Genomic DNA, 72089 nt, shown 5'->3' with positions numbered 1-72089 from the left:
TTACTGAATTGGCTTCAATCTACAGGTTATAACTGCCTCCTGCTCCAGCTCTTAATCTCTGACCCTGACCATTAATATTGTTAAAATAACAACTATATCAAAAACAATGTTTTGATAACAGTATTTAGCTGTTAAAATCTTCACAAAGTTATCCCATGATTTTCATAAAGTTTGTATTGTCTCTCATGGATTTTAGTTTTGTCTTAAAATAGGAGAATCATTTCCCCTTTGTGTCTCAGACATAAAAGAAGTGTAAAGTACCAAAGGATCAAGCAAGAGGGGAAAAATACCCTTCTTGGTTCTCAGAACCATTACATTCTTATTAATATTTAAATTTAAGACAGTAGAATGGTAGAAATAAGAGTCCATTCTTCATTAAAGTACAGAAACACCAGCAGAGAACATAGGAAGAGAAGCTGGAAAGAGGCATGAGGCACCTAGTGAAAGAGGCCAACAAATAGAATTTAAAAGTAGCAAGGACAGCAGGAGTACCTTTCAGTTGAGTCAAGGGCTGAACCCTCCCACTGCACCACCAGAGAAGCATGGCTGGTAACTACAGATGTCCTGCAGATTCAAAGTAGAGACAGAAATTTCTTTGGAAGACAACCTAATGAGCAGAAGTAAATTCCTGTCCTTGCATAATCTAGACTTTTCAATTAACCTCAGTGCACTGAAGGAGTGCATGTGCATGAATTTTCTAACCAGCTTGGACACACATAACTTAGGGACATGTATCTGAAAGTTAGTATGCAGAGAGAAGAGAGTCTACTAGATAAATGGATACACCATATAATTGCCAACAATGAGTTGCAGACTTGTGATTTGGAACATAGAAATTATGTAAATAACCAACTTGAGAGCAAGAGACTCAGATTCTTTCACATAAGAGAAGTCATAAGTGAGAGATGGCATAGACTTTGACAAATAAATATCATTTTTTTCAGAGGAGTTGAGTTTGCTAAGAAAAATCTCCAAATTATCTTAGAAGAATGGCAGTAAGGAAAAACTCTGTCCCTAGGCATCACCAAGCAGTCGCATCAGCTTGATTCTAAGGGGTTCAAAACTTCTGAGGTCAGTGAGATTGACTCTTGTCCTTAAAAAATACTGTGTGCAAATGTATTTATATAAGAGCTTTGAATATTAATTTATTTTATTTAAAAAATAAACCTTCCGTTTTCCCCAAATACTGATAAGGAAGATTTCACTTTTCCTTGCTCTCCACTCTTTTCTTATGGATTGACTTGTGTTTTAGTATTTACTCATATAAAAGAAACAACAAAGTACCTTAATCTTGCCATCTCCCTCAGTATAATCAACCCTTCCTCCTTAAAGGCTGGTAAATGTAGAAGCATTTTTACAAGGTGTGGCTTAAGGAGTCACAGTGATTTCCCAAAGAAAAGTAGAGTTTTAGGGTCAGGAAACTGATTAAACTATCTACTCTTCTCCATACATTACTTATCTCTACTTAAGTTAGCAAAGTAGGTGGGCTCCTTCCACAGTCAGTAAGAAAGTGTTGGATTGACTATTGTGTTGAGTTATCTTAACATTAAACACAACTGCTGGCATTTTTCAGCCTGGTGATTCATTTTATACGGTCCCAATCTTTTTAAAAGTCTTATTATTTATTCTTCAGAGTGGCTAGGATCTTAATAGATGAACGTACACCCATATATAATTTTCAGTTTTTAAGGTTTAATTGGTCTTTCAAGGGCAATTATCCTTTCTTCTAACATAGTCTCATGCTCAATCACAATCAGAAGCCACAAAAATATGCTAATCTCATTTGAATTGTAATCTAAACTTGTGTGCAAGTGTACTGAAGAGACAAAAGTTAAGCTCTCAGGACTAAACAATAATTACTTGGAAGGAGCCCAAGATGCTAAAATACAGTTGCAAGAGGAATTTCAAAAATAAATAAATATGCAAAAGCAAGCAGTAGGGTAGTTACTTTGATAAACAATAGTTGGAATGAGTGCTCTTAACTGGAGACGGCAAGGACCCATACCCTATCATGATGGACAAGTCAGTGTACCTCCCCAGAGCAGGAGATAGAGAGTTTTCTCTCAACTTGGCTCTTAGGACTTTCTTGGCACTGCTATTTATCTTTTGTCACACAAATTCCTTTTTTTCTGAGTGGGTTCAATGCCCCTCAAGGACAAGATTTCCGTGTATTTTCAATTACTAGTCTGCATGATGCTTACATGCCATAGAAAATCAATAAAGCTTTGCTGTTAAAATTTATGTAAATTAAATAGACTATATAGCTTCTGCAACTTATGTTGACTCACCTAAATTTTTTTGATTATTAGAGAATTATTAAAAATAGGAAAAGATATTGAATCTCTAAAATATTGAAGCTTAAGTTTCATTTAAATGAAAAGTTAAACTTATTTGCACTACAAGCAACATAAGCAAACAAATCATGTTCAGAGGCAAGGTAATTTCATTCTTCTGATGGGCTGCTGAATACAGAAATCAGCCTATGATTCCCCCTCTTTCTGCCACAGATATTAACAATTCAATAAAAATGAAGTAGTTTAATAATATAACAAATCTGAGTTGAATGTTTTCTTCCATTATTTTGCTAGCTAGGCAGTACTGCTGTCTTACTTTAGAATCAAATTTAACCTTATTTTCTCCTGTGTACTTAGTGTTGTTCCAAAACAAGACAAATTTATTTTCTGCAAGCCACTGAGCAGTTTTCATTAAAATACGATTGATTCTGAATCTCTCTAAAGCAAACATTCCTTGTATTTTTTTGTCAGTTAATGAAACCAGTGTCTTAATAAAATTCAAATTAAGACATCTTTTTCCACATAAAGTATTTGAGATACTTAACAAATCTCAGTCCTTTCTCAAATGTAAAAGTTAGAAGAATCTTTTTAATACAATATTATTTAAAATTAATATTCTAAGAGAAACATATGGAAAGGGAAGAATTACTCTTTTCTCAAATAACTCCTCTCTGAAGAAATAGACAGCAATGAATCTTCTTATGGCTTTCTGTTTATTTTTACTCAAAACAATCAAAAGTGAAACAGACTCACAATAATTTCAGTTATTTGCTAAAAACTAGTATTTACTGATAGCTAAAATGTAAGATTCATTTGTTTTGCTTACAAACTAAAACAATCATTAGAAATCACATTTTGAAATAAGATCTCAGGAAATAGATATTTTGCCTGTGTACAATAAAATTTTAATCCTAGTAAATATTCTACTGGTTAAAGAACAGTAGCATAATTTATGCCATTGTCATTCATTCAAGCTTTTACCAGTAATTCACTAAACACCTACTAAATGCTAAGAGAAATTATAGGTTCTATTTAATTCTATATATACTTTTACAATTGTCTTTTCTGAAACAAAGAAAAATGTTCTTATTCCCAAGGCTTGTGGGTGGTACTTTAATCAATTTTTAAAGATTAAAGAGCTTACACTGTTTTAGATGATTACTTTGGGCACAATTGGAGAAGGCAATGGCTCCCCACTCCAGTACTCTTGCCCGGAAAATCCCATGGACAGAGGAGCCTGGTAGGCTGCAGTTCATGGGGTTGCTAAGAGTCGGACATGACTGAGTGACTTCACTCACTTCACTTTGGACACAATATATATGAGGCATTAGTTGTTGTTCAGTCACTAAGTCATGACTGACTCTTTGCAACCCCATGACTGTAGCATGTCAAGCTTCCCTGTCCTTCACTATCTCCCAGAGTATGGTCAAACTCATGTCTATTGAGTTGGTGATGCCATCCAACCATCTCATCCTCTGCTGCCTGCTTCTCCTCCTGCCCTCAATCTTTCCCAGCATTAGTAATAATTATTTTAAAATTTAAAATATGGCCCATGTTAATATAACACTATTGTTTACATTTATTAATTAAATAAGAATTATTTAACCAAATATGAATGGAAATAATCTTCTGGGTTTTCCATATTAGAGTTTCTAGTTTGCTGGTTTTGAATTTATTTCCCTCCAATTACTGGACAATTAGCTAACATCATAATTTGCTTTAAAATATAGAACTCATACAACCTGAGACAAAATTGTCCTTAGCAAGATTCAAAGAACACTTTCCAACATTTTATTGCATAAGAATTTTAAAACTTAGAGGTCTGCTTTCATTATTATACATGATTTCATTTCTTCTATAAGTTAGCCATCATTATCTTTACTCTGATAACTGCTGAAATCTCCATCTTATAGTTTCTTTACATATGTGATTATGTGCGTGTGTGTGTGTGTGTGTGTAGCATGCTGCTCAAGCAGCTCAATATCAATAAGCAAACAATCCAATCAAAAAATGAACATTAAACCTAATTAGACATTTCCCCCAAAGAATAAATAGAAGTGGTAAAAATCACCTGAAAAGTTGTTCAGCATTGCTAATTATTAGAGAAATGCAAATCAAAACTACAATGAGGTATCACTTCACACTAGTCAGAATGGCCATCAGCAAAAAGTCTACAATAATAAATGCTGGGTAGGATGTGGAGTAAAGAAAACACTTCTACACTGTGGGTAGGAGTGCAAATTGGTAGAGCCACTATGGAAAACAGTATGGAGATTCCTTTAAAAACTAAAGACAGAGCTACCATATGACCCTGCAATCCCACTCTTGGGCATATATCCAGAGAAAACCATGGTTTGAAAGATACATGTAACCTGATGTTCACTGCAGTGATGTTTACAATAGCTAAAACATGCAATCAACCTAACTGACCTTGACAGGTGAATAGATAAAGATGTGGCACATATATACAATGGAATATTACTCAGTCACTAACAAGATTTAAATAATGGCATTTGCAGCAACCTGGTTGGATGTTGAGTTTATTACACTAAATGAAGTAAGGCAGATGGAGAAAGAGAGATTCTGCTTATATGCAGAATCTAAATAAATGATACAAATGAACTTATTTATAAAACAATAAGACTCACAGACTAGACGGACCTTTGTTGGTAAAGTAATGTCTCTGCTTTTGAATATGCTATCTAAGTTGGTCATAACTTTCCTTCCAAGGAGTAAGCGTCTTTTAATTTCATGGCTGCAATGTGAGAGTTGGACTGTGAAGAAAGCTGAGCACTGAATAATTGATGCTTTTAACTGTGGTGTTGGAGAAGACTCTTGAGAGTCCCTTGGACTGCAAGGAGATCCAACCAGTCCATTCTAAAGGAGATCGGTCCTGGTTGTTCCTTGAAAGGAATGATGCTAAAGCTGAAACTCCAGTACTTTGGCCACCTCATGCTAAGAGTTGACTCATTGGAAAAGACTCTGATGCTGGGAGGGGTTGGGGGCAGGAGGAGAAGGGGACAACAGAGGATGAGATGGCTGGATGGCATCACTGACTTGATGGACATGAGTTTGAGTGAACTCCGGGAGTTGGTGATGGACAGGGAGGCCTGGCGTGCTGCGATTCATGGGGTCACAAAGAGTTGGACATGACTGAGCGACTGAACTGAACTGAGTAGTAGTTAGTAGTTTTGGTGAAGGAAATGGCAACCCATTCCAGTATTCTTACCTGGAGAATCCCAGGAACAGAGGGGTCTGGTCAGCTGCCATCTATGGGGTCGCAGAAAGTCAACATGACTAAAGCGATTTAGAGGCAGCAGCAGCATTAGTAGTTTAGTCCCTAAGTCATGTCCGAATCTTGCGACCCCATGGATTGTAGCCTGCCAGGCTCGTCTGTCTATGGGATTCTCCAGGCAAGAATACAGGAGTGGGTTAGCCATTTCCTTCTCCAGTGGATCTTCCTGACCCAGGAAATTAACCCAGGTCTCCTGCAATACAGGCAGATTCTTTACCTACTAAGCTATGAGGGAAGCCCTAAATTAACTATAATCTAATATAAAGTAAAAATTTTAAACAAACCAACTAAAAGAAATGCTAGAGTGTAAGACAAAGAAAATGACAAAATAAAGCTTGTTACCAGTCAAGAAACACCTGGAGTAACAGGCAAATTTGGCCTTGGAGTACTGAATGAGGCAGGGCAAAGGCTAATAGAGTTCTGCCAAGAGAACACACTAGTCATAGCAAACACCCTCTTCCAACAACACAAGAGAAGACTTTACAGATGGACATTATCAGATGGTCAACACTAAAATCAGATTGATTTTACCCTTTGCAGCCAAAGATGGAGAAGCTCTATACACCAGAAAAAACAAGACCAGGAGCTGCTTGTGGCTCAGATCATGAACTCCTTATTGCCAAATTCAGACTTAAATTGTAGAAAGTGGAGAAAACTACTAGACCATTCAGGTATGACCTAAATCAAATACCTTATGACTACACACTGAAAATGAGAAATAGATTTAAGGGATTAGATCTGATAAACAGAGTGCATGATGAACTATGGACAGAGGTTCGTGACATTGTATAAGAGACAGGGAGCAGGACCATCCCCAAGAAAAAGAAATGTATAAAAAGCAAAATGGCTGCCTGAGGAAGCCATACAAATAGCTGTAAAAACAAGAGAGGCGAAAAGCAAAGGATAAAAGGAAAGTTATACCCATCTGAATGCAGAGTTCCATAGAATAGCAAGGAGAGATAAGAAAGCCTTCCTCAGTGATCAATGCAAAGAAACAGAGGAAAACAATTGAATGGGAAAGACAAGAGATCTCTTCAAGAAAATTACAAATATCAAGGGAACATTTCATGCAAAGATGGGCTCAATAAAGGACAGAAATGGTATGGACCTAACAGAAGCAGAATATATTAAGAGGAGGTGGCAAGAATACACAGAAGATGTATACAAAAAAGATCTTCACGACCCAAGTAATCACAAAGGTGTGATCACTTACACTCACCTAGAGCTGGACATCCTGGAATGTGAAGTCAGGTGGGCCTTAGGAAGCATCACTACAACAAAGCTAGTGGAGGTGATGGAATTCCAGGTGAGCTATTTCAAATTCTAAAAGATGATGCTGTGAAACTGCTGCATTCAATATGTCAGCAAACTTGGAAAACTCAGCAGTGGCCACAAGACTGGAAAAGGTCAGTTTTCATTCCAATCCCAAAGAAAGACAATACCAAAAAATGCTCAAACTACCGCACACTTGCACTCATCTCACACGCTAGTAAAGTAATGCTCAAAATTCCCCAAGCCAGGCTTCAGCAATATGTGAACCGTGAACTTCCAGATGTTCAAGCTGGTTTTAGAAAAGGCAGAAGAACCAGAGATCAAATTGCCAACATCCACTGGATCATCGAAAAAGCAAGAGAGTTCCAGAAAAACATCTATTTCTGCTTTATTGACTATGTCAAAGCCTTTGACTGTGTGGATCACAATAAACTGTGGAAAATTCTGAAAGAGATGGGAATACCAGACCACCTGACCTGTCTCCTGAGAAATCTGTATGCAGGTCAGGAAGCAACAATTAGAACTGGACATGGAACAACAGACTGATTCCAAATAGGAAAAGGAGTACATCAAGGCTGTATATTGTCACTCTGCTTATTTAACATATATGCAGAGTACATCATGAGAAACACTGGGCTGGAAGAAGCACAAGCTAGAATCAAGATTGCTGAGAGAACTATCAATAACCTCAGATATGCAGATGACACCACCCTTAGAGCAGAAAGTAAAGAAGAACTAAAGAGCCTCTTGATGAAAGTGAAAGAGTAGAGTGAAAATGTTGGCTTAAAGCTCAACATTCAGAAAATGAAGATCATGGCATCTGGTCCCATCACTTCATGGCAAATAGATAGGGAAACAGTGGAAACAGTGGCTGACTTTATATTTCTGGGCTCCAAAATCACTGCAGATGGTGATTGCAGCCATGAAATTAAGATATGCTTACTCCTTGGAAGGAAAGTTATGACCAACCTAGACAGCGTATTCAAAAGCAGAGACATTATTTTGTTAACAAAGTTCCATCTAGTGAAGCTATGGTTTTTCCAGTGGTCATGTATGGTGTAAGAGTTGGATTATAATTAAAGCTGAGTGAAGAAGAATTGATGCTTTTGAACTGTGGTGTTGGAGAAGACTCTTGAGAGTGCTTGGACTGCAAGAGATCCAACTAGTCCACCCTAAAGGAAATCAGCCCTGGATGTTCATTGGAAGGATTGATGTTGAAGCTGAAACTCCAATACTTTGGCCAACTGATGCAAAGAGCTGAGTCATTGAAAAAGACCCTGATGCTGAGAAAGATTGAGGGCAGGAGGAGAAGGGGACAACGGAAGATGAGATGGTTGGATGGCATCACTGACACAATGGATATGGGTTTGGGTGGACTCTGGGAGTTGGTGATGGAATGGGAGGCCTGGCGTGCTGCCGTTCATGAGGTCACAAAGAGTTGGACACGATGAGCGAATGCTCTGAACTGAACCAGATGATTAATTTTAATAGATTAAAGAATAGGTTAAAGAGAAGGTGCAAAAGTATTCAAAGTTTAATGCCAAGAGCATTAAACACCCACCTCTTTCATGGGGATCCTAGAAAAATCTCCTAGTTTTATCTATTAAAAACTAAAGTCATTACTGTCCTTTTCATTTTTATTTCCCATTTAAGTGTTTACGTAATGTCCATTATAGCCTGTTCATCACTTTGTGCTGGGAATTGGAGAATCATGCAATGTGGTTTTCTCCCTGTTCTAATGGCTAAGATACTGAATTGTCAGAAGTGTTTCTGGCTGTTTAACTGTGTATGGCTAGTATCAGGCTTTGAAACAACGTGCTGTCAGCTGTGTCAATCTGCCTTCCCTATAACGTCAATAAGGACCATATCCAAGTCATTTTGAACTGGCAGTCATTTTCTTGCATATTTTCAATATTTCTTCACTGAAGTAAGCCACAGAATCTTTTCTGTCTAGACTTTATTAATGGTTGGCAGGAGACTGAGGAAACACGAACCTTCTTTGCCACCTGTTATAATTCTTAAGAATAATTCTAGACAAACATATAAAAAACATGCACAAAGATGTTCATTGTAGCACTTTAATGAAAAAAAGAGTACATTAGACATCTATCAAAATAAATTATGATACATATAAAATTGAATATAGTACCAGTATGTAATTTCATTTAGTATATAAAAAGACATTCACAGTAACTTTTTTGAGTGTAGATACTTTGGTAGACTTTATAAAATATGCAACATTTTTATGTTCATTTACAGCAACATAGATGGACATATAAATTATAACACTAAGTGAGGCAAATCAGAAAATACAAATATCATATAATACCACTTAGATGTGAAATCTAGCATATGATAGAATTGAATTCATTTACAAAGCAGAAACAGACTCACAGACATAGAAAACAAACTTGTGATTCCCAAAGGGTAAATGAGGGGTAGGGATAATTTACGGGTATAGGATTAGTAGATAAACACTCCTATACATAAAATAGGTAAACAACAAAGATGTACTGTATAGCATGGAAATATTTTCTAATTTTGTGAAAAAACTCACTGGGAATTTTGACAGGGATTGCACTGAATCTATTGATGGCTCTGGGGAGCATGATGGAAAGTGACCAAGTTATGATTAAGTGTTACATATTTAAATTATTATAATTTTGTTAAAATTTTCACATTTATGTTTGTAATATATATTCTCATACAGTTTTATTGTTATGTCTTCTCTTTTTTCTTTCTTTTTTATATCAAGTTAATATTGGCTTCAAAAAGTGATTTTGGAAATATTCTTTCAGAAAACATATTTTTCTGCATACCTGGTATGCTGCCGTCTATGGGGTCGCACAGAGTCGGACACGACTGAAGTGACTTAGCATAGCATAGCATGATCTATCCAGGTAAATGTGCCATGTACACTTAAAAAGAATGTGTATTCTGCTGCTGTTGGATGAAATATTGGATGCCAGTTTTGTCTTGTTAGCTGCTAGGCTTGTTCAAGTTTTCTGCAGCATAACTAATTTTCTCACTACATTTACCACTGTTTAGAAGTACCACACAGTTAGGTCTCATTGTATGTTTGTGTGAGAGTGTTTATCCCCTCCTCATTTGCCAACAGACCCCTGGGAAGTTTCTGACTTGGATCCTAGGGGAGAACCAAACTCTGCCACTTACAGCACTGCAAAAAAAGACAAATTCTTAACTTCTCTTGGCCTCAGTTTGGCCATCTGAAAAATTAGAATTATGTGTTTTACCTCAAATTGTCATTGTAAGACCTTTGTTTAATAAATGTACCTAGCAAAGGTCTTAGGCTTGAGGCATAATTTCTTACCTCTGGTTCCTATCTAACTCCTCAGTTCAGTTCAGTTCAGTCGCTCAGTCGTGTCTGACTCTTTGCTACCCCATGAACCACAGCACACCAGGCCTCCCTGTCCATCACCAACTCCCGGAGTCCACCCAAACCCACGTCCATTGAGTCGGTGATGCCATTCAACCATCTCACCCTCTGTCATCCCCTTTTCCTCCTGCCTTCAATCTTTCCCAGCATCAGGGTCTTTTCAAATGAGTCAGCTCTTCGCATCCGGTGGCCAAAGTATTGGAGTTTCAGCTTCAACATGAGTCCTTCAAATGAACACCCAGGGCTGATCTCCTTTAGGATGGACTGGTTGGATCTCCTTGCAGTCCAAGGGACTCTCAAGAGTCTTCTCCAACACCACAGTTCAAAAGCATCAATTCTTCAGCGCTCAGCCTTCTTCACAGTCCGACTCTCACATCCATACATGACCACTGGAAAAACCATAGCTTCACTAGATGGAACTTTGTTGACAAACTAATGTCTCTGCTTTTTAATATGCTGTCTAGGTTGGTCATAACTTTCCTTCCAAGGAGCAAGTGTCTTTTAACTTCATGGCTGCAATCACCATCTGCAGTAATTTTGGAACCCATAAAAATAAAGTCAGCCACTGTTTCCCCATTTATTTGTCATGAAGGGATGGGACCAGATGCCATGAGCTTAGTTTTCTGAATGTTGAGCTTTAAGCCATTTTCACTCTCCTCTTTCACTTTCATCAAGAGGCTTTTCAGTTCTTCTTCACTTTCTGCCATAAGGGTGGTGTCATCTGCATATCTGAGGTTACTGATAGTTCTCCCAGCAATCTTGATTCCAGCTTGTGCTTCCTCCAGCCCAGCATTTCTCATGATGTACTCTGCATATAAGTTAAATAAGCAGTTTAACAATATACAGCCTTGACATACTCCTTTTCCTATTTGGAATGAGTCTGTTGTTCCATGTTCGGTTCTAACTGTTGCCTCCTGACCTGCATACAGATTTCTCAGGAGACAGGTCAGGTGGTCTGGTAATCCCATCTCTTTCAGAATTTTCCACAGTTTATTGTGATCCACACAGTCAAAGGCTTTGACATAGTCAATAAAGCAGAAATAGATGTTTTTCTGGAACTCTCTTGCTTTTTGATTATCTAGCGGATGTTGGCAATTTGATCTCTGGTTCTTCTGCCTTTTCTAAAAGCTTGATGTTCCAGCTTGAACATCTGGAAGTTCACGGTTCACATATTGCTGAAGCCTGGCTTGGGGAATTTTGAGCATTACTTTACTAGCGTGTGAGATGAGTGCAATTGTGCGGTAGTTTAAATCCTCAGTCTCCTCTAATAAATTACTTCCCCACCAAGTCACTAAATTTAAGGCACAATAAGATTTTCATCATTCTTATAGCACATGGAAAATTTTTCGATTCTGGATTTTATCTCTGCTGTTCTTTCTGCAACAAATTTGAGCTATCTTTGTTCATCCGGCAAGTCCTACTAATCCTTCAATTCCCAGAGAACTATAACATCTTTGTTAAATTAAAGCCCTAGTTAATTTTCTTGAGTGGGTGGCTTGAGTGCTAACTTTAACTGTAATCCACACATCATTTTTATGCCCTTTAATTACCCTTATATTTTAATATTAAAGGTTATCTACATGATTCTATCAGTCTGCAAAGATTTTGATGGCAGAAGAAATAGTTTGTTCCAAAGATGGAACAGTTTGTTCCATCATTGTATCTACTGTAAGTAAAACTTATTAACTATGGAGCTTAACATACATATTTTTCATAATTCAATCACATGTATTTACTAGATACATGTATGAACCAATCTTTGTTCTTTATATAAATATGGCAATAAAATTATAAAACCCATTAAAGAAAAGTGTAAAGATTTAAACTCAGAATCTCTAAATTATCACTGGTTGAAGGCAATGGCACCCCACTCCAGTACTTTTGCCTGGAAAATCCCATGCCTGGTAGGCTGCAGTCCATGGGGTCGCTAAGAGTCGGACAGGACTGAGCGACTTCACTTTCACTTTTCACTTTCCTGCATTGGAGAAGGAAATGGCAACCAGCTCCAGTGTTCTTGCCTGGAGAATCCCAGGGACTGGGAAGCCTGGTGGGCTGCCATCTATGGGGTTGCACAGAGTTGGACACGACTGAAGCAACTTAGCAGCAGCAGTACAACTGTGGGCCCCAGTCTCTTCATCTTTCATCTGGAATCATTAAGACATTCTTCCACACGGGCGTTTTTAAAAAAACATACATGAAACTGTGGCTATGAAAGTCAGTTTGTATAGCTGTGTTTAAGCCATCTCTCTTTGACTTTATGGAATCCCTTAGACTTACACTGAACATAGTTAGGATTATTAATCCATAAACATACAGAAAAATGCAGTAAATTCCATAATATGATAGGAATATAACATACGAATACCATGTGAGTTATGTTAAAAATGGAGCCATTTGTCTTTCTTTAAAAAAAAAAAAGGTATGAATGACAACTGTGAGTTGGGCATTAGGAGAATATACATAGAGAAGCAATAATTAGAATAGGTAAGATTCAAACATCATGTCTGTGCTCAGTCGTGTCCGACTCTTTGCGACCCTGTGGACTGTAGCCCACCAGGCTCCTCTGTCCATGGGATTCTCCAGGCAAGAATACTGGAGTGGGTTGCCATTTCCTTCTCGAGGGCATCTTCCCAACCCAGGAATTGAACCCACGTCTTCCGCATTGAAGGCAGACGCTTTAACCTCTGAGCCACCAGGGAAGCTGAAGATTCAAACATAGGGCTGCTGCTGCTGCTGCTGCTAAGTCGCTTCAGTCGTGTCCGACTGTGCGACCCCATAGACGGCAGCCCACCAGGCTCCCCCGTCCCTGGGATTCTCCAGGCAAGAACACTGGAGCTGGTTGCCATTTCCTTCTCCAATGCATGAAAGTGAAAAGTGAAAGTGAAGTCGCTCAGTCGTGTCCGACTCCCAGCGACCCCATGGACTGCAGCCTACCAGGCTCCTCCGTCCATGGGATTTTCCAGGCAAGAGTACTGGAGTGGGGTGCCATTGCCTTCTCCATCAAACATAGGGAGGAATATCTAATTATATTTTCCTGGGGCTACAGGTCCTGCAGCACAATGTGAGTTTGCAATGCATCCAATATACAGTTTCAAAAAAGTGCATGCTGATTCAGTATATATGAATGATGGGAAACAAAAGACAGAAACAGATGCAAAATAAGAGCAGTTTCTTCTTAGTAAGATTGTAGTTACAAATGTCACTGTGCAACCTGATATGTAGCTAGAGAATAGCTTACATGAGAACATGGAGAACCTAAGAGGTGGTGGCTGCAGAAATGGGGACTGGGGCTCCAGAGTAGCCACAGGTTCCTAATTTTTCACATAAACAACAAAGAGCCTTCCTTCCATCTACCCTTTCACTTAAAGGCAATTTCTGACTCTTGATTACATTGATTTTATAATTTTACAGGGCGCAAGTCAGTGATTCTACTCTCCCCTTTCCTCTCAGGAGAGCTCCTACGCATTCTGAATAATGATGAATTTGCTGAATATTTTAGCCAGATGTTTGAATGCACGTTGCAAGTTAAGGCTACATTCACAGAATGGTCAGAATTATAGTGAAGTTGTACACCAACAAACACAATCAAAATAGGGAGGGATCAGAGGCAAGCTCATAACCAGGAGCTGAGTACCCTTTTTGTAGTTGGTCTTAATTAAAATTAGGACTTCTGCTGACTTTCCCTCCTGAGCCACTGATTCATAAACAGCCTCCTTTCAAATATCCACAGTACCCTGTCCTCCAATACAGACTTGAACGCTGTCTTTCCACTTCTTTTTCACTGGTGTGACATCCGAATCCTTTGTGTAGATAACACACGACCTGTACAATGAACAAACATGTTCAGAAATTATGTTTTGCTTCAACTCACAGTGATGTAGCTTACTGCGTAGGCATTACACTTGGCAGTCACGCACCCAGAGATCTTAACAAATAAACAAATATGTACTTCAAAGGGACAAAAAATGTCCAAATGAAAATAGTCAAACAAAACTTTACTTGGAAATAATTCTGACAACTTGTCACATTTCATGTATTTATCTCCTTGACTCAGCTCAATTAAATTGGAATTTAGCCAACTTTGTTTTTCAAAGAGCAAAGAATATTTGAAATAGATATTTAGAAATATCGCATTTCTTATACTAAATCACAGCTAACTGGTCCAGGCTCTTTCTGCAAAGAGTTGACTGGAAGGGCCCACCTTGCTCTGGTGCCTGATGGTCTTCAAGAACTGATAAAATCCTGGCAAAGAACTGTCCAGAACTACAGAAGTCTCACTGGGAATGCTCCTTTCCTCCTCTCTCTTAGCCTCAAACTACTCTTGCTTTTCCCTTCTTTAAACGAACTCAGTTTTGTGGAAGGAAGATGAATTGCTATTTACCAGACTTTTGTGAATAGGTGTCATTTATTTATGTCCATGATAAAAATAAGAGTGAGTGAGGACAATCAGTAGTCCAAATGTTCTTTACCAACCCAGTTATAGGCATTATTTCATTTCATGCTCCAGCAATCCTCACATCTCCAGCATTATTTCCATGCTCCTCAGTTCTCACACTTCACACACACAATGGCTTTCTCTAAGTTTCTACCAGCTACCCTGCTTTTCCTTACCACATGGCCTTTGTACACTCTTTTCGAAAACTAGAGTCCCCACTTTCTTCTTCTCCTCAGTCCTCATCACTAATACATTCCTTTATGGCCTTCATGTCTTTGTTAAAACATTGTCTCATAGAAAGTTACATTCACCTATTACACACGTATATACAAATTCAGAGACTCCTCTGTGGAGCTTTTATCACACTTTTAGTTACTTTCAATGCTGTCTTCCCTGATAATAGTGTAAACAATGTAAAGTTAACATCTTTGTCTTGATCAGAACTCTCTTTCTGAGCCTAAAATATTCGGAAATAAGGTCTGTCTTACTAGCTTTAGTTATGTGTATCTATGTAAGTGCTGCTTCTTTTAAAACAGTTCTTAGAGAAGAATTATATATAGGTCATCTGAAATTTCAATTAAAAAACTTAAGACCTAACTATCTTGTATGTTAGGATGTCCAATTACCTTAAGAAAAACAAACACATATTTCTGTAAGTAAACCTGTCTGAACTTCCTTTTAAGTTCTTTGTAAAATATTGCATTTCACTTTTCTTTTGGTTCTCAGGAATTTCAGTTTATCTTTTTACTAGGTGAGAATACCTTCCCTAAGCTTTAATTTTCTGAGCATATTTTTTTTACTCTCTATCATCATACTTCAGTTTTCTGCTTTTCCTTCTGCTCCTTCTCTTCCCCTTCTTTCTGTTTCAACTCCAAGCTTCACATTATGATCTGTCTGAATATTCTTTCCTTCCTTACCCTTGGTAGTAGAGTTATTTTGGTTGGTTTGTTGTATGTTTTGTCTTCGTATCTGGACATTTATTAAATGGTCTTTCAAATATTTTGAAGTGTTATTTAAGGAATAAGTAACATTTATAAATAAGTTATAAATTCATAGAAAATATACATAAAGTAAATGTACAAACAAAATTCTTGAAAGATGACATTAGGTGTAACTCACATGTATATCAAGCTCAACATCTATTATAGTGGCTTATACATAAGAGCTCAGTCACGGCTTGAGATTGAAAATTACCCTCCTTAAGGCAAACAATTCATTGCCTTGGCATGTGAGATGCAGGGAGGTACAGAATAGATTGCCTAAATTTCTGATTTCTCAGATATGTCCCATGTTCTTCACAGTATAACTGCATATATGAATCAGTATAGAGTCACTAAAATTTGTCAAAAACTCAAGACAGATGGGCATATATCTGAAACTGGAGGTCTTAGTAATGCCTGGATTTAGCTTCTATCTCCGTCACTTACTAGCTGTGAGATCTTTGAGTAATTCACCTCTATGAACTTAAATTTGCTCACCTTCAAAATGAATACAGTAATATAATCAAAATGAACTCAGGTTTCACTCAATCAGCATTTATTGAGTGTCTATCACATACATCAACTGATGTAGTCTTCACATCAGCTGCATGGTTTGGTACCATACACTTTACAGAGAAGAGAAACCGAGGCTCAGAGAGCTGAAGCAATATGTCCAACGTCACACAGTTTAAAAAGGTACATGATTTCTCCTGCTCATTAAGTGTTCATTCAGAAACCTCCTTTTTTTCTTTTTACAGGTTTATTCACATTGTGCTTGCATAACAGCAACATGTGTATCCTTATTTTAGCATTAATATCACTTGTACTACAATTACATGTAATAACAATACATAATACACATAGTATATGCCAAGAACTTTATGAGGTCCTTTATAGTTAGTATCTCATATGATCTCACTACCCTATGAGACAGATACAGTTTATATTTGTATAATTTGGATAAGGAAACTAAGGCACAAAAAATGTGAGTTCCCTGAGATCATATATCTAACCTCTGGAAGAACTAGGATTTTAATCTACATCTCTATCTGACTCAAATATTTGAAATCCTTCAGAGTTCCTAAAATTGCTTGCCAAGAATTTTAAAGGACAAAATTCATGAACAAGAGACCCAAGTGAACAATTCGTCATGGTTATAGCTACTGAGGAATATAATAAATACGTATAACATCCACATTGATGTAGGTTTGAATAATACAGCCAAACAACCAAGGGACATGCTTTCCAAATTGCACTGTTATCTCTATAAATTACTGTAAACACAGAATATAAGTAGATCAGATGAGATCCCAGTAGTAGCATTAGGAGAGAAATTTTAGGTGTTCAGTAAGTATGTGCAGTTTGACTGGTTAATCAAAGTTTTCCTGCCCTATTCTAAGAGGGAGTCTCTGAGAAAACAAAACAATCTAGCTCTTTGTCTGCAAATAAAGACCCCATTCTCCTAATGCAATGAATGAAGCTATGAAATATCAGTTTGGTGTGGATACTTCCACTTGGCCTGTTAGATCTTGCTGGTTGTAGGGAGAACTTAAAATGGAGGTAATGACTTATCTAACTGGATGAAAGTTTGCAACCTCACCTATTGCTAGGAAACACAGACACAGATTTATAAATTTGGATATATTTTTCAACAGACTTGAGAAATTTAAATTCTTCCCAAGTTTTAATAACACTGTGTACAATGAAAAATATTACCCTTCTCTATGATTGCATTTTGCTTTAACCACACAGAGACTTTATTCTTCTACTGGGGAAACATCCTCCCTTATTGGAGTTCCATTTGGGGTTTTTATGTCCCATGAGTGTATGAGAGTTTTGGTACAAAAAATTTCCATTGCTGCTCCAACAAGAGGAATATAATGTATTTATTTATTACAACAATAAACACAGCTGTAAAATGGACCATAAAAATAAATGACATGAAAATTTCTGTAACTAATGTGTCAGCTGTAATTGAGAAATAAATTAAAAGACCCATCTGCTTCCCACCATTGATTCTACTGTTTTCTTCAGTACTTAGGATAAAATGAAGTCAGCATTACTCACACTGATTTTTCACTAACAAAAATGTCGCATTGATATTGACTGACTTAGTAATGTAATTTTGCCAATCCCTAACATAATGTTGTTGTTTCCAATACACTCAAATCTAATGAGTATATGAACTCTCTGGATCATTAACGGTATTTTCTCTTCAACTTATACTATTAACTTTTATCTGTGTTGGTAACTCACAGGCTTTTGAGTAATAAATGAAACAGTAATCTAATCTATTACTATGGTTATGACTTCAGAGAGTAGAAACAAATAAGGAAGTGAAAAACAAATAGATGTGTTTCCTGTGTGTTAAATCATACAGTATAAACTTTGTGCCAATTTGGTTTAATGGTGAGGGTCAAAATAGCTAGCAGTTACTCGACTGAAGTAACTACATCACACATTTCTCCTCATTATTAAGAATCCCACAAGGAGATGGTATATATCAGCTAAGAGAAAACAGCTAGGATTTATTTTTTCAATCAATTGAAAAATTAACCCTTTGTTTAATGCAAAATCATTTTTCCCTTAAGCCCCCAGGCATATTCATGTCTCAGCCCAGCAAATTTTTTGCAACATTTTGGTGAGGCAATGGGGATGAAATGCCATATTTGCACATGCTTTTTATAGAAATAAATCACTTTATTGTAATTGTAACAGAAAATATAGTTAAGAGAAACAGAATAGTCACCCAAATATAACAACCCCTAAGAGTTCCTTGTTTGTATACTCCAATTATCATTGTTGTATAAATAATCACTATAAACCACGGTGACTTGAAACAATGACAACATTTATTTTGCTGCAACATTCAAAAGTCTGCAATGTGTGCGAGGCTGGTGGTGGGTTCAGCTCCTCCTTGCTCATTGCCATGGTTGGGAGTGTTTTGACTGCTGGGACTAGAACCATTGGCAGACCTCCTTGCCCAAATGTTGGATTCTCTCTGTTTCTGGGACCTAAGCTGGAGCTGTGGCTGAACAAACTACATGTCCTTTCTATGTAGCTGTTTGAATTCTTTGTGGCATAATAATTGTGTTCAGGGGAAACATTAAACTTTATTCAGACTACACAAGTGTTTCTACTGTCTTATTCTCTTTTCCAGAATCCAATCCAAGATACCACATTATCTGTTCAGCCTTCTTTGTCTCTTAAAATCTTTAATAGGTTTTCGGTTCTCGTCTGTATTTTGTGATGTTGATACTTTTGAAAAGCACTGGTCAGGTAATTTGTTGAATGTCCCTCAAACTGGTTTTCTTTACCTTCTCTGGAAGGTTAAATTGAGGTTATTCATTATCAAAGGATAACACAAAGCTGTTGTGCCTTTCTCAGTACATAATATCAAAGAGCTGATCCTGTTCATACATTTGGAAAAGTATATCAGGTGATGTTTACCAGGTTTCTGTTTTATCAAGTCACTATTTTTCCCTTTGTGGTTAACAAGTGGTTTGGGAAAGATGCTTTGAAGCTATGGAAGTATAGTATTTCTCCTTAAACTCTGCCCTCTAAATTTGGCATTTATTGGTAGATCTTGCCTGCAGCAGTTATTTCTGTGTTACCTTATGTATTGTCTTTACATTTTAGCCTTGGAAGTCACACTGTCAATTGAGTCACAGTTACAGCCCCTCTTAAATAGTGAGATAAGATGTATTGGCTGGCCATCTCTAGAAATACAATCTACTGTAGGCACTTTCAATATTTTTTCCTTCTGCATTTACAGTTTCTTTTTCACACACAAAAAACTGGAATGGAAAAGTGCTTTCGTATGACTTATTTTCTTAATAAGATAGAATAAGGATATTTTCATGTCTGTGAATATAGATGGCTGTGATGATTTATTTATTTGTGATGATTTAAATATACACAATCTAAAATTTATCATTTTAAGTGTGTAATTCAGTGCCATTAAGTACATTTGCAATGCTCACAGTAATTTACAACCATCAACATTATCCATTTCCCAAACTCTTTCATCATCTGAAACAGAAACTTTGTACCCTTTAAACAATAACTCCTCATTCCCTTCAGCTTCTAGTGGCCACTACACTACATTCTGTCTCTATGAATTTGCCAGTTGTCAATACTTCATATAAGTGGAATCATACAGTGTTTGTCCTTTTGTGTCTGGCTTATTTTACTTGGCACGATGTTTTCAAGGTTCATCCATATTGTAACATGCATCAGTATTTCACTTCTCTTTAAGGCTGAATGTTATTCCAGTTTAAGCATATACAATATTTTTCCATGCATCTGCTTATGGAAATTGGAGCTCTTTCCACCTTCTGGCTATTGTGAATAATGCTGCCATGAACATTGATACATATTTCTTTGTCTTTACTTTCAATTTTTTTGGAAATTACCCAGAAGTGTAATTGCTGCATCCTATAGTAATTTCTGTGTAACTTTTTGTGCTGTGCTAAGTTTTCAGTCATGTCTTTGGGACACTATGGACTGTAGCCTGCCAGTCTCCTTTGTCCATGGGATACTCCAGGAAAGAATACTGGAGTGGGTTGCTATTTCCTCCTCCAGAGGATCTTCCTGACCCCAGGATCAAACCCACGTCTCCTGCATTGGCAGGCAGTTTCTTTAGCGCTAGCACCACCTGGGAAACCACTGAGGAATCACTAAACCGTTCACCACAGTGACTATCACTTTGCTTTCCCTCCAGCAATGAATAAGTGTTCCAGTTTCTTCATGTCTTTACCACCATATATAACTTCATTTTTTGGTAAGTCTTCCAATGAGGTGGGGGGTGATATCTTATGGTAGTTATGAATTACATTTCCCTAATGGCAAGTGATGTTTTCATGTATTTTCTGGCCATCTGCATATCTTCTTTGGAAAAATGTCTTTTCCAGTCTTTTGCTAATTTTTTAATTTGGTTGTCATGATGGCATTTAATGGTTACATGTGTCTAGTTGCTCATTTGTGTCCGACTCTTTGCTACCCCACGGACTGCCGTCTGCCAGGCTCCTCTGTCTATGGGGATTCTCCAGGCAAGAATACTAAAGTGGGTTGCCATGCCCTTCTCCAGGGTATCTTCACAACTCAGGGATCAAACCCAGGTCTCTCGCATTGCAGGCAGATTCTTTACTGACTGAGCCACCAGGGAAGCCCAAGAATACTGGGGTGGGTGGCCTATTCCTTCTCCAGGGGATCTTCCCGATGCAGGAATCAAATAGGAGTCTCCTGCATTGCAGGAGGATTCTATAACACCTGAGATACCAGGGTTGCATAGCTATTAGTCATTAAACCAGGAGTATCTTTCTGGACATATATTATAGACACATAGACCTGCCCACTGTAAGCAGGCTAAGAATGAGGCTGCTAATTGAGCTTCTATGGCTGACCCAGGCTCTGTTCTGTACATACCCACTTACAGCCTGGATCACACTCCAGTCCCTCTGTGCTGTCTCCACTCAGCCAACCCTAGTCCTCTCCTTGGGTCTCACTGCTGAAGCCAGAGTTTCAGCACGCAGCACACATAGGTACCATAGATGCATATCTCTGGCTGGGGAGGGCAGCAAGGTAGCCAGGATTATCTGTGCTGTTTTTGCCTTATGCAAATCAGCTGCTGCACTCTCCTCTGAGCCTCTGAAGCTCCCTACCTGTCCCAGCTGATCTCCCAGCTTGGAAGAGGATTCCCAGGGTGAAAGAATCTTTCCTCTTTTGCAGTTCTCTCCCTTCAGGGGCAGAGTACTGTTCTAATTTTTGTTTTTTTCTTTTGTCCTACCTGGTTACTTGGTGATCCTTCTTGCAGGTTTATGAGATCTGCCAGTGGTCAGTAGCTATTTTGTGAGAATTATTCCACATATAGCTGTATTTCTCAGAGGAGCTGAGCTCCACTTCCTTCTATTCTATCATCTTACTTCCACTCCAGATTATATGTATTTGAAAACATTATTTTTCATATTTCTCATGTGCCTATTGGCCATCTATATGTATGTCTTCTTTGCAAAAATATCTATTTGCATGCTCTGCCCATTTCTTACTCAGCATTTTTTTTTTTTTTGCTGTAGAGTTGTGTGGGTCTTTTATATATTCTACATATTAATTCCTTACTAGATATGATTAGATATATGATTTCCCAATATTTTGCAAATATGTGAAAGTCTATGAATTGGAATAAAAAGTAAGACATGAATTGCAGGCTAGATACCCTCATCCCTTCTGCTATAACAGACATATCATCTGTATATCATGACATTAAGGGTTAAAAAAAAAAAAGAGAGAGAGAGACAATAGGAGAGAACTTCAAAATGAGGCCAAAAATAGAGTTAAGGAGGATCTTACTGTGTTGCCTTGGAGAAAGCCAGAAAGAGAGATGCTGTTAACAAGAATTGCCCAAAAGTATAGCAAGTCCATGAGGAGAAGCAGGGGTTAGGTGGTTAGATTTTCTATTGGGGGGCAATATGTGTAATGCAATCCACACCCAACACCCTACAGCCCAAGTGTGTTCTCTCCTTCTCTATTGCTCACTAATGCTTTGAAAGTGTGTTCTTCTGGATCCAATTTTCCAAGAGAACCTAGCCAAGGAGAGACTGTATCACAAATTTCATGAGCAGCATAAAGTGTAAAGTTTTGAATGACTGGGCATGAAGTTACGAGGTGGGAATAAAATCTCACTTGCGTTAATGTTAAAGCATTTGCTTCCTTAGCCGCATTTTACAGATGGAAAATAAAACTAACACTGCGTGTGCTTTGCCTTCTTAAGTAAGTTACAGAGCAAACATGTCTTGATTCCAAATCCAGCTCATCAACTGGTATGCTTCTATTCATAGGTACATACATACAGTCCATTTCTTAATTCAGGACTAAGGTTTGCACACTGACATCCACCTGGATTTGCAGGCTAAATCTTCAGAGCCCTGTGAACATCTAAACTTGCAGAGTCCTGTGATGGTCTAAGTCACAAGGACTGAGCTTTCAGGTAGCAGCACATGAGTGCAGAGGTGTCACAATTGCCCATTGACTATCCTATACGCTCGTATCCACCATTGTCTCCTAGCTGAGGGCAGTCCCTTCATAAGCAGTGAAATGACCTGGAAACATTAAACATTGATGAGACTCTTCTCAGTGATGCCATACTTTTCAAATTTAATGATGCAAGAGGGGGAGAAAAGCAAAAAGGAAGATGATTACATTTCCTTTGCTTTGCACTTTGATGATCAGAACTCATTTTTTATTTAAAGTTCTCTCTAGGGCATCAAATAATCTACATGAACACAATTAAATGATGAGCCATCCTGTCTTCTCTGTCTTTTAACAGTCTCGTCCTTGGCAGCTTGTAACTTAACCATGCAGTTTTCTTCCATATTTATTTGAGCCTGATAGAAGCAGGAATTATACAATGTGGTGATTGTAGCAATGTGAAGGCTGCCCAGGAACTGGAATTCAGAGTAAGCAAACAATGTATCAGGTTTCAGGTGACAGAAGAGACCCAGAATAAACTATGAGAAGCAGGCATGTCTGGAAGAAATTTGTGAGTAATATCTTATTTATATCTCATTTACAAGTTACATTTTGGAGTTACTCAGTTTTATTCTCTTTTGTATACATGGTTAAAAACTTGAATGATTTTTTATTTACACATAGTAAGTCTATTCTATATTACAAAGACCTCAACTACAATTTTTTCATACATGGTTCACTAGACTCTGTAGGTATCAGGCTTCTTCTGTAAGACTTCATTTTATATATTTCTAAAGCCCAACTGGATATAGTTGTACAACTAAAGGGATCTGTAAGATGCCACGTTAATACTTTTAGAGATATCAGAAAAAGTATGCTAGTCGCATCCTTTCTTGATGATGTCTTTGATCTTAACAGTAGTGCTCTGGATTCTTTTTTTCTTTTTCTTTTTTTTTTTTTTTTGAAGTTGCTTCAAAAATCACACATTTATTATTCTACACTTTCTGAATATCAGGAGTCTGGGCATTGCATAACTGGATTCTCTGCTTTAGAGTGTTTAACAAGGTTGCAGTAAAGTTGGCAGCAAAGTCTGGGGTCTCATCTAAATGCTTGACTGAGGACAGATCTACTTTGAAACTCACTGAGTTGTTGGCAGGATTCAGTACCTTGAGGGTTGTTAGACTAAGGGCCTTAATTCGCACGGACTGTTGGTTGGAAGCTTCACAAAGTCTCTAGCTGTGTGAACTTCGGCAGTATGGAAACTTGCCTCATCAAAGTGTAAATGCCTGGTGGGCAAAACAGAGATTCTGATAGCATGGTAGGAGCCACCGTCTTCTGTACGCTAATCATGGAAGTGGCACCCCATCACCTTTGTCGTGTTCTATTGGTTATAAGCAAGTCATTAGACTACACTGCAGGGAAGAAGATTACCCAAGAACGCGAATACCTGGAATGAGGGAATAATTAAGGTGGAGCATTCTAGGGTCTATTTGCCACAACAATTATGCAGTTATTATTTTAATTATGTGGTTAATATTGTACTAATTTAAAGGTATGGAAAGAAAACTGTTGGTATATAAACTGCCATGTACTTTGTAAAGACATGATAAAAAAACACCTGCAAATTTCTTCACCGTCCAATTTCTTATTTTACTTTAAAGAAAAAGGAGTTCTAATTATAGATGATCTGTTACATAATTTATGCAACAAAAACCATATAGAAATTCCCTCAGCCATACTCAAAAAGGTCATATAAATACATCAAAAACATAGACAGCCCTAAACATTTTTAAGCAAATTAACTTTTGGTGTGGATATTAAAAAAAAAAAAAACTATAGAATCCACATATTAAGTGTCAATTATGAGAAATTACCTATCAATATAAATGTTTCACAGAGATTTAAAGACATCTGTCAGTAACATTGTATTAAAGGGCAACTTTACAAAATTCGAGCCTGAATATATATTTTCTTGCAAAAATACAATGTCATAAAAATCAGAACAAGCAGTATCTATATTCAGAAATACTGGATTTGGGTTTGGTCCTAAAGGCCATATAATTTAAATGTTTAGAGATAGTATCATTTTATCATATTGCAACCACCATATTTCTGAGCTCTCTATATTTCATTTCAAATCTGTTTGTAAATAGAATTGTTCTGAGCTTATCTCTGCTTTGGTGAATCTTATCAAATTCAGCTAATAACAGCTTACCTTTTCAATATTCTGCCTTGAGATTCCCTCGTACAATGCTTTATGTTCATATGGTACATTTCTGCCTTCACACTGTTATCTGTCATAACCGCTAATATGCCACTAGCTAAACCAAGGCACGTGGTGAAGCCCAAACTTAGTTGGGAGAGGGATTTACATTCTGCAAACCCTGTGGCTATGGCAGTGAGGAAAAAGTGTGGATCTGTTACATAGTAATAATAAAATGGAAAGTAAATAATTAACCTACCATTGTATTAGACTCAAGCTGGGTCATTCAAAGTCCTATCCTTGGGAACAGAGACTTGAAAACTTGCTTTCGTCAATATCATCTATACAGCAGAGCACAACCATTCCATATAAGATTTGGGCAAAGGAAGCCTGTCTAAAGATAAAGAAAACTGAAGCTGCTTTTATTTGTCTCTGAAACAACTATATCTTTACTATATATTATAATTTTTAATCTTTAACTAGTTCAAGTGATACAGTATAACTTGAAACCAAATGTGCTCAACTAATGTGGAAAGGCAGGGTGCTGCTGAAGCCAAGTCGTGAATCAGTTCCCACAGAGACCAGCTTCCCAGCCCCAGGCAATCAAACTACTTGGTCTCTTTAATTTACTTTACTTGTGAAACTCAATGGAGGGAGTCTCTGAGTGAGCCCATTGTCTTGGGGAATTGGTATCTTCCACACAATAGCATGTGAAGACCACCCAAAGGTGAATGAATAATTCAAGATACCACCACTCCATTATTAGAAAAACAATTCAAAATGCACACCCTACAGGGAACATGAGCAACTTGTTAAACATACATTGAGTCTATTCTTTCTGGGTCTAGATCTAGCATGCTAACTTCAAGATTATTGAATTTTTCTTATGTATGAAAAAAAGCAAGAAAAAGTCATAGAATGAAAAGGGAACAAAAGTAGTTTACTCAATAAGTTCAAATGGGCTTTACAGGTAGCAAAGATTATATCTATAAAAACACTGCAGGCTGAGGTTGGGGTTGACTGAATCCCTTCATGATATGCATCCTTACATGAAAGTTTCTGCAGTCCTTCCTAGGCCAATGGGTTAGGGAGTCACTCACCGGGTATTCATCACATTAAACCCAATAACTTAATGCAGTATAATGTAGTGGATAGAGTGGATCCTCAAGTAGTCCTACCTTAAGTGATAGTAGTTCTCTTTGGTCTTGCACTGGGCAGAGCACTTTGTGCACTTTCCAAAGACTCTAGCCCCAGTGCAAGAGCTACGAAGTCAGAGCCAGCTTAAGGGTACTTATTAATGAACCTGTCATGTGTGTGTATAAGTACATGTGATGGGGTTGATGAAGTTTGCTATCTACAGAATCCTAGCAGCCAAATTTTAGAATGTGTCTTTTTTCTTGATGTGCACTTTAGAGACTTTTATTCCTACAAGGAACACTTCAGTATTTACAGAAAAATTCTTTTTCTAGGTCTAAATGTCAGAAAACTGATCCTATTATACTTGCCAAGCAGTAGAGGCAGGGAGTTCCATATAATAGCATAGAACCTACTGATCATGTGATGATTAACTTTTCTCATCACAAAGACAGAATGAAATTGAAAATGCCACAAAAATAATGAAATATTACAATGAAAAAGTCAACAATTCACTGTTCTTATACAATGTTTCTTCTAGTAGTTTCAGAATTTGCTTAATTAATGTAGAAAACACAAGTTTTTTTTACTTGGTTAGTTCACTCCATACCAAGTATAGGAATAGTGGCCTCAAAATTGGAAAAATATGAGTTTGAATGTAACAGCATGACTTACTAGCCTTTTCACTTTAAGTCTGATTTTATTATCTGTTAATAGGAGATAAGTCCATTTTTTTAAGAACTGTTTTAAGGAAAATAAGACACTAAGGGAATTTTTTTTAACATTGTGTCTGGCTATAACAAATACTTCTTTTGCAGTTACTACTTTATTATACTTTATTTAATGTGTAATTAACATTGCATATGACTATACCCTTTGTTGAAAATTAATTTTTATAGGTAGAAATTAAGTACATTACCCAATGGCATTTATCTTTCATTCATTCATATACAGATATTTACTAGACTAGGTCAGGTCTATTCCCAATCAGGCTCTGAGTTTTTCAGTCATGTGTTTATCGAATTCTAAGTTAGAAAAGGTCTTAGAATTAGCTGATGTAGTATAAACTTTCACTTTATAAATGAAACAAAGACCTCAAAAAACAGTGTGAATTGCTTTTCAAGGGAATTAAGCTGGGGAGTGACAGCTGTAAGTAGAGGCTCTGGCAGACTGTTGCTGCCTCCCTATGTCCATGCCCACGTCCTTTGGTAGTGTGTCATAGTGGCTCTGGGTTTAGACATGTGGCTTGCTGTGGGCAGTTAGACAATAGAAACCTGGCACATAAAGAGGCTTCAAAAAGAATTGTGCATTGGAAGTTGAGGGCTTCCCCAATGGCTCAGCTGGTAAGGAATCTGTCTGCAATGCAGGAGACATAGGAGACATGGGTTTGATCCCCGGATCAGGAAGATGCCCTAGAGGAAGAAAATATCAGTCTACTCCAGGATTCTTGCCTGAAAAGTCCCATGGACAGAGGAGCCTGGTGGGCTACAGCCCAAAGTGTCAGACATGATTGAGTGACTAAGTTGGAAGCTCACGTATGTGGAGTGAAACCTGTGGCGGATTCATTTTGATATTTGGCAAAACTAATACAATTATGTAAAGTTTAAAAATAAAATAAAATTAAAAAAAAAATAAGGCAGCACTTCACTGTCTTATCCCATCAATTTGTATGTATCTTGGGATCTTGCTACTAAGATATAAAGAAGTCCATCTACTGTAAATAAGAGACTATGAGGGGAGAGACACCAGTGATCCCAGGTATTCCATACATTCCAGTCATCCTAGCCAAGGTCCTACCCCAAAACAGCTAAGCCATAGCCCAGTGAGTAATGTGTAATTCACACCAATATAAGAAGGTGTTCTTGTTTTTTTTTTTTTTTTTTTAAGTCATTCTTTCATAGGGAAGTTTGTTAAAAAAATAAAATCGAATGGCTATAGAATTAATTGCAGTTTACTTTGTGTTCTGCCATCTAACCTGGTGGTGGTTTTTTCACTAAGTCATGTCTAACTCTTGTGACCCCATGGACTGTAGCTTTCCAGCCTCCTCTCTCCATGGGATTCTCTAGGCAAGAATACTGGAGTGGGTTGCCATTTCCTTCTCCAAGGGATCTTCCTGACCCAGGAATCAAACCTGGGTCTCCTGCATTGCAGGCAGTTTCTTTGCCAAATGAGCTGCGAGGGAAGCCATCTAACCCAGGGGCTGAAATTAAAGATAGGATTTTCTATGAGTTGACTTCCTAATAATTATTTCACACTAACATAAGTGGATTAAGGGTTTGATTTATTTTTTCTCCCTTTTAACTCCATTTTATGCACCTAAGCTTAACTTTCAAGTCTCATAAACAGGAAGCAGGTACAGGGGTGATTATGAGTTTCTTTCAGACATTAGTACAAAGTAAAACAAATCCATTGCTTCCACAACTTCTAAAAAAGCAATTGTTTTGAAGAGTTCACCACAGGTTCAAACGTGAAAATGAAAATATACTCTCAGAGTTCTCACACACCCTAGGGTCCAGGAATGCCTAGCAGAAAACCAAAGGTAAAACTTAGAAATAACACTACTTAAGTAAACACTAGTGAGCAAATCTAGACTACCCACACTGTCAAGATCCAATTTTTCTTCAAAGTAGAGAGAAGATAAAAGAAAGATAATTTATCTATTACAGTTCTATGAAAAACATGCTGTGACTGCTATGATATTCCACCAGAGAGTATCTGCAATCACACAGCTAGATCTGAAAATAATGATTCTGCTGCAGTCCAGCACTAGGAAAAACACTATTGGGAACAGGATTCTAGACCTTGGGAATGACTGTTACTTGGATGTATATATAACTAGGCTATTTTAAAACTTAATATTCCTTTATAAGCACTATGTTTTGGGTCATGTACCAAATTGGCCAGCAGAATAATGGGAGGTAGACCACAGTCTCACTGACCCTGGTCTACTTAACCTTATTGGATAGATGAGGCTGACTACAGGCTAAAGATAATCATCACCTGAAGCATCAAAATGTCATTACCATCTGAGTAAAACAGACAGTGAATACAAGAGGAATCCAACTGAAGGGATCTCTGTTGGTTGGGGAAATTATGGAAGTACTCATAAACTGGTTCAGTTAGCCCATTCTCACTGGAACCCACTTCTTGAACCCTTCAATTTAGACTTGGTGGTAATCAATTTGGGGTGTATGTGCTTTAACTACTGCTGAACTTCATATTTCATCTTTGGGCATTAGAAAAGTTGCAACTGTAAGCTCCTGTTTTTAGATCTACCATTTTGAGTGTTCAAATATCAGCCCTAGAAGCTCTTCCTCAATTCAGCCTTAGCATGGTGATAATTGTGCTCCCACTTGCATACATGCCAACCCCTATTGTCTTCCTCCTGAGGACTTGTCATTCTTTATTCATTCTCACTTCTCCACATTTTAAGGTGCCTTTATCTGAATAATGCCTCTTGAGCAGTTATTTTCCTCCCCGTATTAGAATTGCTTATTTTTACACAAACCAGTGGAAATTCTACTGATTTTTTTCCTTTTACTCATAATTTTTTGGGGAAAAAGAGCTTCTAAAAGATATATATGACTTTTATATATCTATGAACTACCAGAGAATCTCTTTAGTCTTATAATGCACTTGGCTGTTTGAATTTAAATATCACAGCTATCTAGCAGTTACGAAGATAAAAGTGTTCTGAGAGCCTCTTCATTTCCCAAGATATATGTTGAAGCTATTATCCTTAAATAGTATTGGAAGCATTATTTAAGAGTGCACTGACTCCTGCGGTACAGTCCTTTCTCAACATGTTTACATTTAATATTATAAAATGGATATATATTTTATATATACATATGTATATTATATTATATGCACAGGTATGTGTGTATGTATATAATGAGGAAAGTACAGAGTAGAAATGGAATGATGAGGAGAAGTTAAATGATTATGTAGGCTTGTTTTAGCTGTAGGGAAGAAAGTATGTGTATTTGTTTTTGGAACATGGGTTTGAAGACTCAAACAGGTTCCTTGGTGGCTCAGAAGGTAAAGAATCTGCCCGCTTTGCAGGTGGCCAAGCTTTGTCCCCTGGGTCACGAAGATTCCCTGGAGAAAGGAATGGTTACCCACTCCAATATTCTTGCCTGGAGAATTCCATGGACAGAACAGCCTGGTGGGCTACAGACCATGGGATCGCAAAGAGTTGGACATGACTGAGCAACTTTCACTTTTTTTGATGACTCAAGCAGGCAGCAAACTAATATACTTATGGGAAAGGTTTTGTTTACTCATTTCAAAACAGATAGTTATTAAAGGTTCTATTCAGCTATCCCCAGATGTGTCACATCTTATGATAAATAGTCACTTTTTATTATAAGCTAGAATATGCATATTTATTCAACAAAAGCATGCAGTAGGTGCTAAGATGGCATTAATGCTATAGTAATAAACAAAAGAGAAGCGGATTTTGGCTTCATGGAGCTTAAAGTGCAATAAAGGATGTATTTATATATTTTCTACTGGGAGTATATTTTATTACACCTATTTTAGGTAAAGTTCTGTGTTGTATGGGAACTCACTCGCAAAATAAGGGGACCTGATGTGATGGTGATTTTCCTGAGAATATTAAAATTATAAATGCTCCGAAAAGTAAGTAGAAAAGAAAGAGGATGAAGTAGGGAAGAGGAGGAGTCAGTAAAATCTAGAGAACTGTTCAATGTGGGACTCCTGCAGCAGGAGAAGTCATGGCACATTTGACGAAGTCCACACTGGCCAGTATGGCCAGAAGGCAGATTAGACTGGTCAGAGATCAGTCCAGAGAGACAGACAAGAGCCAGATCATGCAGTGCTCCCTTCATCACATTGACAGATTTGAGTTTTATCCCCAAAGTGATGTAACCCTTTGCATTTGAACTGCTGAAGTTTGGAAACTTCAACACATTACATACATAAAATACAGCAAGGCTTAGCTTTGAATTAGAGCATACCTCAAACTGGCTTGCATGAATAATGTTGGAAATTTTTCTCCTTTTTATATATCTTTCCCAAAGGTACCCTAAATTTTTATCTGATACTTTTATCTTTATAAAATTCATCAAGAGAAATTGTCCTTGACTGCCAGAATAGACTGGCAAAGAAAAAAGAAAAGAAAAAAAAAATGGTTCCATAGAGCTATCTTGTCTTCTTTATGTCTGTTCTTAAGACGCTAGTTTTCCAAATGCACTGCTTTGAGGTTGAGTAATAAAAGTTCAAAGATGATAATCATGGAAACATAATGAGGGTGGTTGAGATAAGTGAGTCTCAGTGAGAAAGTAATAAGTATTAAAACCTGGAGAATTCAATTGTTTCCCCCACTCCCACACCAAATGTTCCCATGGCTGATCTCAGCCATGTTATGCCTGTTAACCTGAATAGAAATGGATATTTAAATGCACTAAATATTAATTTGAGGTTAAAAATCTGAAAATTAAATGTACCCCTAGATGTTGCTAAAGTCAGCACCTTGCAGATCATTTCAGCTAAGAAAGTGGCATCAATTAAGGACAGCATTCTCCACTGATTCCAATGATGGTGTTGCTTTTCAAGATTCAACTGGAACTATTTTTCTCTCCAAACAGTCTTTTCTTTGGATGTAACCTGACTTCACCCACTTCCTTTATTCCCTGGCAGGTGTTCTATCAGTGCTGCTTCCCCCCACAACCCCTCATCCTATCCACCTGCCAAGTGCTTTCTTTTCTTTTTCCTTTTGACTTCCATTGATTTCTTTATGGAGGTGAAATTGTGCAGAGATAATTTTCTCAAAAATTGAGCCCAGGTATAACATGTTATATCAAGAAGAACTTCGTAAGCTTCAATTCTATTACATGACAGAAGAAGTTCCAGGGAGCAACAGTAAGAGGCCAAAAAAGTAAGTTATTTAAAACTCAACTGGACAAAGTTTGGATGGATGTGCTGTCAGGAATTTCCTAGTTTCAGTCACAAGAGAATTAAAAACACAAAAGATCATAAAAGGATTTTCTGCTCACTTTTTCTCTAAGCTGAATTCTATAATTTCTGCTGATCAGTTATATTAAGAGACAACAAGAATCTCCACTTTTCTGATGACAAATTTATCTAGAACAGGAAGAAAAGATGGATGAGGGTACTAAAAGTCATTAACTCATGAATGAATATCTGAACTCAGAGTTTGGAAACATGAATCCTAATTTTAGCTCTCTTTCTGACTGTGTGATCAAAGAAAAAAGTTGTAAGGAAACAAGTACTTGAGTCCTGTTAACAACTTCTGATAAACAGGTTTGATTATTTATCATTTATGCAGTGTCCATCCAAAAAGGGTTCAGTTCAGTTCAGTCCCTCAGTCGTGTCCGACTCTTTGCGACCCCATGAACCGCAGCATGCCAGGCCTCCCTGTCCCTCACCAACTCCTGGAGTCCAGCTAAACCCATGTCCACTGAGTCAGTGATGCCATCTAACCATCTTATCCTCTGTCATCCCCTTCTCCTCCTGCCCTCAATCTTTCCCAGCATCAGGGTCTTTTCAGATGAGTCAGCTCTTCACATCAGGTGGCCAAAGTATTGGAGTTTCAGCCTCAACATCTGTCCTTCCAATGAATACCCAGGACTGATCTCCTTTAGGATGGACTGGTTGGATCTCCTTGCAGTCCAAGGGACTCTCAAGAGTCTTTTCCAACACCACAGTTCAAAAACATCAATTCTTCAGTGCTCAGCTTTCTTTATAATTCAACTCTCACATCCATACATGACTACTGGAAAAACCATAGCCTTGACTAGACGGAACTTTGTTGACAAAGTAATGTCTCTGCTTTTTAATACGCTGTCTAGGTTGGTCATAACTTCCCTTCCAAAGAGTAAGTGTAAGTGATCTTAAATTAGTATTTTTTTGCCATTTAAGGATTAAGGTGATTTATCTCCTATCCATTTACTAGTTCTAACTATTACTACTTACTAATACTATGACTAATACCACCACTATTACTAAGTCTATGATTATTATTATGGTACATACCAGCCTTGAAGAAAATTCCAAAAAATCACCCTAACCTAAATTATGTGTAATATATACTTTGAATCTTTAATAAAAATCCCATTATGGTTTAATTGATCAATAGTGTAATTAAATGGAATTCCTCATTTATGGGGCATTTTAACAGGCATCCTTTCATTGAAACCTCAGGAAAACCCTGAGTAGTGAATACTATTATCAATTTTATGGAAAATGAATAAAAGTAACTTCAGAAAGAGGAATGGTGTGTTCAGAGTGAGAGTAAGTCCAAACTCAAACTTGCTTGCATTCAAAGTTCTTCTATGTATCTTCCCTTCTCAAACATTTTGGGGTTTTCCTTGTCTAAAAACATTCAGATGGCAAATTGTATATGTGAATTACACTTTCTTTCTCCTGTTTCCTCATCTATACATTCTGTTCCAAAGCAACACGCATAAATATATACAGTATTATAATAAATGGCTCAGAAAAAAAGATTTATTTGCAAGTATTTATTTCAAAGAAGGCAATGGCACCCCACTTCAGTACTCTTGCCTGGAAAATCCCATGGACTGAGGAGCCTGGAAGGCTGCAGTCCATGGGGTTGCTGAAGGTCAGACATGACTGAGCGACTTCACTTTTCACTTAAATGCATTGGAGAAGAAAATGAAAACCCATTCCAGTGTTCTTGCCTGGAGAATCTGAGGGACAGGGGAGCCTGGTGGGCTGCCATCTATGGGGTCACACAGAGTCAGACATGACTGAAGCTACTTAGCAGCAGCATTTCTCATTTACAGAGAAATAATGTACATTCCTTTGAACTGTATGTCTTTGGGTTGAAGTAAGTTAACCTTTCACCTTATTGGCCAAGAACTTAATCTCTTCTGTCTGATCACTCTGCAGGATGCTCTGATCCCTACTTTCCTTAAACAATTTCATTCACCCACTATAGCAGAGATCATCACATGTTTCACTATGATTTAATTTAAAAAACTCTGCAAGTGAAGAAACAATGAATATTTTTGGTTAGTTTCAACAGATAGAGATGGTAATATGTATTTTTACTAAGCATGAGCATGAGAAATTTGCAACTGTCTGGAATGCATTGCTTATGTCAGGGAATCATCAAAAGCTATCAATCCTGATCCTAAAAATAAAAAAGATTAAATAAACTGACAAAAGAAATGCTGGTGTATTCTTTACCAACTAAGCTATCAAGGAAGCCCAATGTGAATACAGTCAAAAAGAAAAAGTTACCTCTACAGTAAGAAGTTTTCTCCATTGTCAAGATGAACTAGTTTTACATACACAATAATGAAATGAATGTCACAGATATTATATTTAATAAAAGAGGAAAGACACATAGTGCATACTGTACAATTGTACAGATGATCTTAAAGAATAAGTGAGGCGATTGAAGTCAGAATAGAAGATACTTCTGGGGAAACACTGGCTGGGAAAGGGCCCAAAAGAGTTTTTTGGATACTACAAGTAGTCTATATCTTGTAGGTATTTACACAAGGTATATGCATATAATAATTCATTGAGCTTTATACCTAAGATTTATGCACCTTACTCAATGTATTGTGTATTCCAAATATGAGGAAGGAATAGATCATGAAAGGCTTTTTCATTTATTTGTAAGACTTTGTCCTACAGGAAATGGAAATCACCAATATGTATATTAATCAAGTAATTGGTTACATTTGCATTTTGAAGACTCTTTGCTAAATCTCCAGAGGATTGATTGAGTTGGAGTCAGATTGTGCTCCAGAAGCTATTTAAATAGGCCAAGTGAGAAGTGATAAAGGCAGAGAAATAGAGAAAGGAGGCAATGACTATTAATAGTAACTAATTAATACTTGACTTTGGAAAACAGTAAAAGAAAAGTTAAGGGTTATTGTTGATCATCTTCACTAAGATAATTAAAACTAGATGATCCAATAATTCAAAACATTTAAAGATGAGCTAATTGTCTTCCTCCTATATATCTCATGAAATGTGCAAATATGAGTGTGATTCACCTGGAAGATGTCTTGGCTGGTGAGGCAAGCTTATGAGTCGTTAGCATAAACATATTTTAAGCCATTGTCATGTTAAAGATTATCCAGAGATATTATTTAACTTAGAAAAAGAAGGCTAGGAATAAGAATTTGAAGGGATATAAAGAATGAGCAAAGAAATAGAAAATGAGGAAGCAAAACAAAGAGAAACAATAAGAAAAATAGAGAATTTTCCAAGTAGTGCTAGTGGTAGAGAATCTACCTGCCAAAGCAGGAAACATAAGAAAAGCATGTTCGGTCCCTGAGTCGGGAAGATCCCCTGGAAGAGGGCATGGCAACCCACTCCAGTACTCTTGCCTAGGGAATTCCATGGACAGAGGAGCCAGTTAGGCTACATCCCATAGAGTTGCAAAGAGTCGGACATGACCAGAATGACCTAGCATACACACAGGAAAAATAGAACATCCAAATGGTAATGTCAAGGCAAAAGAGTGCCAAAGATTAAATGGTCAGTGATATTTGGTATTAAACTTGCAAAGTTCCAGGTAAAATACAGATCTAACCTTTTCCATTGAAATTGGGTATTAGTGGTTGTCAGAGTTGCTTGTGAGTGAAGAGAAGCTAAATTGGTAATGTGGGTAGAAATGGTAAAAATGATTATAATGAATCATGGTGGGGACATGGAGATGAAACATAGAAACTGTGAAAACGAATGTTGAAATAAGTTTGAAAGTTAAAAAATCAAGGTTAAAAACTAGAATCATGGGGTTCTCAATGAATGCTACTTTTATAGACAGGTTTGTGGAACTATCTCTGAGTTCAAAATATAATTGAAAGACAAAAATATAAAAAGAGAAGATAGAAGAACATGGGATTCAATGCCTTGTGGAATAATTAGTTTGGGACAGAAATGTAGCCTTCTATTCCTTTGACAATGTAGACAGGGATAGACTGTAAACAGACACAGAGGAGACAGCATGTTTAAAATTGTTCAAGAAAGAGGAGATGAGGGGACAAGTCAAAGATCTAGAGAAATTAGAGAAGGTTTAGAACAGACACTGAGCAGAATAAAGAGGAATTATAAGCATGCTCTCTTCCTTTTATCCTTCTCAACATTTCAATATCTGGCTTGAAATATTGAAACATGGTAGTGGATAATCATTCAGATTTTAAAATAATTGTAATATAATGTGAATAAAATGCTACAACCCTCTTTTAAAAACATACTGACTGTTCACTGACTCTAACTCCAAGTAAAAGTAGAACTGGATGTTAACCAAACCCTCTCAGTCAATGTCAGCCCTGCTTCAGAATCCTTGCTTCAGACAAGACAGAACTAGGGTGAGGAGAGTGAGGTGTTCAACTCAGACACAAAATTTAAGGAAGTATCAAACAACACAGTAATCAAATAAAGGCATGCCTTCTTATCCTGTGCTTTGCTTTACCACATGTTACCAATATTGTGTTTTGTTTGGTTTTGGTTTTTACACATTGAAAGTTTATGGCAGCCCTGTATTGACTGCAATAGACTGATTAGTCTATTGGTACCTTATTTATCAATAGCACTTACCCTCTTCATATCTCACTGCCACATTTTGGTAATTCTCACAATATTTCAAACATATTATTATATTTTATGGTGACTGAAGATCAATCATCTTTTATGTTATTACTATAAAAAGATTACAACTCCCTGAAGGCTCAGATTGTGATTAGCATTTTTTAGTAATAGGTACTTTTTAACTAATGAATGTGTGTTGATTTTAAGACAAGGCGATTGTACATCGAATTGACTACAAGACAGTGTAAACATAACTTTTATAGCCAGGGGAAGCCAAAACATCTGTGTGACCCACTTTATTGTGATATTTATTTTACTGTGGTGATCTGGAACCAAATCCAGATCAATATCTCTGGTGCTTGCCTATATAGTATGATAAAGCAATATCTTTTAAAAATTCAAAATTACTGCAAAAAAGCCACACTGGACAAAATACAATTTTAATGACTGTAGATCCTATGACCTTGTCTCACTCCCTTCACCTTAAATTCTACCCTGCTTATGAAAGTCAGCCAATCTCTAAACCAGCATTCCATCTCTGTGCCTTTAAATCAGGCAATCTCTGAACCCATGCATCCCCAAAGTACTGTATAAAATTGGTTCCCTGGTTTGTTCTAAATGACTGAGTTCTGCAACCAAAGTTTCCTTTGCTTAGCAAATACAGCATAAAGCTTTAGAGCTTTTCTGCAGGTATATTTGCTGATCTCTTTCTTCAATTCAAGAATAGTAGTGGGGCATCTATATTTCTGTGTTAGATAACGGTTCCTAACCTAATCTTGTCATTAATATACTCTGGACTTTGCTAAAATTGAACTATTTTTTTGTTTTGCTCCCATTAAACATACTCTAGGATTTGTAATAAAAAAAATTCTTATGGATACCTTCAATGAGAAGGTTATTGCAAGGAGTCATAGAAATAAATTTGAGGTTGCTGTGGCCATGGCCTTTTAACTGTGAGGGATAATAGCAAGCCTTGGAGAAAGCCCAAAGAAATAGTTTGGCTTCTTTCATGATGAAGCCAAAGCACTGATTACTTTCTTTTCTTTCTTCTTTAATACTGAAGATATAAAAATTTAAAGGTAGAAGTTTCTTTGATATCTCTCATAAAATAGGAAGTTAATCTTTGAAGGCTTATAAATTATCTGCAATTATGACACTCCTTCAGTTTTTTTACTCATTTTTTTTTCTATTGAAATATACATCTACAATATTGTATTAGTTTCAGGCATACAAAAAAAGTGATTCAGATATATATTCTTTTTCAGATTCTTTTCCCTTATAGGTTACGACAAAATATTGAATATAGCTCTAAATCAGGAGATTCAGATTAACATACTCACAGCACTATAAATAAAACAGACAATCAATAAGGACCTACTATATAGCACACACTCAGTTATTTTAAACAAAACAAAACTAACAAGCAAATAATCTGGGGAAAGCAAATTATTGTGAAATTGTGTCAACCATTGTTAACTTGGGATGCTAATAAAAATAGAAATCATCAAGTGCTAATAAAGCTTAAGGTCGTGCTCCTTATTTAGATTTTCTTTTAGCTCTGTGAGGCAGATGCTATTAATATTACTACTTTATTTTACAGATGAGGAAACTGAGGAGACAGCAGTGCAAGTTTCAATAGCTATGATCTAGAAAAATCAACATTTCAACATGGGCTATTTCTCTCTAGAGCCTACATCCCTAAACATTATGGCCTCTGGCTTATAAAATATGTCAAACCATATTTTTAAATTAAAACAGGACTAGAAATGTAAACACATTTGGGTTTTGTTCTGAGGGGTATGCCTCAGCAATTGCAAATCATGAGTATCATTGTAGAGAAGACTGAATGGTGGTACTATGAAACAACACAGTAAGTTATTGTTCTGAAGTTAAGTCTTAGAGATCATAAATATACATGTCAAGGATGATTTAAAATATTGGTTTAAAATTAAGTAAATGATAGTTGTGGCTTCCCCGGTGACTCAGTGGCAAAGAATCCGCTAATAAGGCAAGAGCTACAGAGATGTGGGTTTGATCCCTGAATTGGGAAGATACCCTGGAAGAGAAAAATGGCAACACACTCCAATATTCTTTCCTGGAGAATCCCATGGGCAGACGAATATGATGGGCTACAGTCCATGGGGTCACAAAGAGTTGGACATGACTGAGGTAACTTAGCACACACTTGTAGCTTAAGACTACAAGTTTTTAGTATTTACATTGGATACTGATTTTAAAAGTGCTGGGTCTCAAACAACTTTAGGAAATATATCTCTCTCCTCTTTATAGTTTTTATGTCATTTAAAAGTGGTTCTAACTATGAATTTCCTAAGATTCTGTGAAGAGTGTAAACATCCACCCGTATTTGTCCCTCATTTGTAGTACTAAACTGCTTTGTAGTAACAACTCCCTTGCTGTGGTAATGGTTTATATTGTCTTAAAATTGTTTAGTATGTAGTTCCTCATTATGAATCAACACATTCCCTTATATTTAAGGAGGTCAAATATTTGAGCTTGGATTCTTTTTATGCCATCCACAAAGAAATTTTGATTGTGCCATATTGCTATTCAGCTATGGAGTATCTTTCTTTAGTAAAGATTGCGGCCAAGCTATCTGACAGACAGTTTACCTTGTTCTGTTCGGATAGCATGTGGTTCTCTTTAGCCCTTATGTCATCATCTGTGTTCATGTCAAAGGGCTTGGTTTCCCTTATGATGCACTGAGACCTATTCCTGTGGGCATGATAAGCACCTGAAACTTGATGAACATCTAAACAGACTGATCACAGGTCCCCACATCTACTAAACAGAAGTAAAATCAGCTGTTCCATTCCTTTCACAGAGAGGAGATAACTAAGTTTCTCCTTTCCTCCACCTAACTATTAATATTAGAACATACTGTAGGAAGCATGCTGCTTCTTCACAGTACTTAATGGGACACCTGAATATATTTTCTAGCTTCAGTTCAGTTCAATTCGGTTGCTCAGTTGTGTCCGAATCTTTGCGACCCCATGAATTGCAGCACACCAGGCCTCCCTGTCCATCACCAACTCCCGGAGTTCACTCAGACTCACATCCATCGAGTCAGTGATGCCATCCAGCCATCTCATCCTCTGTCATCCCCTTCTCCTCCTGCCCCCAATCCCTCCTAGCATCAGAGTCTTTTCCAATGAGTCAACTCTTCGCATGAGGTGGCCAAAGTACTGGAGTTTCAGCTTCAGCATCATTCCCTCCAAAGAAATCCCAGGGCTGATCTCCTTCAGAATGGATTGGTTGGATCTCCTTGCAATCCAAGGGACTCTCAAGAGTCTTCTCCAACACCACAGTTCAAAAGCATAAATTCTTTGGCGCTCAGCCTTCTTCACAGTCCAACTCTCACATCCATACATGACCCCTGGAAAAACCATAGCCTTGACTAGACAGACCTTTGTTGGCAAAATAATGTCTTTGCTTTTCAATATGCTATCTAGGTTGGTCATAACTTTCCTTCCAAGGAGTAAGCGTCTTTTAATTTCATGGCTGCAGTCACCATCTGTAGTGATTTTGGAGCCCAGAAAAATAAAGTCTGACACTGTTTCCACTGTTTCCCCATCTATTTCCCATGAAGTGATGGGACCAGATGCCATGATCTTCGTTTTCTGAATGTTGAGCTTTAAGCCAACTTTTTCACTCTCCTCTTTCACTTTCATCAAGAGGCTTTTTAGTTCCTCTTCACTTTCTGCCATAAGGGTGGTGTCATCTTAAAAAGCCTTAAAGGCCAGCTCAATGTATGGAAGATGTTTGCCATACAGGCCGCAACCTCACCAGGCTGTCTGCTACTTCCCAATGTTATCAGAATCTAGCCTGATACTCATGATATATTCCACTCTTTACTGATGTCTTCATGAATAAGGGTGAAGGGAATTCAACAATCTGTCCATCCAGTGTTCAGTGCTAATGTTATTTTACTTCTGGTCCCCCCACATCCTCTAAACTCCAGGCTCTAGCTGCATGACTCTTAGCACCCTGATATTCTTTCCCTGAGTAAAGTAATGGAATTCAGAAAATGTCACTTGGAATTGATTTTCTATGTTCTGAAACTGGCTGGTTAATAGAAGAATTGTGAAATAGTCATAAGACAACCAGGATTACAATTAGGTATCTTGAGGTCTCAGTTACCTACTTCCTTACTTTGGGCAAAGCATGCCACCTCCTGGATATCACCTTTCTCCTCTGTAAGAGGAATAGTTTGATCAAAAGATCTCAAGAAGTATTCAAGATAAAAATGTCTAAATCTATGATTGCATGCATGTCAATAAATTTCATTTTCATCACAATAGTTTTGCTAGTAGAAGCTCAGCACCTTAAATATGACTGGGCCATTCCTAAGGATGTGCTCTGATTATTTAGTTTCACTACTATTGTGACATGACACCTACTTAACATCCCTATAAATGGGTCATTGATTTATTTGTGTATACACAGTCAGCAAATCTCAGACACCAGGGGTCAAGGAAAGAATATGGCTTTATGTGTCAGAAAACCAAGGGATCAAATGTAGGTTTTGTCATAGGTCATGTACTTATATCATTTACCTTCTCTTTGCCTCAATTTCCACATCCATAAAAATTATGATGGTTATACCTATTACCAAAATTATCATGAGGATCACATGATAATATGTGTGAAGAATTAAGCACACTGGACCATATCTGCACTCATGACAGTCTAGTTTTTTCTTGATTTGTTTTAATTGCTTCCTTCCTTAACATTGAAGCTGGCTGAGTCTTATAAGATCAATAATCATCCATTTCTCAAATATAGTGCTTGTCAAAACTTAGGCTGAATGAGTATCTCTTCCTTTCAAGTTCTCTGACTAAGGATTCGAACATATAAAATCATTGGAAAACACTAATGGCATTCCTCCTGCAACATGCATAGACAGTAAAATAAATTACTTTTTATGTTTTTCAGGAAATACTATGCAACAAATTATGTTTGAGAAGTATACGTTTCAGTTCAGTTCAGTCACTCAGTCGTGTCCGACTCTTTGCGACCCCATGAATCACAGCACGCCAGGCCTCCCTGTCCATCACCAACTCCTGGAGTTCACCCAGACTCACGTCCATCAAGTCAGTGATGCCATCCAGCCATCTCATCCTCTGTCGTCCCCTCCTCCTCCTGCCCCCAATCCCTCCCAGCATCAGAGTCTTTTCCAATGAGTCAACTCTTCACATGAGGTGGCCAAAGTACTGGAGTTTCAGCTTTAGCATCATTCCTTCCAAAGAACACCCAGGACTGATCAACTTTAGAATGGACTGGTTAAGTATATGTTTCCGATGATAGAATTCTTAATTTTTGATGCAACATGATAAATACTATCATTTGACAGTTAATAGTTCACTGATTTTTTAAATTGTGGTTATTAGAACAACTTATATTTCTTAAATATCATCCAGTGATTCTCCATTATGTCAACATTTGAATATACTTTGCATTGGGATACATATTTGTATTATCCTTTATTAATACAAACTTCCCTGGTGGCTCAAACGGTAAAGCATTTGCCTGAAATGCAGGAGACCTGGGTTCAATCCCTGGGTCAGGAAGATCCCCTGGAGAAGGAAATGGCAACCCACTCCAGTACTCTTGCCTGGAAAATCCATGCTATGGATGGAGGAGCCTGGTAGGCTAAAGTCCATGGGGTCGCAAACAGTCAGACACAACTGAGTGACTTCACTTTCACTTCACTTTCACTTCACTTTTATTAATACACATAAACCTTTAAAGAAAACTGAAAAATATGAGTCCCTACCTTAGACATTAAGCCTCTCAGTCACCATGTGTTATTTAATCTTGAAAGTGACAAAACCCAGGCTGTGTGACTAATACTCCTGATATTACAGCCTCCTGAGTTTCCTATAAAAACCCACATTAACCTTGGTTCATGATGAGAAAGCATTTCCCTGTAGCCCTTCTTGTTAGACATCTATAATCTTGACCCTGGGCATTAACCAATGAGTAGCTGATCTTTAACAGGTCAGGGGTGTCAAGTCCAGCAGAAGTATTTCCTCAATGGCCCTATCACCACTTTCATATTTAATTTGAATTTCTTTGGGTCAAACGCTTAACTGCTCTAGACATTCTCCAGAGCAGTTATATTCAATCTCAATTTGGATAATAGATTGTAGGGAGGGCAAGTCATTTTCTATCTTAGTTCAGTCAAGCTAGCAAAAATCTGTTGCTTTGATAACTATGATCAAGTAACTCCCCTTCGTTTTGATTTTATATCATCAATAACACACAGGGATTAGACTAATTCCCTTTTGCCATTAATCATCTTTTGAGATTTTATGACTCAAGTATTTTTGAGTATCTAATATTACCAGGTTCAAGGGGTTTCTAAAGGAAAAAAAAATGCCACTAGCCAAAGAAGTAATTAAGATTCTCCTATTCATTGACTACTGTGATAGAGACACTGTGGTCATGGTTCAGTCAGCTAGGAGAGAATGGGAAGGCAGAAGTAATTGTTAGGGCCATGTATCTTCTTATCAGACTCTTGCCTTGAAAGCACAAATCAGGGCATGCTTAGGTATGCCTGTGCTGTTCACGTAAATAATACTTATATTTCCTTGTTGAAGGTATAGCAGGATAGTGAAGAAGCTCCTAACTTGAGTAGGAATTAGGGGGAACCAAAATTTCCTCACAAACCAAAATATCTTCACACTTACTGCCTAGCTCGTTGACACTGGATTGGCCAAAAAGTTCATTCAGCCAACCCAATACAATAAACATTTTATGAAGAGCCATTTTGGCCAGACATTGCCTCTGATACAAAACACTAGAGAACAAATGAGATACAACTACTGCTATCCAAGATTTCAAAATCTGAGACAGTGACTATCCGTACAGGAAGGAATACTGGCTCATGGAAAGGCTAATGTAGTTTGTTGAAAAGGCCTGAGTTCAAATGAGCCCTTTTATCTATATGCTTTGAGAACAATCTGTATGCAGAAATACCAATCTCTCTGATCCTCAATTTTCTTAACAGCACAAATGGCTACTAATCATGCATTCCTGTCAAATACTTTAAGGCAGAGCAGGGAAATGAGAAGAAAGAATGTCAGAGAATTATATGATTAGAACAGCTGGAGGTAGGAGATTTCAAGGAACTTGGGCAGGAATGCAGTTTTAGTCAGTCAGTTCAGTGGCTTAATCATGTCTGACTCTTTGCGACCCCATGAACCACAGCACGCCAGGCCTCCCTGTCCATCACCAACTCATGGAGTCTGCCCAAACTCAAATCCATTGAGTTGGTGATGCCATCCAACCATCTCATTCTCTGTCATCCCCTTCTCCTCCTGCCCCCAATCCCTCCCAGAATCAGGGTCTTCTCAAATGCTTCAGTTCTTTGCCTCAGGTGGCCAAAGTATAGGAGTTTCAGCTTCAACATCAGTCCTTCTTATGAACACCTAGGACTGATCTCCTTTAGGATGGACTGGTTGGATCTCCTTGCAGTCCAAGGGACTCTCAAGAGTCTTCTCCAACACCACAGTTCAAAAGCATCAATTCTTCGGCACTCAGCTTTCTCTATAGTCCAACTCTCACATCCATACATGACCACTGGAAAAACCATAGCCCTGACTAGACAGACCTTTGTTGACAAAGTAATGTCTCTGCTTTTTAATACGCTGTCTAGGTTGGTTATAACTTTCCTTCCAAGGAGTAAGCGTCTTTTAATTTCATGGCTGCAATCACCATTTGCAGTGATTTTGGAGCCCAGAAAAATAAAGTCAGCCACTGTTTCTACTGTTTCCCCATCTATTTGCCATGAAGTGATGAGACTGGATGCCATGATCTTAGTTTTCTGAATGTTGAGCTTTAAGCCAACTTTTTCACTCTCCTCTTTCACTTTCATCAAGAGGCTCTATAGTTCTTCTTCACTTTCTGCCATAAGCGTGGTGTCATCTGCATATCTGAGGTTATTGATATTTCTCCCAGAAATCTTGATTCCAGCTTGTGCTTCTTCCAGCCCAGCGTTTCTCATGATGTACTCTGCATGTAAGTTAAATAAGCAGGGTGGCAATATACAGCACTGAGGTACTCCTTTTCCTATTTGGAACCAGTCTGTTGTTCCATCTCCAGTTCTAACTGATGCTTCCTGAACTGCATACAGGTTTCTGAAGAAGCAGGTCAAGTGGCCTGGTATTCCTGTCTCTTTCAGAATTTTCCACAGTTTATTGTGATCCACACAGTCAAAGGCTTTGGCATAGTCAATAAAGCAGAAATAGATGTTTTTCTGGAACTCTCTTGCTTTTTTGATGATCCAGTGGATTTTGGAAATTTGATCTCTGGTTCCTCTGCCTTTTCTAAAACCAGCTTGAACATTTGGAAATCCACGGTTCACATATTGCTGAAGCCTGCCTTGGAGAATTTTGAGCATTACTTTACTAGTGTGTGAGATGAGTGCAATTGTGTGGTAGTTTGAACATTCTTTGGCATTGCCTTTCTTTGGGATTGGAATGAAAACTGACCTTTTCCAGTCCTGTGGTCACTGCTGAGTTTTCCAAATTTGCTGACATATTGAGTGCAGCACTTTCACAGCATCATCTTTTAGGATTTGAAATAGCTCAACTGGAATTCCATCACCTACACTAGCTTCGTTCATAGTGATGTTTCCTAAGGTCCACCTGACTTCATTTTAAATATAAAATATTTATTACTCAGGACTGAGCAGGGATTTATTTACTATGATCCAAAACATACTGAGTCATCAAATGTGACTAAGGATGACCTAAGGAATCCCTATAGGGTTCTCAGTAGGCTCTTCAGAACTAATCTCAACTTTAGGACTTCTGAGATACTGAGTTAAGCATGGATCTCTGCTACACAGTCAGAGCCTCAGGTTTTCAATCTTATTGTTTCATGTCACTTTAATATGATATAGTACTTAGGAATGAGGCCAAGGCAACAGAACAGGAATTTATATCTTCATTTAAAATTTTGTGAACCTTGGGATACTTTTGGGAGGAGACAGAAGGAAAAGGGAACAGATCCATTGACTATAAAAGCCACTGTATTTCAAAAGAACATGTAAATCTTAGGGATTCACTCTGGGGCTAATATTTACAACCTGGGAGTTTAAGGGAAAGAAAAAGCTCTCGAAAAGTCGCCTGGAAGAAAGACAACATTTCATCATCTGATAACATCGTGGGGATGTAACTTCTTGAAAGAATATAAGACATGACTCTCTGGTTAACTTTGGATTTCTCCTCATTCTCTGGCTGTTTAGCTGCTGCACCATCTGGCCCTAGAAGCCCACATACCTCATGCCCACATAGAGGATGAAGTGGAGATATAGAGATGAAGAAAGGGGCAAATTTGTTCAGCTTGAAATAGTCGACTTCTATTTTTATCACTTAAATTCTTATTTCGAAGTCTGGCTGCCATGGATGCTATTCAAGTTCCTACAGGGATAATTGGGCTGGAGGAAACTAGTGCTTGCTAACCAGAGAGAGTTCCAGAAAAACATCTATTTCTGCTTTATTGACTATGCCAAAGCCTTTGACTGTGTGGATCACAACAAACTGTGGAAAATTCTGAAAGAGATGGGAACACCAGATCACCTGCCCTGCCTCTTGAAAAATCTGTATGCAGGTCAGGAAGCATCAGTTAGAACTGGAAATAGAACAACAGACTGGTTTCAAATAGAAAAAGGAGTACGTCAATGCTGTATATTGTCACCCTGCTTATTTAACTTATGCTGAGTACATCATGAGAAATGCTGGGCTGGAATTCAGCTGGGCTGGATTCCAGCACAAGCTGGAATCAAGATTGCTGGGAGAAATATCAATAACCTCAAATATGCAGATGACACCACCCTTATGGCAGAAAGTAAAGAAGAACTAAAGAGCCTCTTGATGAAAGTGAAAGAGGAGAGTGGAAAAGTTGGCTTAAAGCTCAGCATTCAGAAAACCAAGATCATGGCATCTGGTCCCATCACTCCATGGCAAATAGATGGGGAAACAGTGGAAACAGTGTCAGACTTTATTTTTCTGGGCTCCAAAATCACTGCAGATGGTGACTGCAGCCATGAAATTAAAAGATGCTTACTCCTTGGAAGGAAAGTTATGACCAACCTAGACAGCATATTAAAAAGCAGAGACATTACTTTGTCAACAAAGGTCCATCGGGTCAAGGCTATGGTTTTTCCAGTGGTCATGTATGGATGTGAGAGTTGGACTATAAAGAAAGTTGAGCACCAAAAAGTTGATGCCTTTCAACTGTGGTGTTGGAGAAGACTCATGAGAGTCCCCTGGACTGAAAGGCGATCCAACCAGTCCATCCTAAAGGAGATCTGTCCTGGGTGTTCATTGGAAGTACTGATGTTGAAGCTGAAACTCCAATACTTTGGCCACCTGAGCTGACTCATTGGAAAAGACCCTGATGCTGGGAAAATCGAAGGCCAGAGGAGAAGGGAATGGCAGAGGATGAGATGGTTGGATGACATCACCGACTCAATGGACATGAGTTTGGGTAAACTCCTGGAGTTGGTGATGGACAGGAAGGCCTGGCGTGCTATGGTCCATGGGGTCATAAAGAGTCAGACATGACTGAGTGACTGAAGTGAACTGAACCTGAGGGCTCTATACAGGTTGTTCTTGAACACCTGGAACCATCCTGGTAACCAGACGGTACCATAGTTTCTTCTCTAGAATATGGCTTTACTCCAGGCACAGACAGAGCCAGCTTGGGGTACTCTTCATCCAGAGTGTTATGGGTCCTCTGGCCTTTTTCATCAGGTCCCAAGTGAAACAGGACCAGATATCTTGCCCCTCCCCATACCCTGCACCCTGCTGGAAGATTCACCTTTACTCAGGTTGCCCTTACACTCTCTCCTCACAGAAAAAAGGCTAATCAAGGCTCTTGGGTCAGCCTTGACCAGACATACAGAGAACCTGTGCTCATTCTGACACTTTCAAGTGGATTGGTGTCTTGTTCTCATCATTCCTTTATTCCACTCTTGTTTATGTCTCTAAAATAACAAAATGACTTAATATCACACAGGCGCGCACACACACAGAGTTTAAGCACATTAAGCAAAATTTTTACCAAGAAAAAATGTCCCATGACTTCAGCAAATTTCCAAGGACATGAGTTTAAGTCAACTCCGGGAGTTGGCAATGGACAGGGAGGTCCCTCATACTGCAGTCCATGGGGTCGCAAAGAATCAGACACTACTGAGCGACTGAACTGAACTGAATAGATAACTGCTCTTTTACTAAGAGATAATCTTTACCTATAAAAGTATATTTTGCAAACTTATTTTACACAATTTTTTATCCACTGAAACTAACCTTTTATCAGTAAATCACTAGTGTCTAGATATTTTAAACAGAACTTTTTGTAATTTATATTTTAAGAATCATGCCTAATTTTATTATCTCACAAGGAAACAAAAGATTAAAGTAAAATTAACACTTCCTGGCTGTTGATTAATGGTAAACTGCTAGACCCTGGTTTGAACAGACAATTTCTAGTGAAATGATATTCCTCATTCACGAGAGTACAGAATTGTTTTTTTTCAGAATACAGAATTTTAAATACACAGGTATGATATTAAGATGCATATGAGTTGTTATACATAATAACAAAAACTGGTTCTATAAACTATAGTCTCATCAGAAAATTCCTTCAGAAGTAGCCAAACTTTCCTTGGTGAACCATACCTTCTTTAGAAGGGACCTAACTCAAAGCTTTAGGAATAGATATTAATAGTATATAACCTACTTCTTGAAACATGGCACTGAGCCATATCATGATTATTACTTGGAAACCTATTAGAAATGTAGTAGCATATATACATGCAGTGGAAAATTACTCAGCTATAAAGAAACAGTGAAATAATAGCTTTTGCAGCAACATGGATGGACCTAGAGATTATCATAGTAAGTGAAGTAAACCAAAGATAAACACCAAATGATATCATTTATATGTGGAATATAAAACATGATACAAATGAACTTATTTAAAAAAATAGATATATACTTACAGACAGAAGACGAAAAGAAAAGAAGTGTCTTAACTTGTGGTGCCATGCGGCCTCAGCTCCAAAACAAAGGGTAAAGCATTCGCAAAACACTTTTGGTTTTCAAAGTTCTAACCTGACTCTGGCAGATGGGCCGGACCTGCCATTCCAGGCGTCTGAGAGTCTTCAGGGTGGTCACCATGGTGTGAGTCTTCCTGGCCACCTTGGAAGCGCCTTTAGTGGAAGATTGTCCCATGGCCACAAGTATGGGCTGAATGGGGACAAGAGGACTGGCTGTGGCTCAGGTGGGGGCCCCTCCCCTGACCTCAGCCTCCCCCAGACCAGGAGCCCCCAGCCAGTGTGCTGGGCTCAGCATGGTCTGGCCCAGCCGCTCACCACTCACCTGGACCTCACATGGACTCACAGCCTGGACTGCGGGTACCGCCTTGTGCATCCCTGTGCTTGGGGTTGTCCACTCTGGTTCACAGCGGACGTGGACGCTTCTTAAGTTGCCAAGGAAGCGCTTGACAAAGTGCAGCCCTCAGATTGCAGATGCTCTGCCACCTCCCCGCCCAGCACTGGCCCCAGGTGGTGTCCAGGCCCGGGTTACATGCTTTTGCTTGGGCCTGACTCCCCAGGTGCCTGAGGCAGCTGAGCCCCGTGGCCGGGTCCTCAATGAACCCACCAAGACCTGCCTGGCACCTTCCTTGAGGAATGAGTACTGTTTACGGAGAAGTTGGCCTGAGCCAGCAGCCCCCTTTTTGCCTGGGTCCTCCCCAAGCCTCCACCTGAGGCCCTGGGTCCCTCCCTGAAAGATGCTCTCTGACCCTGAGGAAGCTCCTAAAATTCCTCTGCCCCACTTCAGTGTATGTTCAACTTACATTTACAGCTTTTGTGTGTTTAGGGCACTGTGACTGCTCCTTTGATTTGACCACTTCGGTTTTGTACTCCCTCTACAGGTGCATTGAAGCGTTTTTACCAGTGGTCCATGACAACTTTGGTAACTAATACCAACAAAGAATTTTATGACTTTTCTTATTGGTCTTCTGCAAAATCTGAGTTCCTTTTGTAACCAAATGAACTGATTAATGGTGAGCAGACTTCAAGGAAGAATATTCAGGACCACACCAGGCATGCTTGGTAAAGTGCTGGAATGTTCCACCCTTTTAAATTCCTAAGCAGTAAATATCACCCTGTGATTTTTATTTAAAATATTTAAGACTTTTTTTCCCTTGAGAAGAGTGAGAAGTGATGCCAGGATTAAAAATACATTGAGTTAAACTATATAGTATCCTCTGCACATTACATTTGCTTTAGGAAAGTGGTTTATTTCTGTTGCTGTTTTACATATATATATATATATATACATATACACACACACACAGATACATACATATACATATGTGATATTTTTGTGCCTTAACACTTATTCTTGGTGGCATCTGTCAGATATTAAGAGGGATTCAAAATGGGAGTTGTTTCAAATGTCCTTTAATTAACCCAGTGATCTCACCAGGGATTTAATAAATCTGTTTTTAATATCTAGAAAACTACAATTTAAGCTCCAAAACAACCTACAGAAATGTAAACCCTCACTTTTCAAGGGCTCTGGGTAGCGCTGTCTTCCCACTGTGGGTGGTGCCATGAGTCTGAAGCCCAGGGTGGCCAGCCTTACCTTGAGACAGGCAGGCAGGGCAGCTGAACAGACAGATATCCAGGCCAGCCCAATGGTTTGTCCCTTGGAGCAGGACTTCCAAGCTCAAGGATGCATAAGCCTCGTTTGGCCCCATGTTCAGCCATCCACCCCTCTGTCTTCTGTCTGCATGAGGTTTAAAAATAAAGCTTCCAATGTCTAAAAAGAAAGAAAGAAAAAAGAAGGAAGGGAGGGAGGGAGGGATGGAGGGAGGGAGGGATGGAGGGAGGGAGGAAGGAAGGGTCTTGGGCCCTGCATCACATCTACTAAATCAGAATCTGCCTTTTGAAATATTGCCCAGGTGAACTATGTAAATGTGAATCACTATAGCCCAGGTCTAAAGCAGTGGGTATTCTGGATAAACCCTGAAATCATTAGGGAGCTTTAAAATATGCTAATGCCTGATTCTTATTCACAGATGTATAGGCTTAATTAGGCTAAAGCTGGCCCCCAGCACAAGTAGTTTTTAAATCTCTGCAGGTGATTCTAATACACATGCTGATTTTTCAACCATTGGAGTGCTTACCTCCCTACCTAGAGTGATTGTTTCAGATGTAGGAATTCAATCTAATTCAACCTATGAAAGGCTAACCCTGAACATTTGTCTGATCTGAGGAAAAGATAAACTCTCTTTCAAGCTGGAAGTGAAGCTATAGAATTTAGAGCAGCTGTACACCTCTGAGGATGAGTATCATACCTGCCTACGTGGAAGAAACAGAACTGAGGAGAGAGATGGAATAAAACAGGTTTCGGTGACATTTTTCAAGCCCCATTTTAAGTCATTCCTTTAGCTATTGTAAGCTTTCTAAACTTATAATCATTTGGTTGATTTTTCTATTTTGTGCAACAGAAAGTAGTTTATATGATCAACTCTGACCCAAGGAAACTTTCGGTGGACTCAATCTCCACAGGAAAATACTATATCAATCCATAACAGTTATATAATGAAACCTATTGTATTCTGATTCAATGTGTATGCATGCGTGCTAAGTCTGTCGGACTCTGTTCGACTCTGTGACTGTATGGACCGGAGTCTGCCAGGCTTCTCTGCCCTTGGAATTCTCTAGGCAAGAATACTGGAGTGGGTTGCAGTGCCCTCCTCCAGGGGGATCTTCCGCACCCAGGGATTGAATGTGCTTCTCTTTTGTTTTCTGTATTGGCAGGTGGCGTCTTTACCACCAGCACCACCTGGGAAGCCCTCTGACTCAATACATTTACTTTATAATTGAGAAGACTAAGGACTACAGTGGATTGGAGAAGAGCTCCCTGCAAGTGAGGATCAAGGATGGTCAACAGGACTGGACACAGAACAGCAAGAATAGAACCCAGTGCATCCATAGAATACTCGCACTTGCCTATTTGCAATTGTCTTCATCTCATTGATATTTATTTTTTTCCATTAAGTGCTTGGATTTTTTTAAGATATTTGAGTTCTGAAGTTCATAACCATTTACTAAGTTTGCAATCTAAGAAAAAGTAACAACCTGGTAGATGAATATACAACAAATGGAAATCTTTGATCAAATAAATTTAAGTGCTTTTTAATAATGTCTACCTCTTCTGGGAGCAGGCCAATTCACTTAAATATCTAGTGAAATATCTTGAGTGAAAACACCTGTTTCTTGAAAAATACCTATTAACGTACCAGCTCTGTGATTTGGAGTTTTAAAGTAGAGTTGATGTATGTAATATGACTATAAAGGAGTTATGCTATGCTGTGCTAAGTCGCTTCAGTCGTGTCTGACTCTGTGCGACCCCAGAGATGGCAGCCCACCAGGCTTCCCCATCCCCGGGATTCTCCAGGCAAGAACACTGGAGTGGATTGCCATTGCCTTCTCCAATGCATGAAAGTGAAAGGTGAAAGTGAAGTCGCTCAGTCATGTCCGACTCTTAACAACCCCATGGACTAAAGCCTACCAGGCTCCTCCATCCATGGGATTTTCCAGGCAAGAGTACTGGAGTGGGGTGCCATTGCCCTCTCCGATAAAGGAGTTATAGCTCCAGTGTTCTTGCCTGGAGAATCCCAGGGACAGGGAAGCCTGGTGGGCTGTCATCTCTGGGGTCGCACAGAGTCAGATACAACTGAAGCAACTTAGCAGCAGCAGCAGTTCCTTTAAGAGGAACTATAACTTTAACTTAAAGTTCTTAAGAGAGGGGATGCCTGGGTTCAGTTTCTTCCAAAACAAACCCTGACCCAAAAAAAAGCTTAAATAAAATGAGTTATTTAGGAGGTAATGATCTCATGGAGCAGGGTATCAGTGGGGGAGTAGATGAAGGAGGGGTGGGAGTAAGAGCCAGCAAATTATGTTGATTGATGAGTGAGGCACCACTGTCAGCAGCTGGAGTTCCATCCTGTTGGGATAGCTGGGAACTGGGGTTGAGGGTTGTCCTTGAGTGTGTTAAATGTCCTCTAGTTCTGGTCTGCTTTGCACATTGCTGAGCAAACTCTCATTTCACTGCATGAAATTCTTATCCAGGGAAGCAGAAACACACAGAGCTTGAAAGCTGTCAGTATTCCAGGAACTTTCCTCTCCAGATGGTGGATATTTACCAGTGAGGGAAATGGATAAGGAGGCCACACAGAAATATTGTGTGTTGTAGGATGAATCATAATACATTTCTTCCAACTAGGGTCTCAGGTAAACTTAATAAAAACAATTTGGGAATGATGAGAAGGTAGATACAATGTAGGCTTATGTATATATATATATGTATACATACACACACACACACACACACACACACACACACATATAAACCATTCTCTGTGAAAGAAGACTGAGAATTCTTCCTTCCAGCTCATCAAAAATGAGGGGGTTTGGAGAATTAAGACAAAAAAATTTGCAACCCTTCTACATGGTCAGTGGCATGCATGGATGCTAAATCACTTCAGCCGTGTCCAACTCTATGTTCCCCTACGGACTATAGCCCTCCAGGCTCCTCTGTCCATGGGATTCTCCAGGCAAGAAAACTGGAGTGGATTGTCATGCCCTCCTCCAGGGGATCTTCCCGACCCAGGAGTCAGACCCCCATTTCTAATGTCTCCTGCATTGGTGGGCTAATTCTTTACCATGTGGTCAGGGGCAGCAGGAACCAAATAACCCTGCAAATATTTAAACAGCAACTTTGAGTTTGATACCCTTCCAGTGAGTGTTTCTCCTTTTGTCCAATATGTTATATTATAAGGACTGTACCTTTGACTTGAAAACATGTCAGTATGAGAACATGTGTCTCAACCTACAGGTTTGTGTTTGTAGTAAATTCTGCTGGGGGACTTGAGAATCAGTGATAACCTTCTTATCCCCAAGGTGAAACTCAGATTGATCAAATCAGTAAATTTCACATACCTAGGTAAGCAAATAGTCATTTGTTTGCTGACTTCAATTTTCGCACCTTGGTGAATGTCATTCAGGGAAGAGTGATTCTGTTCTATGCTTTATGCTTAGCTAGTACAGTTTGAATAATTAGTAGGGGATAGTAATTTTTGACTAAATAGATTTAGTGGTGCTCAAAGCATTTATGTTAATTTCCACCAATACTGAAATAAAATATCACTTTGAAAAAAAAATTAAGTGAAAATTGAATAAAAATATAGTAAAATAACTAAGAGAAATCAGGTTAATAGTAGCATTTGACAACTTCCCTACAGGTTTGCCTTTTTTTCAAGGCCTATTTTAGTATACCACTTATGATTTTGTATCTTGAATAACATAGATTTATAACATAATTATAAGGAGTCTATGCCAACATTTAAAATTAACCTAAGCAAGCTACTAAAAAAAAATTCGTGAAAGTTAAGATGTGTAAATAATTGTGGCATAGTCTTTCAGTGGAAAACTCTATAGCATTGAGGATGAACTGTCTAGAACAGCATGCAAAAAGAGAGCAGGATCTCATAGACAGTGTTAAGTGAAAGAAGCCAGACAGAATAGAAGGCATACTATAGCAACCCATTTACATTAAGGAAAAAAATTATGCAGTTAATCTATAATGTCATGCATAATACCTTTCTGGGAATGGTGACTGGAAAAAAAGGAATGTTTCAGGGATGCTAATAATGTTCTATTAATTGGTCTGAATGCTGATTACATGGTATGTTCAGCTTCTTTTAATTTTCATTTTGGGCACTTGTGTATACTTTTGTGAACATACTTTATATATAAATAGTATCTGTATTTATACATAAACTGATAGAAAATATCACTTATAAAATAGAAAAAAATATTGCCTAAGCAATTATTTCACAGCATTTAAGGAACAACTACCCTATAAAACTGGAGACCTGTCTTCTGATTTCTTTCTCAATGAAAGCGGAATAATTTCTCTCCAGGTTCTTGGTTCCTCTTCTTTTTTAACCTCTTCAATCACTATTAATTGTTAATTTAATTAACAAACTATTGAAGTACTTGTTATGAATTATTCTTTAATATACCTTGCCGGTAGACATAACCCTCCCATTTTGATAACTTTATTATAAATCCCTTAATTCTGAATTACAGCCATGGATAAAATTAAAACCTCTACCTTACAAAAGGTAAAGTTCTCAAAGTGTTTCCCCGGTCATATTTAAGGAGTGTTTGAAGCCTGAGCACCTGGAATAAGTAACGTAAATCTCTTATTTTCACTTGTTTCAGGTGGCTCAGAATATAGTGTATTTTTTAAATTATATAATATACTGAAACCAAAAAATGTTTCAGTCTAGCAAGGCAGGTTCTACCTAAATAGTTGAAAATACTGGATCAGTAACAACCTATGAGTATGTGTTATAGTTACATTTGATTTAAATTAGCTTTGGGGATGCATTTCAATGTGGATTATGATATGGAATGTTAAAAATAAAATATATATATTTTGTTGTAAAAGTAATGATGCATATTCCCCATTATTTGTATTGAATTGTTTCATCTTTCATCAAAACAATTGATTATTTGATTATTATGAATGCTGAAAAATTCTTCTTGTGATATATATTGTCACATGTGGTAACTGAGAAACATCTCTTGAGAGAGTTCTTCACAGTTGGACATGTGTCCTTGGTGCTAATAAATTTAACTTATAAGGAGGCAGTCCCTGGATTCCTATCCCAAAGGTTAAATATATCCTTCTGTTTTAAAGACACTACTAATCCTTTGCTGGCATAACACAAACATCCTCCCAAGGACTGCTGCCAATAAAGTCTCTCTTTTGTGCTTCTAGCATTTGAGCAGACTTTACTCAGTTTGAAAGGACATTGTGGGGGAAATCTGGTTTATTGTCCCCAGGAAAATCATGCTCTTGCCAAATAATCTTGGAATTTCTCAGTATCTATTTACCCTCAGCAACCCAGGCATTTTTCTTAAACACAAAATACAGCAGTTTGTCCCAAATGAAGCAGGTCTAAAAATTATAACCCTGAAAGGAAAACTGCTACAATAACAACAACAAAATTAAGGAAACAAATTTGCCAGCTGTAGGAATTTCAATCATGTCTGATCAAGAAGCAAGTGAGCTAACTGACATGAACACAAACAAAATATTATGACATTTATAACAAGCTGTTCAACAAGGGAGAATTTTTTTACTGGATATTTAATATATATCTTGATTTGATTTGTTGAGAAGGTGTAGAACCAATGATTCCTATAATCAACAAAGGATGCTTAAGTAATTTAAAGATTTACTGATGGTTCTCCTAGATTTAATGGTCCCTAAATTTACTAATCAAAGGATAATTTTAGTTTCAAATATCATAGAGTAGAAGAAAAACGAAATTGTGTCAAGTATGGGGGAAAAGAGGGAGAGTAATCTTTTAAATTATTTTACAGTTAGATTTTTAATGTAAAAGAGAAACTAAACATCATTTATCTTCCTGCTTTCACAAGTGAAATGCAGTCCCCATGAGGGCATGAGGTGGTATGCTAGGGACTACTAGAAATAAAAGACTAAAACTGCCTCAGCTCTCAAGAAGATTTATCTTCACTTAGGCTGCAGTCCATGGGGTCGCTGAGGGTCGGACACCACTGAGTGACTTCACTTTCACTTTTCACTTTCATGCACTGGAGAAGGAAATGGCAACCCACTCCAGTGTTCTTGCCTGGAGAATCCCAGGGACAAGGGAGCCTGGTGGGCTGCCGTCTATGGGGTCGCACAGAGTTGGACATGACTGAAGCTACTTAGCAGCAGCAGCAGCTATCAGTAATAAGCCTTCTGAGTGTAGTATTGGTGGTCCAACCAAGATTCAGTGCTACTTTGTTTCTTGTTTTCCCTTGTTGCCATGGATCCCCTTGCACTTTGGCAGTGTGTTCTCTCCTTTTGCCTCTCAGCTGGGTCCATATGAGCACAGGACGATATTAGTAACCAAAACCTGGATAACTATCTAACAAGCTCCAATAGAGGTGACCCATTGCTGTCCCTGGGTTGGGAAGATCCCCTGGAGAAGGAAATGGAAGCCCACTCCAGTATTCTTGCCTGGAAAATCCCATGGACCGCGGAGCCTGGTAGGTTACCGTCTATGGGGTCACAAAGAGTCGGACACGACTGAGCGACTTCACTTTCACTACTGCTGTCCTAATCATTGAGATTTTTCTCCTTGGGCTCCTTCTGTGAGTCAAACCCAACCCTATGGTCTTTCTAACACTCCATGTGATCCTCTGTGATATTGAAGGGACATGTACCTTGTTGAAATCAAAGTTATTCACCTAGAGCCTCTGGAGAAGGAAATGGCTCTAGATTTCTGAAGCAGACCTAACGTGTAAAGTAAAGCCTTCAGACAGAACAAGTGTTTGTAAATATTTTTAAATGGGGCTTTCGTTTCAAAATGTATCTCCATTTTGCTATGTATTACATTTCTCCATACTCAGTATCTTACTTGAAAACAACAAAAATAAATAAACCAATAAATATGGATAGCATGTTTTCACCTTTTCCTTTTATTTTATGATGTTTGTTTTTCCTCCCAATGAGTAGCTTGAGGTTATGCTAGATTCCAATTCTGTTGATGAGCAGTTGTATAATTTCTCACAAAAAGTCTCTTTGTCTATTTGGGAGATTAGAATAACTTCTGACATATACATGATATGTTAAAAGTATTATTTGTATTTTTATCATCCATTAGTTACTTCACTGATCTAATATTCTGTGAAATGGAGGGCACAGTCACCATTATTTCATGCTACTGGGGGGAAGGCCATTATTCAACCATTTTACTAACTGTCTAGGAGTAAATGTATGATGGGTGATATGGATGGCATGAAATCAAAATTGGGCAAGGCAAACACTGTTTTTAAGACACATATCTGATGGGGCCAGCAGGCAGGTAGACAAAAAAAATCTCAAGAATGTGATTAGTGAAAACTATTGTGACAATAACATTTTATACACGCAATATAAATATTAGAGGTTGTCATTATTATTGAAAATATTTTATACAATCAAATCGAACTAAAAAAAAGCCAGAAAAGATTTACTGCTTGAATGAAGAATTAAAGGAAAAGAAATAATATAGTGTATCTTATAGAAAAGGGAGGAATGCTTTTCCTGCAAAAGGAACAACTTGTATGAGGGCATGGCAACATTCAATAGTTTGCATCATAGTGCCTGTCCGACTCTGTGCGACCCCATAGATGGCAGCCCACCAAGCTCCCCCGTCCCTGGGATTCTCCAGGCAAGAACACTGGAGTGGGTTGCCATTTCCTTCTCCAATGCATGAAAGTGAAAAGTGAAAGTGAAGTCACTCAGTTGTGTCCAACTCCTAGCGACCCCATGGACTGCAGACCACCAGGCCCCTCCATCTGTGGGATTTTCCAGGCAAGAGTACTGGAGTGGGGTGCCATTGCCTTCTCCTAGCAGCAGCAGCAGCAGGATCATGCAATATTTTAATGCCATTGCTTATGGTCAATTTCACTGCTCTTTGCATAACCTCTTTCTCCCCATTTCTAAGTGTCTGGGCTTTGCATAATACATTGAGCCTCTGAATTGTCTTCTCAGGAAAATAATATTTGATGGTCTTGATTTCAAGCCACATTTCCTTGGGTGAATCATTCTGTAGTAGCAAAATGAAACAATTTTGATCATAGTAATAATATTGTAAGAATAATCAAATGCAACTGACATTTCAAAGAAAAATACATCATTCCAGCCTGCATTTCTGCTATTGTACTTTTAATTTTAATGCCTTTTTTGGATAACCTAGAATTTATGAAAGATTGCATCTGAATATGATTTAGTTTAGCAATTAGTGTTACCCTCACCCTACAGATTCAAAAGGAAGGCAGATTAGACCTTTTTTTTTTAATTTGAAATCAGATTATATTCAAACCAAGCTAGAGCTAAAGTAGTGAAAGCAGGTCATTCATAAATAAGTATATTAAAAATATTATCGCTGTTGGGCCAAAGCTGAACTACTGTAAAATTGTGTGTAAATAACCTTTATTAAACGAGAAGTTCAACAGTATAGTCATTTTCTCAATTTCCTGAAGCGAGGAAGATGGAATAGTCTCTTGCCTGTTCATGGTTCAGTTCCAGCTCCTTTGATATTTCACACAATTTTTATCCAGACAGCATCTACTAGGCTTGTCAGTGAGGTTACAATGATTATTCTGAAAGTGTATTTGAATATCTGATACTATTTTTAATTATTATTTGTTTGCTTTTTTAAAAACTTACAATGCTGTGTTTGTTTCTGCTGTACAACAATGTGAGTCAGTCATAACAATACTTGTATTCCCTCCCCCTTGAGCCTCCCTCCCCTGTCCCCACCCTACCCACCTAGGTCATCTCAGATCACACGTCTGTGCTCCCTGTGTTATACAGCAACTTCTCACAAGCTATCCATTTTACACATGATAGTGTATATATGTTGAGTGCTTACTTGAAATGGTTTGGGAGGTAACTAATGGTGCATGGAATGGTCGAGCTAGAAAATCCCCCAAGTCACTTATAGCAAAACTGGTTAATGTTCCTTCTATCTGCAGTGAATGTAGTGAGCCTTCCTGGTGGTTAATCATTTATTGTAATTGAGCATCTGTATATACATCCTCGGAGAAGGCAATGGCACCCCACTCCAGTACTCTTGCCTGGAAAATCCCATGGATGGAGGAGCCTGGAAGGCTGCAGTCCATGGGGTTGCTGAGGGTCAGACACGACTGAGTGACTTCACTTTACTTTTCACTTTCTTGCATTGGAGAAGGAAATGGCAACCCACTCCAGTGTTCTTGCCTGGAGAATCCCAGGGACAGGGGAGCCTCATGGGCTGCCATCTATGGGGTCGCACAGAGTCGGACATGACTGAAGTGACTTAGCATATACATCCTGCATGGAACCAAATTAGAGATGATACTCAGGCTTTGTGACAATTTACACCAACAAGTTGGGATCTGATATCTCCCTCCTGGCTTCACACCCTTCATGTACCTGTGGAAAACAAACAGAAGTTTGTTCCCCAAATTGGAAGCCTGCTGAAGAGACTGAGCATTTGGAACATACAAAGATAGCCATTTCCCCAAACTGTTTAGTTTTAGGTTAAAATGTGATCTATTAAAATAAATGATATTAAGTGAGAAATCTAGCAACCATTCATATTTTTAGGTGAATAAGTTTAATCAGATTGAGTTCTTCTCACTTAGCAGTTCAAATACTTTATGATGCATTTCAATCATCCAGAGGGCTCCTTAAACATGAATTGCAAAGATTCCCTTGCACCCTGAACTCTGTAAATCTGGTGTGTTGCTTGACAAGTTGTGTGCCTAGCAAAGTTTCCCAGCGATGCTAATGCTACTGGTTCAGAATGCACTTCGAGAACTGCTGATTTACCTGTTAGCTGATTAAACTGATCTCCATGGGTTGTTGAATGACTGCTGGCTTTTGCCCTTCCTGAAGGCAGGGAGCAAATAGAAATGTCACTGTTTTTAACAAGGAAAGGAGGAGTCATGGCTTAATAAGTAGCACAAAGTAGGATAAGATCTAAATATAGGCTGGGAGCTTGGAGTGATAAAAAGCAATGAAAGACTGCTGGGAGGCTGAGTGAATGGACAGCAAATGTATGATAGAATCTAGAAATGTGCATGAGTGGCCCTCAAAGTCAAGCTCACCCATAAAGGGATTTAACCTAGAACTAGACACGTAGTGCATCAAGAAGGACAGTGGACATCAGTGCCCACTGTTTCTCTATTGTCCTTCTTACTTTTTTTTTTTTTTTTTGGCGGGGAGCAGGGGTGAGTTTCATTGATTACATAGTTGTGTGAGGTCCTGAATCTCCAAAGTCTCCATTCGATGGAGCTCAGGCTTCTGAAATAACAAGAAAGGTTACACAATGCCACTTCCATTTAAGTCCTCAGTAGTGCACGTTTGGGGTGATTACCAGGCTGGGGGAGTCATTGTACTAACAGTTTCATAGACGAGAGGATTTTTCCTCACTTGTTTGCTATAGTCCTGGGACATAGTTCATAGGCCGCTCTCCTCCTAGCTCAGCAACAATGAGGTCAGCTCTAGACCTGAAATAATTCTGAGCTTCCTATTTAGAGAATTTCAAGGCAGACAGGAAGGAAACTGCTTCCATCTCCCGCTGATGTGGTCAAACTTTATTTGTATCCATGACTTGGACTCCAGTATCTGGAGTCTTATCAGAAGCTAGCAATCTGAAAGAAAGGACTCTGATGCTACCAGGATTATTTTAAATTCAAATAAGCTTGTTAAACAAAAATGCGACATGGTGGTACAGACATCAGGAGAAACGAAGACTGACGGTTTAATTTCTCTAAATACTATAAGCAAAATGATGTCAGCTCCATTGACTGGTAGGTTGCCTGGATTGAGTGTAATGGACTATGATGGAGAAATATAATATTAAAACATACCTTTATAAGATTTTACATGGAGAAACTGGGAGGGACACTTCTGGATAAGAATTCCAGGTTGTTTTTATTTGGTTTTTCTTTTTTCCCAGGTCTGCTTACAGCAGGCTGAAACAGATTGCTTTATTTACTACCGCCTAAAACCCTAAAATGACCCTTCTGTTTATCAAAGTGGCTCTTGTGTCTTCTGTACATCACCACTCATACAGTCTTCCAAAAGTGACAGGTACAAAATAAAGAATAATTGCCTCAAAGCTGGCAGGTGCATATAAAGGGCTCATGCCTTCTCTATTTAGAGGCACCTCAGTTTAATTTATCAGACACTTGGGGTGCAAGAGATCTGACCTAATTGAAATGGACCAAAGATTATTTGCATGCATGTTTAAGTTTAATTTTCTAGACAAAACCTGAAATCTTGGAATTAGTTTTATAGGCCAAATTTTCTAAAAGCAGAAAGCAAAATCAGTTCTGCAGACAGAACACTGGAATCTACTTCGTGAGGGAGGAGGATAAAGTTAGGAAAGCCAGGTGTTTTAAACTTGTATTTAACTAAATTTGAGGATAATTAGAAGAACTTCATGCTGTGAATGAAGTCATCTGTGGGGTGGCAGGCAGAATCATCTATAAAATATTTTTCTAATTTCTTTTACTGCACATTGAGATAATAATAATTATAACAGGGATTAAGCTAAGGGCTTCACCTAAGTTACCTCTAATATTTACATGGCAGATAATCTATCCTAATAAATAAGACCCTGATGCTGGGAAAGACTGAAGGCAGGAGGAGAAAGGGATGACAGAAGACGAGATGATTGGTTGGTAACACAAACTCAATGGACACGAGTCTGAGCAAGCTCCCGGAGATGGTGAAGGACAGGGAAAGCTGGTGTGCTGCAGTCTAGGGGTTCGCAAAGAGTCAGACATGACTGAGCGACTGAACAATAACAACAGCAACAAATAAGCAGTGACAGGGAGAAAAAAATACTTTCTTATACAAGGGTAAACACATGTTTAAACATTAATAATGGCATTAGTGTTGTTGAAATGAATTTCTAGAACCAAGATGGAACTGCTTGTTCCCAGGATGCCATGGCAGCAAATCAAAACTTAGGTCTAAGTCTTGTGCCATGGTAGATTTTCCACACCAAGTCTCCTGCACTTAAGTGATGCAGTAGGACCTACTCCAGTTTCTCTGTCTCCTGTCCCCCACCCTCCCTCCCTCTCTACCCCTCTGCTTCTCATTTTCTTTCACTCTCTATCAATGTCTTGGTTTGGACCACTAGTCTCATCACAGAACAATAAAATTCCCCTAGTCCCTTCAAATGAAGAAGCTGAAAGAGTGAGAAAAAATAAACTTCCAAAGGGATGAATTATATTTCAGGTTATACAAGTTAAATTGGATTTTAACACTTCTAGTATAAGGGAAATACTTGCGGCTTTGCCATCTGGAATGGCAGAGGTGTGAAACGATGAAAATAGATTGTGTGTGTAGGTGTGAGGGAAATGACGCTGTTTGGGAGGGGCTATTTTCTGCCTGAGCTAGAATGAGAGAAAAGGTAGAGTCGCCTCAACCTTTTATTCTGCAGTTGTATGCCATTTATTACCCACTGTATCTCCCAGGCCCCATGTGGCTGAAACCAGGACTCCACAGATGATTTCTGCTAGTTGTGCGTGCTTGCTTAGTTGTGTCTGACTCTTGGCAACAGCATTAACTGTAGCCCCACCAGTCTTCTCTGTCCATGGGATTTCCCAGGCAAGAATATTGGAGTGAGTTGCCATTTCCTTTGCCGAGGGTCTTCCCGAACCAGGGATCGAACCTGTGTCCCGTGTCTTCTGCATTGGCAGGTGGGTTCTTTACCACTTAGCCACCTTGGAAGCCCTGAGGCCAATTGAGTCAGGGACATTTGGGAGCAAAAGGGATGTTTTTCCAAGGCTGACAGCTCAGAAAATTGAAACAGTCTTTATTCTATAAATATCTTTCTCATAAAAGTATATTTTTCATAAAAGAATTTTTGCCTTTATTTCTGGCTTGGACAGAAAAAAAGAAAAAAAAAAAAAGAGTGGTAGCATGAAAGGATCATTTTCAATCCTGTGATAACCTGACCATCTTTGAAGTCTGAGTGTAAATTCTGGTTATCCCGTTTGTAATCTAAATCTACATATTTATCCCTAACAAACAGATGACGATATTCTGAGGAGTTCAGGCAGTTATTTCATTTTCAACAGGTGACCTGGTTCCTGATGAAAAATCTTTTTTCATTTGCATTGGGGTGATGCATGTAGTAGTTTTGCAGTAAATGTTTATTAGGTCACTAAATGGTTTGTTAGTATCCTATTGTTTGGTCATTAAATTGTCTCTGACTCTTCTATGACCCCATGGACTGTAACCCACCAGGTTCCTCAGTCCATGGAATTTCCCAGGCAGGAATACTGGAATGGGTTTCCATTTCCTTCTCCAGGGAATCTTCCCAAACCAGAGATCCAACCCAAGTCTGCTGTATTGCAGATGGATTATTTTACCACTGAGCCACCTGGGAAACCTCTAGTAACCTATTTCTGTGTAACAAATAACTGCAAACTCACTGATTTAGAAAATAGCCAATTATTGTCTTAAAATTCCTTTGGATTAGGAGTCCAGGTACACATTAGCTGGATACTCTGCTCAGGGAATCACCAGGCTGAAATCAAGATATTGGCCAAGGAGTTAATTCTTATCTGTGGCTCAGGATCTTTTTCAAAGGTCACAAATTGTTGGTAAAGTGTACTGCCTTGCAGTTGTATTATTAAGATCACATTTTCTTTCTATCTATCAATCAGAGATAGCTCTTTGCTCCTGGAATTTGACCTCAGTTTCTTGCCTTGTGGCTCCATAGGTAGCTCACAACAAGGCCATTTGCTTTCTTCCAGTTAGCAGGAGGGCATCTCTCTGACTTCTTAATTCCTCTCTAGTCTCCTAAGAGGAGGTAACATAACATAATGATGGGAGTGATTGTTCTATTTCCATTTGCCATATATAACATAACTGAATCAAGGCAGTAACTATCCATCATATTCATAGGTTCTGCCTTAGAAGGGAAGAGGATTATATTCAGGGTTGCAGAACTTGGGGCCATCAAAGAATTCTGCCTACCACAGGTGGGAGATACTTTTCCTCTTTGTGATGAAAAATATGTATTTGATTGATGTATGAATTTCATGTGGCTTAAGACATGGTCAGGTTTGAATCAGCCATCATGGTTAGGCTACTTTTACATTTTCAAAATCTCTCTTTGCTATTAGTATGCCAATGATTACTAACAATATTGCTAGTAACTTGACTAATTTAGTAAAAATTATCACCTCATCCCATGGCACAGAAAATACTGGCCAAACTTACTCACATTTGCACAGGTGGTTTGGTTTCTGAAATAGTTATATTCTTGGTCATGGGGAAGATATCTTTATACTTATGTTCTTTTCTTAATTATCTGTGGAATGTTGGTAATCATTTGTTAGAAAAATAAACTCTTCACATGACACACACATACACTCACACACACAGCTTTGCCATTTACAAATGGCAAATTCCATTTACATTTACAGTCTTCCTATGTGGCCCTAAACCTTTATAACTATTCATTGGCTATTGATCATCAGAACTAAGATGAGACATTTTGAAATAGAACATAATAAGTATATTTTGTGGAAAGGTATCCATGTGATCACATATGTACCAGCCACCATGAGAAACACACACTTAGATAAAAATAATCTTTTCTACAGAGGCAAGCATAAAATGCTCTCATTTTCTGAGGAGAGCAAGCCTTCATTAGTAGTAAGATATAACTTGCCATTCTCAGAACTTTTTTGGCATCAGTACCTATGACTTTAAATTATTTTAGTTAATAATACCTCTCTCACTGCATTTGTCCCTCTGTAGCTTCTACTCAAGAGGACAGCAGTCCATTTTATTTTATGTCTTACATCATCTCTCAGAAAGTTTTGATTGCTATCATTGTATCTATCTTGAGAATGTCAGACGATCAGAACTATGAACAAACATAAAGGAGTGACTTTGAAGGTTTCCAAATGATTCTCAAGTCAGGGTGAACAAACTGGAGGAAGAACATGGACTGCCCTCAGCTCCTCCAAAAAAGCACACCTTCAGAAGACTGGGCAAATTGCTATAACGCCATATAGATTTTCTCTCCAGACTACTTTCTATGTTTCCAGCAGCCCTTACTTTCAGTAACAGAGCAATAATTCCCTTGTTGTTATTCAGTGGCTAAGTCATGTCTGACTCCTTATAACTCTGTGGGCTGCACTACGCCAGTCTCCGCTATCCTCTACTGTCTAGCAGTTTGCTCAGATTCATGTCCATTGAGGCAGTGATGCTATTTAACTATCTCATCTTCTGCTGGCACCAGTCTCCTTTTACCATAAATCTTTCCTGGCATCAGGGTCTTCTACAATGAGTCAGCTCTTTGTATCACGTGGCCAAAGGATAGCTTCAGCTTCAGCAACAGTCCTTCCCATGAATATTCACAGCTGATATATTTTAGGATCGACTGGTTTGATCTCCTTTCAGTCCAAAGGACTCTGAAGCACAACAGTTCAAAAGCATCAGTTCTTCAGTGCTCAGCCTTCTTTATGGTCCAACTCTCACATCTGTATGTAACTACTGGAATAACCATAGCTTTGACTATACAGATCTTTGGGCAGCAAAGTAATGTCTCTGCTTTTTAATATGTTGTCTAGGGTTCTCAAAGCTTTCCTTCCAAGGAGCAAGCATCTTTTAATTTCATGGCTACAGTCACCCTCTGCAGTGTTTGTGGAGTCCAGGAAAATAAAATCTGCTGCTGTTTCTACTTTTCCCCTATACATTGGAAATGACAAATAGATTTAAGGGACTAGATCTGATAGACAGAGTGCCTGATGACCTATGGACGAAGGTTCATGACATGGTAGAGGAGACAGGAAAAAGACCATCCCCAAGAAAAAGAAATGTAAGAAAGCAAAATAGCTGTCTGAGGGGGCCTTACAAATAGCTGTGAAATAAAGAGAAGCAAAAAGCAAAGGAGAAAAGGAAAGATATACCCATTTGAATGCAGAGTTCCAAAGAATAGCAAGGAGAGATAAGAAGCCTTCCTCAGTGATCAGTGCAAAGATATAGAGGAAAACAATAGAATGGGAAAGACTAGAGATCTCCTCAAGAATATTAGAGATACCAAGGGAACAATTCATGTAAAGATGGGCTCAATAAAGGACAGAAATGGTACGGACCTAACAGAAGCAGAAGATATTAAGAAGAGGTGGCAAGAATACACTGAAGAACCGTACAAAAAAGATCTTCATGACCCAGATAATCGTGAAGGTATGATCATTCACCTAGAGCCAGACATCCTGGAATGTGAAGTCAGGTGGGCCTTAGGAAGCATCACTACGAACAAAGTTAGTGGAACTGACAGAATTCCAGTTGGGGAACATGTGTACACCCATGGTGGATTCATGTTGATGTATGGAAGAACAAATACAATGTTGTAAAGTAATTAACCACCAATTAAAATAAATAAATTTATATTAAAAAAAACCTAAAAAAGAATGCTGTGAAAGTGCTACACTCAATATGCCAACAAATTTGGAAAACTCAGCAGTGGCCACAGGACTAGAAAATGTCAGTTTTCATTCCAATCCCAAAGAATGTTCAAACAACCACACAATTACACTCATCTCACACACTAGTAAAGTAATGCTCAAGTCATGTGTCAACAATATGCGAACCGTGAACTTCCAGATATTCAAACTGGTTTTAGACAAAGTGGAGGAACCAGAGATCATACTGCCAGCATTCCTTGAATCATCAAAAGCAAGAGAGTTCAAGAAAAACATCTCCTTCAGCTTTATTGACTATGCCAAAGCCTTTGACAGTGTGGACCACAATAAACTGTGGAAAATTCTGAGAGAGATGGGAATACAAGACCACTTGACCTGCCTCTTGAGAAATCTGTATGCAGGTCAGGAAGCAGCAGTTAGAACTGGACATGGAAGAACAGACTGATTCCAAATAGGGAAAGGAGTACGTCAATGCTGTATATTGCCACCCTGCTTATTTAACTTACATGCAGAGTACATCATGAGAAATACTGGGCTGGAAGAAGCACAAGCTGGAATCAAGATTGCCAGGAAAAATATCAATAACCTCAGATATGCAGATGACACCACCCTTATGGCAGAAAGTGAAAAAGAACTAAAGGGCCTCTTGATGAAAGTGAAAGAGGAGAGTGAAAAAGTTGGCTTAAAGCTCAACATTCAGAAAACAAAGATCATGACATCTGGTCCCATCACTTCATGGGAAATAGATGGGGAAACAGTGGCAGCAGTGGCAGACTTTATATTTCTGGGCTCCAAAATCACTGCAGATGGTGACTGCAGCCATGAAATTAAAAGACGCTTACTCCTTGGAAGAAAAGTTATGACCAACCTAGACAGCATATTAAAAAGCAGAGACATTACTTTGCCAACAAAGGTCTGTGTTGTGAGCTATGATTTTTCCAATAGTCATGTATGGATGTGACGTTGGACTATAAAGAAAGCTGAGCACCAAATAATTGATGCTTTTGAACTGTGGTGTTGGAGAAGACTCTTGAGAGTATCTTGGACTGCGAGGAGATCCAACCGGCTCATCCTAAATGAAATCAGTGTTGAATATTCATTGGAAGGACTGATGCTGAGGTTGAAACTACAATATTTTGGCCACCTGATGTGCAGAGCTGGCTCATTGGAAAAAACCCTGATGCTGGGAAAGATTGAAGTTGGGAGGAGAAGGGGATGACAGAGGATGAGATGGTTGGATGGCATCACCAGCTCAATGGACATGAGTTTGGGTAAACTCAGGGAATTGGTGATGGACAGGGAAGCCTGGCATGCTGCAGTCCATGGGGTTGCAAAGAGTCGGACATGACTGATCAACTGAACTGAATTGATTTGCCATGAAGTGATGGGACTGGATGCCATGAGCTTAGTTTTTTGAAAGTTGAGTTTCAAACCAGCTTTTTCACTCTCCTCTTTCCCCTATCAAGAGTCTCTTTACTTTCTGCCATTAAAGTGGTATCATTTGCGTATCTGATGTTGCTGATATTTCTTCAGGTAATTTTGATTCCAGATTATGATTTATCCAGCGTAGCATTTCACTTGATGTACACTACATATAAATTAAATAATCAGCCTTTTCATAATTCTTTCCCAGTTTTGAACTAGTCAGCTTGTTCCATGTCCCATTCTAATGTACAGATTTCCAAATTGACTGAGGCATGTACTGTATAAAAGCATCCAGACCTATATAAAAATATAAATGTGTCAGGTAAGCCATTATAGATATTCTGAACTTACAGTACATCAATTTTCAAGTGAAAAAATCATACCTGAAAAAATGGAATTTTACTACCAATAAATATATTTTTAATTTTATTTTATTTTTAAACTTTACAATATTGTATTAGTTTTGCCAAATATTGAAATGAATCCGCCACAGGTATACATGTGTTCCCCATCCTGAACCCTCCTCCCTCCTCCCTCCCCATACCATCCCTCTGGGTCATCCCAGTGCACCAGCCCCAAGCATCCAGTATAGTGCATCGAACCTGGACTGGTGACTCGTTTCATACATGATATTATACATGTTTCAATGCCATTCTCCCAAATCTTCCCACCCTCTCCCTCTCCAACAGAGTCCATAAGACTGTTCTATACATCAGTGTCTCTTTTGCTGTCTCGTACACTGAGCAATTGTTACCATCTTTCTAAATTCCATATATATGCGTTAGTATACTGTATTGGTGTTTTTCTTTCTGGCTTACTTCACTCTGTATAATAGGCTCCAGTTTCATCCACCTCATCAGAACTGATTCAAATGTATTCTTTTTAATGGCTGAGTAATACTCCATTGTGTATATGTACCACAGCTTTCTTATCCATTCATCTGCTGATGGACATCTAGGGTGCTTCCATGTCCTGGCTATTATAAACAGTGCTGCGATGAACACTGGGGTACACGTGTCTCTTTCCCTTCTGGTTTCCTCAGTGTGTATGCCCAGCAGTGGGATTGCTGGATCATAAGGCAGTTCTATTTCCAGTTTTTTAAGGAATCTCCACTGTTCTCCATAGTGGCTGTACTAGTTTGCATTCCCACCAACAGTGTAAGAGGGTTCCCTTTTCTCCACACCCTCTCCAGCATTTATTGCTTGTAGACTTTTGGATTGCAGCCATTCTGACTGGCGTGAAATGGTACCTCATAGTGGTTTTGATTTGCATTTCTCTGATAATGAGTGATGTTGAGCATCTTTTCATGTGTTTGTTAGCCATCTGTATGTCTTCTTTGGAGAAATGTCTATTTAGTTCTTTGGCCCATTTTTTGATTGGGTCATTTATTTTTCTGGAGTTGAGCTGTAGGAGTTGCTTATATATTTTTGAGATTAGTTGTTTGTCAGTTGCTTCATTTGCTATTATCTTCTCCCATTCTGAAGGCTGTCTTTTCACCTTGCTAATAGTTTCCTTTGATGTGCAGAAGCTTTTAAGGTTAATTAGGTCCCATTTGTTTATTTTTGCTTTTATTTCCAATATTCTGGGAGGTGGGTCATAGAGGATCCTGCTGTGATGTATGTCAGAGAGTGTTTTGCCTATGTTCTCCTCTAGGAGTTTTATAGTTTCTGGTCTTACGTTTAGATCTTTAATCCATTTTGAATTTATTTTTGTGTATGGTGTTAGAAAGTGTTCTAGTTTCATTCTTTTACAAGTGGTTGACCAGATTTCCCAGCACCACTTGTTAAAGAGATTGTCTTTAATCCATTATATACTCTTGCCTCCTTTGTCAAAGATAAGGTGTCCATATGTGCATGGATTTATCTCTGGGCTTTCTATTTTGTTCCATTGATCTATATTTCTGTCTTTGTGCAGGTACCATACTGTCTTGATAACTGTGGCTTTGTAGTAGAGCCTGAAGTCAGGTAGGTTGATTCTTCCAGTTCCGTTCTTCTTTCTCAAGATAGCTTTGGCTATTCGAGGTTTTTTGTATTTCCATACAAATTGTGAAATTATTTGTTCTAGCTCTGTGAAGAATACTGTTGGTAGCTTGATAGGGATTGCATTGAATCTATAAATTGCTTTTGGTACTATACTCATTTTCACTATATTGATTCTTCCAATCCATGAACATGGTATATTTCTCCATCTGTTAGTGTCCTCTTAGATTTCTTTCACCAGTGTTTTATAGTTTTCTATATATAGGTCTTTAGTTTCTTTAGGTAGATATATTCCTAAGTATTTTATTCTGTCCATTGCAATGGTGAATGGAATTGTTTCCTTAATTTCTCTTTCTGTTTTCTCATTATTAGTGTATAGGAATGCAAGGGATTTCTGTGTGTTGATTTTATATCCTGCAACTTTACTATAATCATTGATTAGTTCTAGTAATTCTCTGGTGGAGTCTTTAGGGTTTTCTATGTAGAGGATCATGTCATCTGCAAATAGTGAGAGTTTTACTTCTTCTTTTCCAATTTGGATTCCTTTTATTTCTTTTTCTGCTCTGATTCCACTGTGGCCAAAATTTCCAAAACTATGTTGAATAGTAATGGTGAAAGTGGGCACCCTTGTCTTGTTCCTGACTTTAGAGGAAATGCTTTCAATTTTTCACCATTGAGGATAATGTTTGTGTGGGTTTGTCATATATAGCTTTTATTATGTTGAGGTATGGTCCTTCTATTCCTGCTTTCTGGAGAGTTTTTATCATAAATGGATGTTGAATTTTGTCAAAGGCTTTCTCTGCACCTATTGAGATAATCATATGGCTTTTATTTTTCAATTTGTTAATGTGGTGTATTACATTGATTGATTTGCGGATATTGAAGAATCCTAGCATCCCTGGGATGAAGCCCACTTGGTCATGGTGTATGATCTTTTTAATGTGTTGTTGGATTCTGATTGCTAGAATTTTGTTAAGGATTTTTGCATCTATGTTCATCAGTGATATTGGCCTGTAGTTTTCTTTTTTTGTGGGATCTTTGTCAGGTTTTGGTATTAGGGTGATGGTGGCCTCATAGAATGAGTTTGAAAGTTTACCTTCCTCTGAAATTTTCTGGAAGAATTTGAGCAGGATAGGTGTTAGCTCTTCTCTGAATTTTTGGTAGAATTCAGCTGTGAAGCCGTCTGGACCTGGGCTTTTGTTTGCTGGAAGATTTTTGATTACAGTTTCAATTTCCGTGCTTGTGATGGGTCTGTTAAGATTCTCTATTTCTTCCTGGTTCAGTTTTGGAAAATTGTACTTTTCTAAGAATTTGTCCATTTCTTCCACGTTGTCCATTTTATTGGCATATAATTGCTGATCATAGTCTCTTATGATCCTTTGTATTTCTGTGTTGTCTGTTGTGATCTCTCCATTTTCATTTCTAATTTTATTGATTTGATTTTTCTCCCTTTGTTTCTTGATGAGTCTGGCTAATGGTTTGTCAATTTTATTTATCCTTTCAAAGAACCAGCTTTTGGCTTTGTTGATTTTTGCTATGGTCTCTTTTGTTTTTTTTTGCATTTATTTCTGCCCTAATTTTTAAGATTTCTTTCCTTCTACTAACCCTGGGGTTCTTCATTTCTTCCTTTTCTAGCTGCTTTAGGTGTAGAGTTCGGTTATTTATTTGACTTTTTTTTGTTTCTTGAGGTGTGCCTGTATTGCTATGAACTTTCCCCTTAGGACTGCTTTTACAGTGTCCCACAGGTTTTGGGTTGTTGTGTTTTCATTTTCATTCATTTCTATGCACATTTTGATTTTTTTTTTGATTTCTTCTGTGATTTGTTGGTTATTCAGCAGCGTGTTGTTCATCCTCCATATGTTGGAATTTTTAATAGTTTTTCTCCTGTAATTGAGATCTAATCTTACTGCATTGTGGTCAGAAAATATACTTGGAATAATTTCTATTTTTTTTGAATTTACCAAGGCTAGATTTATGGCCCAGGATGTGATGTATCCTGGAGAAGGTTCCATGTGCGCTTGAGAAAAA

The 72089-nt window shown here is 38.3% G+C and overlaps 2 long non-coding RNA genes across 2 annotated transcripts; one reads left to right on the top strand and one right to left on the bottom strand.

The window, feature by feature from the left end:
• Positions 1–23642: 23642 nt before the first annotated feature.
• Positions 23643–50448, bottom strand: LOC129636572 (uncharacterized). The gene is made up of 3 exons (XR_008707009.1): positions 50219–50448; positions 25102–25236; positions 23643–23925 (listed from the first exon to the last, which is right to left on the bottom strand). It is a non-coding gene; the product is annotated as an uncharacterized LOC129636572 (long non-coding RNA).
• Positions 50449–50818: 370 nt separating this feature from the next.
• LOC129636571 (uncharacterized) lies at positions 50819–51794 on the top strand. The gene is made up of 2 exons (XR_008707008.1): positions 50819–50982; positions 51400–51794. It is a non-coding gene; the product is annotated as an uncharacterized LOC129636571 (long non-coding RNA).
• The last annotated feature ends 20295 nt before the right edge of the window (positions 51795–72089 follow it).

This window comes from Bubalus kerabau, chromosome 22 (genome assembly GCF_029407905.1).
Source record: "Bubalus kerabau isolate K-KA32 ecotype Philippines breed swamp buffalo chromosome 22, PCC_UOA_SB_1v2, whole genome shotgun sequence".
NCBI lineage: Eukaryota > Metazoa > Chordata > Mammalia > Artiodactyla > Bovidae > Bubalus > Bubalus kerabau.
The sequence above is the reverse complement of the archived record's forward strand: the minus strand, read 5'-3'. Positions and strand labels throughout refer to the sequence as shown.